Below are 62415 nucleotides of genomic sequence, written 5' to 3' on the forward strand. Positions count from 1 at the left end.
TTTCTAATATTTACCAGATGACCTCCTCTACCTCTAGAGCAATAGCCACGCTGCTGTCTTCCAGGTTACCTCTAAATGCCAACTTGAAGGCACGTAAACATACTATAGTCAGAAGATTTACTTTCCAAGTTTTAAAACAGGTCCATCCAAGAGGCATGAGTGCTCAGAGGCTTACACAGTGTACTTGTTGGTTTTCATTAAGAAAATAATATAAGTTATTAATTTACCCTCCATGTTTTGTTTTTGCTTTTGTTTTTTACCTTTTGTCATTATTTCTGTCTGACTGATTACATTTTTCTTTTCTTTTTTTCTGTGACAAATTGAACCTTGCTTTAAAATTGAGTTAATCCTCACAAACCAAATGAAAATCAATGAATATGCGTACAGCCTGGTACAAACAACAGTTAGGCATTTACAGCTAGTTTTACTCTGATTTTTTATCCAGCCCAACAGATGAAATAGTTTTAATGCTTAATTTTGTGTATTATTAGTGGTGTCCATCTTTTATCTACAGTTTATCACTTTTAACATTGCAACTGTATTTTCAGATGGAAGTTAGTAATTACTTTCCAGAATCACAATAAGCCCTCATCCAGCCACTCGTCAGCTTGACCAATTTTGGATGTGTGGCATTAATCCTAACAAGGATCGCTTATTAACATCTGAATCGTTTGACGTGTTACATGATTTTATGAGCGTTGCTTGACAGCCTTTGGGAACATGCAGTCTAGCCTGTGAGAGAGAAAGTATGTGTCCATGGGTTTCTCTCAGAATGGGCGCATAGCTGACCTTGTCTGTCTGGTCTCCGAGGTGAAGACATTGTGTCTTCTCTCTGCTGCACCTGCTAATCAAGTCCGTTCTACACGCAGAGTGTAACAAGATTAAAGATTTCATCACACTCACAGTTATTTGAGTCGAAGGAGACACAATGTCTTTTGTTGGCGGAGCAAAACCTCATATCTGAGAGTGGAGGTCACTCTTTTGTTTAGAGGCTCTTGGGGACTTATCTGTGTGAAAGGAAATGAACTGGTGTTTGTCAGTCAACAAGCTCCAGGCAGCCAAATATGAAATACAAAAGCTACAAAAAAATGTATATAAAACTCAAAGAGTCTGTTTTATCAACACTGTGGATAGCTTAGACACGCAGCATTTGGCTGCAGTTCATCTAACATGGATCTCCTTATAGGAGAGAACAGATTTATCTCCGCTCACAACTGAAAAACTATTTCAAATCAAATGAAGAGAAGTAAAAGGGCTTAATATGCTTATAAAAGTGCAGAAACAATATGGGTTTTATGAAATATTGGAGACTTGAGACAGACTACACCCTATATGAAGCCTAATGTTTCCTGCTGTTGCTAACTGTAAAGTTGCAAACAGTCTGCTCACAATTCATAATGCTGACCTATGATTCATACTCCACAGAATTTAGAAAAATATCACTCATTTGGTTTCCTTTTTCTTCTTCACCTTCATAAACCGTCACTCACCAGAGTCACAAAAACAGCCTTAACCACTTTTGGTAGGAAACAGTGAATGTGAATGCAGAGAGGGCATGCTCAGAGGCGGGCTGCCAAAACCGCAATGGAAAAAAAAAAACATAATTCTCCTTGAGTTAAAAACATATAGAGGTTATAATGACTGCCCATCTCGACAAGCGTTCATAAGCTCCTTTTTTCATTTATCTGCTGCTGTTGAAAGAACTTGAAAAAACGGTCTACATATGTTTGCAAAAAGTGCCTCCAAATCGTACCAACCCACTCATTATATCTTGATTATAATTTCTCGTGTTTAACTGGTAAAAAAAAATGGAAAGCTGTGGTCTTGCAGTGAACTTTGTGCTTGACTATTTGGCTGAGAGCAGAGACTTCCAGGAGTCTCTGTTGATTACCTGTAACTGTATCCGTCCAAGAAATAATCCACCTTAATAAATGTACCACATATTGTCATATTTTATGCTTCTGTGTTTGTGCAGATTAAATCAGAGCTACAACATGTACTTACCGGCCGCTTTTTTAGGTATTATATGTTGAACGGATTGTTAACACAGAGTTGTTCTACTGGGATGTTCTCATACAATCATCTCTAAGGTTTATGGAGAATGGCTAGAAAAGGTGAAAATATCCATTCAGCAGCAGTTCTCTGGGTAAAATGCATTGTTGATGCCAGATGGCCAGCCTTCTTCCAAAAGAAACTTCAATAACCACTTATTACAATCGAGGTATGCAGAAGAGCACCTTTGCATGCACAACAGCTTGAACCTTGAAGCAGCAGAAGACCACACCAGGTGCCACTTCTGTCAGCTAACACCAGGAAACCGAGGCTACACTTCACGCAGGCTCATGAAGATTAGACAATAGAAGATGAGAAAAACATTGAGTGGTCTGATGAGTCTCAGTTTCTGCTGCAAAATTTAAGATGATAATGTTGTTGCTAACCATGTCCATCCCTTTACATCCATCTTCTGATGGCTCTTTCTACCATCATAACGCTCCAGGTCACAAATCTTAGGCTACGTTCACACTGCAGGTCTTAATGCTTCAAAGGATAGTTGCAGATAATCTGCAGATTATACAGTAGAAAAAAAATGTTCACGTTGTTTTCCCAACAGTTTCACTGACATCTACACTGGATGGCCAGGAAGCAAGAGATAAAACTTTATTAATCCCTCGGGTAGGTTCCTCTGGGAAATTTGTTTTTCCAAAAAGCACAGCACCGACAGAAGTTACAGAGTTAAGAATATTATATATATATATATATATATATACACACATATATAAATACAAAGACATATATAGATAAAATATACAAAGGGGATAAATAGAATAAATAGGAATAAAAATAAAAATAAAAATAAAAATAAAAATAAAAAATACAAGTGAATTGCACATTTCAAGTATGAAATCTATTGCACTGCTGATTATTAACAAAAAGTATTGCACAAAAGGTATTGCACAGTGAAGAGAAGAGGCACTACAGCTTAGTTGTTCCCCCCTCCTTTGTCCTCCTGTTTCCCCTCCCTCTCCCCTCCAGAGAGGAGTTAAACAGTTTGATGGCGTGTGGGACAAAGGAGTTTTTAAGTCTGTTGGTTCTTGTCTTTGGGAGAAGCAACCTGTCACTGAACAGACTCCTCTGGTTGTTTATGGCCGTGTGCAGAGGATGCCCAGCATCGTCCATAATGTCCAGCAGTTTCTTTAGTGTCCTTTTCTCTGCCACTGTCACCAGAGTGTCCAGCTTCATGCCGACCACAGAGCTAGCCTTCCTGATCAGTTTCTCCAGCCTGGATGAGTCCTTCTTTGCTGTGCTGCTCCCCCAGCACACCACAGCATAGAAAAGTACTCCAGCAACCACCGACTGGTAAAACATCCTCAGGAGCTTCCTGCAGATGTTAAAAGACCTCAGCCTCCTGAGGAAGTACAGTCGGCTTTGGGCTTTTTTGTACAGGTGCTCTGTGTTGCATGACCAGTCCAGTTTATTGTCCACCCACAGCCCGAGGTACTTGTACTTGTTGACCACCTCCACCTCCTCCCCCTCTATCTGAACCGGCAGTGGACCTGCTCTGGACCTCCCAAAGTCCACAACCAGTTCCTTAGTCTTTGAGGTGTTGAGTTGCAGGTGGTTTGTGTGACTCCATGCGACAAAGTTCCTCACCAGACTTCTGTACTCCTCTTCCTGATCATCCCAGATATACCCCATGATGGCTGTGTCGTCTGCAAACTTCTGAATGTGGCATAATTCAGAGTTGTAGCAGAAGTCAGAGGTGTACAGGGTGAAGAGAAGAGGGGACAGCACAGTTCCCTGTGGTGCTCCTGTGCTGCTGACCACAGTGTCAGACGTGATGTCCTTCAGCCTGACGTACTGTGGCCTGTCGGTGAGGTAGTCGGAGACAAGCGTTCGCGATGTCTTCTCCGGCGCTGATAATTGGCGTCTGTCTTGTGTCAGTGACTTAAAAGACGGATTTAATGCGACATGACCGTTCAAACAGCAGTCGCTTTCTAAAACATGTATTGGATTCAGTACCACATACGAAAGTGACCCAGATCGGATTTGAAAATATCGGATTTGCGCCGTTCACACTGTCATACCATGATCGGATATGGGTCGCATAGGGTCAAAAAAGTCGGATTTGATGCGGTTTCGCCTGCAGTGTGAACGTAGCCATAGATCAACTCAAACTGGTTTCCCCAGTCACCAGATCTTAATCTAATATAGCACCATTTAAATGTGGTGGAGCGGTAAATTTGCATCATAGATTTACGGCCAATGAATCTGCAGCAACTGTGTGATGTTATCATCTCAATATGAAAATCTCTATGGAATGTTTCCAGCATCTTGTTTAATCTATCCCATCAAGAATTAAGGCAGTTCTGAAGACACAACTGGTGAACTTTCACAGTGCTGGTGGATACAATTTGTCTAGGATAAATTTTCACACTGTTTTCAGTTTGTGCTCACAGTCTGCCTTCTGAAGCCTTTTATTTAACTGCAAATACATGAGGAAGTTTCCCAAAATGTCAAATTATTCTTTAAAGTCATGTCTAAACTGCAAGCCAAAAGATAAAATTAAAGTTACTTTAAATATTTTAATAGATAGCTATGGAAGCCCGTTTCTGCTACAACCCCCCCCCCTTCAAAAAAAAAAAAAAAACGTGTATCCATAACTCGGAATTTCGAGTTATTTTCTTGAAATTTCGACTTATTAACTTGAAATTTTGAGTTAGCTCTGCCAATCAGTAATCTACATGAATGAGGTCACTTTCTTGTTACCCGGAAGCATATGGCGCCGAGTAACGCGCACTCAAAACCGGATCGCAACAAATTGGCACTTTCGCGAGTACGTTTGCTGATAGTAACGCCATGTGATTCAGCTAATAACACAAGGATTTCATCATTTTTGAAGCCATGCTGAAAATACTCAGCAATCTGTGCATTCATAACTGACTGTAATACTGGTAGCTTAGCTGTAGCATTGTACCTGAGGGCTTCAGGAAATTACATCATTCACGTAGATTACCGATTGGCAGCGCTAACTCGTAATTTCGAGTTACTTTTCTCAAAATTTTGAGTTAATAAGTCAAAATTTCGAGTTAATAAGTCAAAATTTTGAGTTATGGATCCTTTTTTTATTGTGGCGGAAACGGGCTTCCATAGATATCAGAGGGTTTCACACAGTTGAATGAATACAAGTAGAACAGTGTCATAGTTTTAGAGTGTTAAACACTGTCCAGATTCTTGACTGCTAAGCTTGAAATATAGCCAGTAATCCTAAAAAACTGCAAATACAAAATTAGGGAAAACTTGACTACTTTGTGTTCTTGTATCAATTAATGGCATTTTTAGTTTCAGTGTTAATGACTGGAAACAGTAAAAGAAGAAAAATGTTTCATATCTGGCAGAGGGAGAAATGAGGGACCTACTGTATGAGTTTCTTTTTTTTTTTTTCTTTCTCTTATCTCCCATTTGTCCTCCAGAAAGTCTGATGGGAGTTGGAATTTGAGCATTAGGGGCACTAACATGTAAAAAATGGTTTTATATGTATTTTCAACTACAAGGTTACAATTTTGTTAGAGGAGAGCTACAATTATCTGATTCTTGCTGCTGCACCCCACTTTCCAAAAACATCTAATCACCATGGTTCCATTGTGGAACTCTTACAAATGTACTGTATTTATTAAAACAAATAAATGCCATGTCACGAGGCATTAACATGTCCAAATTTGTCGGCATATATTCTCTTCTCCTACCTCCAGTTCACTGCTCCCTTTTCCCTCCAATTTCTCCCACCCCCCTTCCTGTTCTCCTTCCTGCCAGGTCATGTTAAAACCTGCTTCACATCTGTCCTGACAAACACCAACAAATCAAGGCTCTTTGTTACCCCGGTGGCAGTTCAATAACTCAATTGGTATCAATTTGAGGAGAGGAGGAGAAAAGCCCAGAGGCTTGCAAGTCTTTAAAATGGGAAGGAACAAACAGAGGCAGGAAGAAGGATAAGATAATGACAGCTGACAGGTTAAAGCAAAGAGTTGCTAGAAAAGAGCTTGGATGTAACTTATGGGTCATGCTGTAGTTGAGAGCCTGGATGGCAAGAAGACAGAAAGGGAGGCAAAGAGGAAGGAGAACGATAATAAGCAAGTAATTAAAGTTGACAAGTAGATGAGACGTGTTACTGAAAATAGCCAAATACTCTAAACACACCCTTTCATATATGAGTGGCTTTAAAGAGGCTGGTTATGCCCTATTTTTGCCCAGGGTGAAAGGTCACCTGTTAAGAGGTGAAAGGTCAAGGGGAACAAGCCCTGCAGCAGTAAAGTGTTTATATAGGTGCTTTCTGCGGGAAAGCTGAGTGGCAGCAATGGTAGAGTAGATCTGAGTGTAGCAGCTGGAAACCAAATTATTAAGAATTGCACAAATAAACTCTTGGTTCAGTATCTTGCCTAAAAATACTTCCGCATGCAGACTGGATCAGCCAGGGATCAAACCACCAATCTTGTGGGTTAGTAAATGACCTGCTCTGCCTCCTGAACCACAGCCATCCCAAAAAGAACGTTGCTTGCTTTCTCTACATACTTCAAGTTCCCCCCAAAGTATAAAGACATGTTAGTCACTGTGTTAGCCCTGTGACAAACTGGTGACCTTTCCAAGGTCTACCCTCTGACATCTGGGATAGACTCCAGTCCAACTTCAACCCTTAATTAGATACATGGAGGCATGGATGCATTGATAGATGGATGAATGGATAGATTTCAGTCAAGCTTTGTCAGCGCTGCATCTGCTCTCTGCATGAGCACATGTGAATAGGCCATTCTCACTAAAATTCAGTACAAGATCTCTCAGTAAGATTTCTTCTTTGTCCACTCTTTTTCTTCAAGACATCAAGCAATATATGAAAATGTGATACTTCTTAAAAGTTCCTGTTAAAGCCAGAATTCAGTCATGTCTGAATTATAAACAGATTTTCCTTGCAAACAATAAGGGTGCATGACTAACTTTCTTTGGAGTTCCCATGCTCCTGTCTGATTTATGCCTCTTTCACAATGTATGCATGTTTGCAGCATGTATTTTACAGCCAGTTAGTGCGCTATGGTGTGGAATATTAGTGTGCTATTAGTCTTGCTTGTTATGCTTCACCGTGAAGGCCTAAAAAGTGCACGCCTCTTCTAATCCCTCCTCTGTGCAGTCATGTCATCTCCTATCACAACATGACCCTGCCTGGCCCAGAGGGCCTATTGTTGTGCCGAGAAGTAGTTGCACTGGAGCCCAATAAAACCTCAGCTGCTGCCCCAAGGCTCTGAAGTCCTCCCCTCATACTGTCTACCTGGAAGCTGCCTATGCTGAGTGCACGTTCTTCCCTTTTGCTTCTCTCTGTCCATGGTGGTTAACTTTTCTCTTTAATCTTCTATGGATCCAGCAACTGATGTAGCAAATGAAAGAAAGAAAAAAATAACAATTTCTGATTTCATTTGACAAGACTATAATTTATCGGCACACAAATTCAAATTCCTTTCCCTTTCTGCTCTCTTTTCTGCTTTCTTTGTCATCATCACTTCATTGCATCTATTAGTTACAGCAGAGATGGCAAGATCTCCAGTTTGCATACTTTTACAAAAATGTTTTTAGCTAGCAGATCCAGCTCTCTGTGCCATGTCGGGTGGTCCTGTGATATGCAGTGTTAAAGACTTAAATTTTAACTTCTGCCTCAAAGAACATGGAAATCATTAGGGGCCCTGGGTAAGAGGAGACCTTTGGGTTCTATGAGCAGATGAATGGCAATTAAAGCTAATTCAATTAAATGTTGTATTGCATTTCAGAGAGGGTAAGAGCTATTCACAGCTTTATCCACTTTGTTTTTCTCATGAGAAAAGGAACTTGAGCTCCTAACCAAGGCAGTGTGGGAAGCCATTTTGAAGGCAACTACAAAGTGAACCAGCATTGCATCTCTTTAAGTGATGCATTTTATCAAATAGCAGCGCTGTAAACACTGTTACCATCAGTCTGTTCCCCATGAAAAAGGTAAGTTTCATTAGAAATAAGGAGAGACTGTTTTTATTATAAGCAGTCGATTTTTATTTTTGCTGCTTCAAAAAAGTTCATTACAAGTTCATTGCAGATATTATGTTCCTCTGAGGAAGATATCTGTTACCTTCAGTGAACAGATTTGCATTCATGGATGCCAGCATGGATGCTGTGTGCCTACATGCGTGTGTCAGTGCCAAGAGTTAAATGTCAGGTATATGCAGGTATGCTGACATCTGAAACTATGGCAGAACAAATGGAAATCATTGTCAATGTAATGCTCAATTTAATGTAATATTAAATAAAATATAACCTTGATTAGCAAGTGATTAAACAACTTCAGGTGTGAAACACAAATATTAGCTTGCTAATTTTTGTTTTCTTAGAGCAAACACACCCAGGGCAGAGCACTGCATGGGTTTCACTAATTCTGAAAAGCTGGCCATTGCAAATTCATCAAGTTTCACCTGAACAAGTGTATTTATTCAGTTCAGACCTGAAGCACAGTGGACTTTAGTTTGGAATTTATTTTTCTTGTTTGGTTTTATTTTAGTTTTTTACATTTGCTTTACATTAAAGGCTACAAAATTCAGAGATTGTAACAATTATTTTAATTTTTGGAGTGCATTGTAGCAGTGGGACTAGGCATTTTAGCAACTTAGTCCCTAATGATGTGAAAAAACAATTAAAGCAAAACTAGGGTGTTCCTGAGAGGTCAAACACACTGAAACCTAGAAATAAAAAATAAAAACTTTTTTTAAAAAGAATTTAAAAAAAAAAAACCCAAACAAACAGTGGAAGTGACTTGGGGGACACAATGTGACAAAACAGTTTCTGAAGTGACCGATAGCAGGCATGTATCTACAGTATTGCATAAATCATGCTATTAGAACACATTACCTCTTTTTATTCCCACAACACCAACAATTCCATTCTGAGTACTTTTGCAGCATTTTCGCAGTGCAGGTTACAGTGCATTTGCCCTCTCAGAGCCACTGTACATTTGCTCAACCAAAAGGATTTGTTTGAGTCTATCCCCCAGAGCCAACCTGCCATTTTAACATGATCACCTCCTACACTACAGTACATTCTCTTCTCCTGTTTCGTCACAGGCATTTCTTTGTGAGTTATTTGTTAACATAGGACTTGCGTCCTCCAAGTCCCCACACTATTCCCACTGGCACACCTGTATCTCCTTGACAGTTACACCAGCTGTGATAAAACACCAGTCCTTCCTCACACTCATCACCACAATGTTTCACCAATTAAATGCTAGACTTGCTTGGGCTTTTTAGCTGCTTGATTTCAATGTACTTATACTTCATGTATTGGACTTAATCTTTCACTCTCCTCTGCAGAAACTCTGACTGCTGGATCACACTTTTACTTTTACCCCCATTGCACGGTTAAAAAAAAATAAACTTTTGAATTTACTGTATAAACCCAACAGAAAAAGGGAAAAGTAAGTAACAACTAAATACAACAAACATCATGAGGTCATGTGATGCCAACAAAGGTCAATAGAAGAAAAATGACCAAAAAAGTTTGCTTGAAGTGGTTTGCTTGTAAATATATTTAGCTGTAAGAGAATGAATTTGGGGTTGCAGAGCAGTTTGGTACATGTCTTGTTTCACATGTTGAAACTGGTGAGCTAATTTAAGTCCACATTTCCAGTCTTAAACTCTACATCTCGTGCTTGAGGGCATCAAAGATTAGTTCCAGAATATTTTCCAATTTAAATGCCACAGCATTAATGTGGCTGCCTTAGATTACAGAATGGCAATTTAACAGTAATGTTATGAGTAATGACAGACAACAGCTGGGTCTTTTTAATTTTTTGTTATCTGTAAAACTAGTCAATAACCAACCAATCACACAGTGGAGTTGGTAAGGCAGGTGAATTGGTAACCAAGACATTTGTTTAATAAACTGTAGCTCTGCCTAAGGGAACTCCAGTGTGGATAATCAGCAGTCTCTGGCCTGGCTACAAACCCCAAGACATAAAGTTGAAGTTGCAAATTTCCCTTCAAAGATTAGAAATGCATTCCAGAAAAAGACCACAGATCTCTGATAAGAATTCTTGCCAAAGTGTTTAGCGCATTCAAAACAGATTTTAAAATCTATGAAGCATGTGAATCATTTTGAACTGAGATATGTAAGCTTGTTTGTGCCAGAATTTTCTTTGTCCTAAAGATATAAAGCAGTGTGCAAGCAGCAGTAGTAAACATCTCTCTATCTCTGTGCGGTACTTACTTATATATTACACAGGTATGTGAGCACTGATAGGAAGATATATTGCAGCACAAATGAGCTGTGTGTGGTATTCATGGTTGGAAGTTATGTGCAGTATCTACACATAAGTATGCATGCACATTGAAGCAGTGAGTTGAGAGGTTTCTGTGGTCTGTTCAAATCATTATCAAGACCAGCGATCTGTCTGCAGTTGGATTTCACTTCATTCACTCTTCCCTCACCTCTCTTTTCACCGCTCACTCCATCTATCCACCCCCAGCAAGTCATGACTGCTTTCATTACAACCAGACTGTTCAAATAAATCAAGCCTCTCCCCCATTCCCTGCCTTCTTCGCTCTCTCTGAACACCAAGCACATTTAGAGGCTAATGAGGGTGACAGACTCTGAGGTCAAGGTTTGTTTTAATCTAAGGACTTTTAGTAACCTTAGTTAATATTTTGTATGGACTGGCTGTTAACATTAACTGGTTTTACTGGTTCATTTTAGTAAAAAACATAGATACCAGATAGGACTGGGTGATATGACCCAAAATCCATATCTCTATATTCTTTAGCTGGATAGTAATGAACTATATATATCTCGATTTTTTTAAAGCCATAAGGTAAGAACAAAAAGAGAGTTCTTAGTCAAAGCTGTGTCCCAGATCTCACACAGGCACTTTTATTAACAAACAGTGTAGATGTACAAAAATTACTCAGAAACGAATTATCGGCATTTATTAAATAATAATGCTCCATAAATAAAATAAAACAATTTTATTTTTGTGCATAACAAAAAGCTCACAATTGTGCGCTCAAAATGTAAACTAAAAGACGCTGAGCATAATAACAAAGACAGACTGATTTTGCAGCTGCTCTGTTCCCAAGTTCTACTGCGTGACTGACAGCCTGGAGTTTGAAATCCGCTTCGTAAACATGTCTCTTAACAGGTGCCATTTGTGGTCCTTATATACACACAATACGGTAATATTACATTGAAGGACAGTACGTATTACTCCACGAGGCTCCTGACTTCGGTAGCCGTCATGCTCCAACAATGCATCAAGTGGTGCGGCTTTGTAGCTTACCAAAGTTGTGCGAAAACATTTTTTGACAGATTGCTGAGTGCCGTGTACCACATAAAATTGGTTCGCGGTCAGTAAGCACAACCAGAATTCATACATAAGGCGCACTGTTGATTTTTGAGAAAATGAAAGGATTTTAGGCCGTGGTGTCAATTAGGGCTGGGTATCGTCACTAATTTCTAGAATCGATTCGATTCCGATTCACAAGGTCCCGAATCGATTCGATCCACGATTCGATTCAATTCAATTTGATTCGATTCGAATCGGGGAAATTTTTTCCTCAGACAGTCAGAAATATTATAATTCAGATCATGCATCAGTACATTTCCATATTTTTATATCTATAAAAAGAAATCTGACACTTGCGAGACATAATCAAAGGTGTAAGCATCACAGCAGATGCCTTTGTGTCAAAGTAACTGAGGATAAAACACAGAAAAACATGAAGGTGATTTTCCTGGCCTGGGATTTTATAAAAATATTCTGCAGGAGATCAAAAACGAAAGAAAACCATTAATGAACATATGAACATTACCTGAGACTGCTGAAGTGAAGCAGAGCAAAGTTACAGCGGTTTTATTAGAGACACAGCTAAGCGTTTTGCAATTTTGCATAATTTTAAAAAGTTTAAATTTGTTCAGTATTGAACGGCAGAAATGAGGCTTTCTTTTCGGAAGTAAGTAAAAGGAAAAAAGCAGCAGCCGACAGCGCTGTAAACAACGGTAGACTTGTGCGTAACAAGCAAACGAATAATGCAGAAAAAAAGATTTTTAGACGGGAAACTGTTCTTGAAGTATACAGAGAGAACAAGAGAGAGAGAGAGAGCTGTGCATGAAGTGTGATTTTATCGTGGTGGAAGCAAAACAGCAAAAGTAAGAGTGAAATCATGACGATGTTTATGTGAAGCGTAGTTTGCTGCTTCTTTTGCTGCTGGTTTACTAAATATTGTTTGGAGAGAGATAAAACCTGCAGCTTCAGAATCATCGCAAAAAGGGCGTAAACACAAAGCGCGGACCCGCCAAAACTTCAGAATTAGCGAGCTATCGGCTTTCAGCCCCAACCGTGTCCGTGCCATCGGGTGAGAAAGTCACATCTCACTGATTCTGATGTTTCGGCGGGTCCATGCTTTGTGTTTACGTCTTTGTGCAGAATCCGTGTACTGTTTTTTACTGTTTTAGCTGTTTGGTGGTTGTTGAAATTTTGTGAGGTTTAACCTGAGATTCTGGCATTTCGGTCAAAATAAATTTATAGTGAAAAATCGATTCAAGATTTTAATGAATCGATATCACGTTATCCAAGTGAGAATCGATTTTAATCGATAAATCGATAATCAAAACCCACTCCTAGTGTCAATGCGTTAGCCCGGTTAGCTCGTTAACGCGTTGACGTCGTCCAGCCCCACGCACGGGACAATTCGCGGTAACTCATTAACGGAGATTTGCCGCGTTAATGCAATTCAATTCCATTTGATTTATATAGCGCCAAATCACAACAACAGTCGCCTCAAGGTGCTTTATATTGTACAGTAGATCGTATAATAATAGATACAGAGAAAAACCCAACAATCATATGACTTGGCAACTGGCAACTGACTGGCAACAGTGGAAGAAACCTCCTGCAGAACCAGACTCAGGGAGGGGTGGGGCCATCTGCTGCGACCGGTTGGGGTGAGAAAAGGAAGACAGGATGAAAGACGTGCTGTGGAAGAGAGACAGAGATTAATAACAAGTATGATTCAATGCAGAGAGGTCTATTAACACATAGTGAGTGAGAAAGGTGACTGGAAAGGAAAAACTCAATGCATCATGGGAATCCCCCGGCAGCCTACGTCTAGTGCAGCATAACTAAGAGAGGATTCAGGGTCACCTGGTCCAGCCCTAACTATATGCTTTACCAAAAAGGAAAGTTTTAAGCCTAATCTTAAAAGTAGAGATAGTGTCTGTCTCCCGAATCCAAACTGGAAGCTGGTTCCACAGAAGAGGGGCCTGAAAACTGAAGGCTCTCCCTCCCATTCTACTTTTAAATACTCTAGGAACAACAAGTAGGCCTGCAGTGTGAGAGCAAAGATTTAACAGGAAGCCAATGAAGGGAAGCCAATACAGGAGAAATATGCTCTCTCTTTCTGGTCCCTGTCAGTACTCTTGCTGCAGCATTTTTGATTAATTGAAGGCTTTTCAGGGAGTTTTTAGGAGTTCGTGATAATAATGAATTACAGTAGTCCAGCCTGGAAGTAATAAATGCATGAAGTAGTTTTTCAGCATCACTCTGAGACAGGATATTTCTAATTTTAGAGATGTTGCGCAAATGGAAGAAAGCAGTCTTATATATTTGTTTATTTATGTGTGTGGCAGCACGAGGATGGGATTAAAGTAAATACTCTTCACAGTTTAAAAGACAACGCCACCCTGGGAATTTCACCCAGATAATACTGGAAGTAACACTAATCACCAAGAAGGTACTTAGGTTCACTATACTCAGTACAGAGACGAGGTTCAATGGTAAAACAGTTTACTAATAATTATTTAAAACAACATATAAAAGCACAATCATAAAAATCAATGTACAAATATGCTAAAAAAAAAAAGGGTATTCAGAGCCAAGGCTTACCAGTGGAGGGGCAGGGATGCCACGCATAAACTCAAAAAAAAAAGAAAAGAAAACACACCAATACACAAGTGCAGCACACTATCACACACTCACACTAATAAACTAAAAGAAGACAGGTGTGTACACTCAAAAGTTTCCACCACCAAGGCACCCCCAGTAGTGATGGGTCGTTCGCGAACGAAATGGCTCTTAGAGCCGACTCTTTGACGTGAACGACGCGAGCCGGCTCCTTATCGCGAGCCGTCACGTGGGTTTTTTTTTTTTTTTTTCTTTCTCTCAGCCTCTCTCTCGCACTTTTTTTCTGCTTCACTCAGCACGCGAGCCTTGTGCTTTACGCTGGGCAGAGGGGGGAGGGGCGGTAGTTACACTCAGTAGCACAGGAACAGAGCCAGAGGGAGAGAAAGAGAGCCAAGGGCAACAACGTCACATTAGAAAGGTATAGTAGTCATCCACAACTGTTTTCAGTTGCAGATGATAAAGGATTCAGAAAGTTTATTCATGCGGGCCCATATGACAGAGAATATGCATGTTATTTTTGTTTTCATATTTTAATTTATATTTAATTGTGTTGTGGTTTGCAGGGTTTTGTGTTGTTTCACTTTAAATTTGTAAAAGGAAAAAGCTGAAAATTTAAATAGTTAAAAGTTGAAATGTGAATAGTTGATTTTTGTATTATATGATTTATTTATTACATTTTATGTGGAGTGAATAAATAAAAGTATATTTACGGTGGCCCCTAGAGACAAAGCACATACAAACTTCAAATCACGTACGAACTCTGAAGCACGTACAAACCCTGAAGCACGTACAAACTCCAAAACACGTACAAACTCCAAAACACGTACAAACTCCAAAACATGTAAAAACACGTACAAACTCAGAAGCACATAAAAACTCAAAACACGTACAAAAGCCAACAGAAGTGCTCCAGAATGCTAGGCGCAGTGTTGAGCTTTTGTTACCTAGTGGCTACACAAGCCAGCAAGTACCAACGACCGGATTTGGTGTGTGGTAGTAACAGGTAAATGAACATTGTTTTTAAATTATTTGAATATATATGAGTGCCTGTGTATAAATACACAAACATGCTTTCAATTGTGTAATTTAAGTGATCTAGTAGCTCTGCTTTGGAAGTTCAGTTCATGCTAGAAATGTGTTTTGGAGTTTGTACGTGTTTTGTCTCTAGGGGCCACCGCATATATTTTTTATATAAACATATATAAATAAAACCACTTTTTTTACGTTAGTAATTCCTTTTGTGCATAATTTAATATTATTGTTAATAATAAATTAATTAAAGCAACAAAACAACCTGAAGAGTCGGTTCGGAGCCGAAAGAGCCGGCTCTTTTTAGTGAGCCGAACCGAAAGAGCCGGATCTCTAAAAAGAGCCGGAAATCCCATCACTAACCCCCAGTCTCCTCCACATCAGCCCTCCACATCTGAATAAAAGAAAAAAAGAAAATTATAATATATTACAACAAAACTTATATGCAGCGCTGGGGGGGTAACCCAACTGCAGGACCACACTGGTGATCTGCAGCTAGAAAAAGGGCCTCCCGCCAGTGGCGTAACAAAAATCCAAACTACAAATCAAAACAACAGAAAACAACATACAATCTGAATGAAACTTTAAAATCTGGAGCAGACGGAATCGCCGTATTACTCCAACTTGTGGTCTGCCCGACTATAAGTTAATCATCCAGTCAATCAATGTGCACGCCAGCTGACTCCCGTAGCCGGCATGCCGCTGTCCACGCCGACGTCCACTTTAAAAGGCTGGCAGGAGCAGGAAAAGAAACCTCGCAACAGGAACAGACGGTAAAAGCAAAGCAGCAGCACTTCAGTTAGCGAAGCGTTGTGTAAAACTAAGGCCCACACTTCCTGCAAAGCATAATAAGTATTTACTATAAAAGAACAATGAAAGGCAGAGATCGTAACAAACTGAATTACGTACCGAATAAACAGCGTCACGAATCATGAGCAGAGTGGCTCATAGGAGGCTTCTACACCTACGACCTAAAAACAATATCTGTTTACCACCAAGTAAGGTGATGTACGCACTACACTGAGTAAACATCTACGAGCTGCGATGGAGGCTTCAGAAGGGTGACCCGCAGATGATCTCTGCAACACCAAGGGAAGTCAGGTGACCAAAAAGGAGATCACAGGTAAGGATCCAGGAATGCTCAAATGCAGGGGCGGATCTAGAGAATTTTTCTTAGGGTGGCAAAGAAATCAAATGGGGTGGCAAAATCAAACCCCCCCCCCCCAAACACATATGCAGGTGGTTACATATGGTTAAAATGATTCAAATGCGGTAAGTATACACGTTTTTCATATAAATATTTTCTATAACTTAATTATTGTCTGTAGCCCACATAATCACACACTTTAGTTACATAAAACATGTGAGTTTTTATTTTATGTACTGTATAGCCTGTATAATAAATAAATATGTAGCCCAATAAGTATAAAATCCAGAAAGCTACACAACACAGGGCAGTTCATTTACAAACACAAGTCTAACTTAAGTTTCACGCTATTTTTTGTTAGAAAACAATCACATTGTTAGATGCTTAAATTACACAAAATGTCAGAAATCTGCACTGTCATAAACTGAAATGTAAACCTAATTTTTTTATGATTTGTTGGATTAACCCACTGAGGTCTGAAATACAACCGGCCATTTTTGACTCCTTTTGAGTTTACGTTTGTATTTCACCCTCAAATTGTTTCATTTTATTTTCCCAATTTAGTTGTTTTTTCACTGACATACTGCATTAGTATTACTGATCTGAAATCACACAAAGAACTTAAAATCCTAGCAGTATTTTTTTTACTGTAAAAAAAACCACAGACATGTTGAGTCAATTTTTATAACTTGAAATGCAAATATAAATTGTACATTTTGTAAACATATACAACTATTTGTCTAAAAATGCAGCCAATACACCTGCTGTTTTTTTTTTTTCATTTTATGCAACCATTTAAAAATATTACTAAAACTAAAATGAGAGAACAATCAGGTGTTGCAATAAGATGCCCAACAAATGATGTGTGCCAGTAAAAAAAAGTTTGTCCACCAAAAGACAGAGAAGAACAGCACAGGGATAAACCTGCAGGCCTGACAACAGGAAGTGTATCACTCCGCTGGTTTTCGTTACACCGTTTACACTGCAATGTGCCTCTGTGACATTCATTAGTGCCCTCACTGACACACAAAACAAAACGACTACACAACAGAACAACTACACAAGACAACACAACACACTAAGTAAACACTCCACACTAAATGTCACAAATCTCCCACATCTAAACTCTCTCTCTCACTCGCTCTGTCTCGCTGTCGTTACCGTCACTCCCAAAACTTTTCCCTCTTCTCAGTGTTGACTTTTTTTTTAATTGGTCAGAAGCTGAATAACGCGACTTAAAAAATCGCACAGTGTAAGCCCAGCATAATGCGCCAGGCTGAAAGTGGGTTGAACCGAGACATAACATTCATCCTGCCACGTGTGCATTGAAGGACATGTCTTGGTCAAAAAGACTTCGTCAAAAAAAGTTATGGCGTTAATGTCATTTTAACGAGATTACTGCTACCAGCACTAAAATAGTCATCTCCAAATGTTTTCTTTTTACCGACCAGCTCCTCTTTGATAACTGCCCCGTCCATCTTGTGTTCAGTGAAGGAAAGAGGCAAGGCAGAGTAACTTTGCGTAGAGACAAAAGAGGGGCAAACTTGTGGCTCCACAAATATAATTATAACGTAACATATACTATATCGATATAAACAATATTGTCACATCTCATATCTCCATCCATCCGCTTCCGCTTATCCTTTTCAGGGTCGCGGGGGGCGCTGGAGCCTATCCCAGCTGTCATAGGGCGAGAAGCGGGGTACACCCTGGACAGGTCGCCAGTCTGTCACAGGGCCAACACACAGGGACAGACAACCATTCGCACTCACATTCATTCGCACATTCACACCTAGTGACAATTTGGATTATCCAATTAACCTATCCCCACAAGCTGCATGCCTTTGGACGGTGGGAGGAAGCCGGAGTACCCGGAGGGAACCCACGCAAACACGGGGAGAACATGCAAACTCCACACAGAAAGACCCCGGCCTGATGTTGGAATTGAACTCAGGGCCTTCTTGCTGTGCGGCAACAGTGCTAACCACCGTGCCACCCCTCATCTCATATCTCGTATAAAAATATATCGATATATATTTAAAAACTCGATATATCGCCCAGTCCTAATACCAGACATAAAAAAGTCAGACTAGGTGTTGTCATGGTCCCTGTGCCTCGCTGGCCGACCCTCTATTAGGCAACATATTTGTTTTGGTTTTCGCTCTCTCCCTCCTCCCTCTCCCCCTCTCGCTCTCTCTCTCTGTTGCTGCGGTGATGCTCATTGCGGGCTCCCGCTGCTGGCCCACACACCTGCTCTCATCACCGCACCGGCCGCTGATCCCAGCTGATTGCAGTGCTACTTAAGATAGCGAATCTACGCTTGTTTTCGCTGGATCGTTGAGCTATCAGCGTCAGTCAACATGTGCATCTGCAAATCTGAATCTGTAAGCTTTTGTGACTATCCCGCTAACCTGACCTTTTTGTGTGTAGATTGTTTCTGGAACCCGATTACGAGAAGAGTGGCAGAGGAGGAGGACTTGGAGCTTTTGTACAGAGAGTGTGGAGTACCTTTTCCCTGATCCCTGTTTCCTTACGGACCCTGGCGACCTGGACCCCCTTTCCCCTGCACATAGCCACTTGGTGTTGTGTTCACTGTAAATAAACACACTGTCTTTCGCATATAGGAAACAACTGGCCTGCGCCTGAGTCCCTTTCAGAATCCTTATCAGGTGTATTTTAACTGTTTACCTTGGGTTATGTTTTATTTTTTTCGTCTGATATGCAGCTGACTAACCGTTCCTTAATTGTGGAAGCCACCCAAAGCATTTTTTTTGCTGTTTGTCTATGGCGTTATTTTTGTGTCACTATTCTGAGCGCACGTAAAAAAAAAAAAAAAAAAAACCATTTGCAGGTGCAAGTGATGCATTTTGAGAAGAAATTTATTTTGAGCAAAGAAAAGCTGAATTTGAGTGAACAAAATTCATTGCTGTGTGCAAAAAATGTATTTCAGTGTTTGCTATTATCCATACACACACACACACAATAGCAGCCCCTCTCGCTCAGTTTTTGCACTTGTGCTCGCTCGCAATGTGTTGCTCGCGCTCTCAACATTTCTGCCTGCGCGCTAAACTCTTTGTGTACACCGTTATATATGTGCCACAAAACAAGCCAATCACAGACTTGGATGCAAAAAAAAATGTGATTGGCTGTTCTGGTCTCCAATCAGCTCGAAATGACGAAATGCAATATCCCAGAATCCATTTCGTCCAAAACTCAAACTAGGCAGTGGCGGAGATTGAAATATTACTCTTTCTGGGTCACAAACAAACTTTTAAAGATGTCTGCTCGATTCATCAAGACATCACATATTTGCAAAAGTGCTCTAATGTTTTTGGAGATGCCTGTTACCCACCAGCTGACCGCACAACTGGACTGGCCATTGGGCATACCGGGCATTTACCCGGTGGGCCGATGGTGATTTTTCATTTTTATTCTTGTTTGTTTTTGTAACGGGATAAACAGTGAAAGGTGGTGGATTAGCCACTTGGTCATGATCAACTCTGGGCTGGACCAATTACAATACAGCCGTATTGAGGTGAAAAGGAAAGCGATTCGTCCTGTACTTCAGCTAGAATAATAAAAAAAAAGACACAAAGCTGACGTTATTCTGTGTTTTTTCTGCACAACTGCCTCTTCTTCTCTCATTCTCTCCCGCTCCCTTTCCTGTTGCTACTTCAATCATGAAACTGATCAATGATCAGCTGATCGGCTTTTCTCTCTTGTTTGTTTATCACCCACTTTGCGCCAGAAAGAGGAAACCAGCGGATGTTGCGCTAAACAACAGCAGCAGCACATTTAAGCTTGGTCAGCTGTTGTTAGAATTTATTTAATATTACTTTCTATTATCAGTTGATGTTCTTTCTGGCGCAAAGTCGGCAATAAACAAATCGCCACTCTGAGTTCCTCCGCCACTGCCTCGTTTGAGTTTTGGATATTGCATTTCGTCATTTCGAGCTGATTGGAGACCAGAACAGCCAATCAGACTTTTTTTTGCATCCAAGTCTGTGATTGGTTGGTTTTGTGGCACAAATCTAACGGTGTACAGAAAGAGTTGAAGCACGGGTAGAAATGTTGAGAGCGCGAGCAACACATTGCGAGTGAGCTCAAGTGCAAAAACTGAGCGAGAGGGGCTGCTATTGTGTGTGGATAATAGCAAACACTGAAATACATTTTTTGCATGCAGCAATGAATTTTGTTCACTCAAATTCAGCTTTTCTTCGCTCAAAATAAATTTCCTCTCAAAAGGCAACACTTGTTCCTGCAAATGTTTTTTTTACATGTGCTCAGAATAGTGGCACAAAAATAACGCCATATTTGTCAGGCTAAAACAAACTGAGAATAAACGTGTTTGTTGTTTCTTAGCTTCCACTGACTCTCCTCTAGAGTCTCAGAGTCTGTTAGAAAATGCCCTCGAAAATTTCCCTTCTTTGTAAGTTCATCGCTGAATTTTACGTAACAGGTTTTACTGTTGATCAGACATTCCTAAACTCCCTTCCCACAGCTTATTTTGGTCTTCCAGCTCATTTTGCTCTTTTTATTAGGTTAATTGAGTGACTTCTAAAAAAACAACCTATCTTTTCTTACCACAGCTATAGAATGCCATAGAAGGGTTCACCCATCAAAAGTAGTTGCAGCAAACACACTAAACACCCAAACAAAAAAGTTTACCCTCCTAGTAATTTTCTGTGGAATTCAGAATGATAATCTATAAAAGCCTGCTCCCCAAGCCACAGTGGCTTCTGTCAGTTCTCCAGCTCTTTCAAAGAAATCTCCTTAATGTTAATCTCTTCCATGTTTTAGATTCCAAAAGGCTATAATCTTTTCCATGAATATATAATTAGGTATTTGCATTTTTATAGAGACTCCCTGCCTTTATGTTCAGCTGGTCAACCCTTCGTGCAAAACTTTCACGCAGTGAAAGTGTATTTCGTTTCAGTCTTGCATTTAGTTCTCCTCTTTTAAACTGTATCCAAACAGAGCAGTTTGCAAATGTGTAACTTATCCCACAAAAATTGGATAAGCAGAGTAGGAAAGATCCAGTCAGTGATATCAAAGCTAAAAATAGCAGGGTAAGTCTAATTAATAGCATTCTGGCATTTTGTTCCAAGACCATGGCATTTTCATGGCATCATCATCTAAAAGATAACTCATGTTTCATGAAGAACATAACTGAAGAGTGAGGTCAAGATTGTTGCTGTTTGCTTGGATCAGCAGGCTTTTTGTTTACCTGACCTAATAATCTAAACTTCCACATGGTTATTAATACCTTGGCTACCTGGATTTTCGTCAATTGTTTGGACAACCGGGATACTAAATTGGCCATGAATAGCAAGTCCTCAAAGGTGCAGTTCTTTTTTAAATTTTATAAACATACATTGTTTAGTTTTTAACTGTCTTCCAACAAATTACTGCATTTTTGTAAACGTAATTAATCCATTAAAAATACATAGGAATGGGGTGCCGGATTGCACACGCTGCCATGTTGCCTCTCCATCAATACTTTGGCCGAGATGAACAATGCCCTCTTGCCCAATTGCATTTTATGTATATGGATAGAAACAGTCCACAGTACATAGTACAACAAAGTGGAAAAAATGTGAAGAAAAGAGATAATGTGACCCTCATCTGGATAAAATCTCTTCCTCCTCTTCTCCTGAACTGAAGTCAGGGCTCTTACACATGAAAATGGGCATTAACATGCCTCCTACAGAGTTAAGAGCCATGGACGTTCCTTGAGCTGCCATACACTCCTATTTTAAAATATTCAACGCTGCAGCTGAAAGAAAACACATTTCCAGCTGTCTGAGAGAAGTGAACAGGGGTGATATTTTTATAACTTAAAGCCAATGTGAGTGTTTGAGAGATGCTGACAAGACAAGGCCAGTCAATGGCACTTTGTCGTCATGTTTGTCATTTTGTGCTTTCTGTAGCATGTTCGAATGCTCGAGATTTGGCGAACAAAATGGTCATTTACTTATGTGGGACCGCAAATTAGCCTCTGTGGAGTCTGTGTGAGACACCCATATATAGTATAGCTGAGGTTTGCTAACAAAGCCTGCTAGTGTTAGCTGATAAGACTTGAATGTCTGCTCCAATATCTATGAAGTAGCAGGGTCACTTAACATCTGATTCGAAACCTGTTTGTTAGTGTGTAAAATTTTCCACTGGCATCTGTTCTTCGCTATTAGGGGAAAAATACATAAAAAGACCTCCATCCACAAACCAACACAACGTCACAAAGTAATCATGTTGTGGTTTAGGTTAGCTTAAGCGTGTGCATGTGTGTAATGAGGTAATAAGGAGTTACAGGCTGCGTGTAATCAGCTCCTGTTGTTAATGGAAATCCTTTTCTCAGTTGTTTACCATATTTCTATGACGACACTCGCGTTCATTTAAAACTAACATACAGCCTCAAAATGAGCTCGAATTCTTCTAAACCACACTGGCAGGATACACTGCAGTGAAAGATCATATAAAAGTATCTTCAGGCTTCAGCCAACACCTCTTGATCAAACACAAAACCACAGTCGTGTTATCATCAGAGCATTTTAATACTGTTCGTTTTCTCAGCATTGCTTTTATGGCAAAAAAAAAAAAAAAAAATGTACACAGAAATGCTATTGACAGACAGAAAGAAAAACGTACAACAATGACAAAAATACAAGTTTCCCTAAATAAACAGGGAAAGTAGTGTAACAAGCATGTTGAAAATATTTCAAACATTTCCTTCTCCTACGACTGTCCAAAGCAACACAGCAAGTGTTTCAGCTGATATGTTGGGATAAGGGGAAAACATGAACATCTGTGGCTTTGTTTGGACTGGAGAATTGACAAAATAAAACAATGAAAACAGAAAATGGGTGCTTGATTTTGGACACTTCGGGAGTATTATATAAGGACAATATGGGGTTGGAAGCATAAAAAAGGGGACACAAAAACAGCCGTGAAAACACACACACATACACATCTGAACAATCAAACTCATGTAAGTTACTGCTGTTAGATAACTAAGAATCAAGTAAGGCCTTTTTTTGTCAAAACCCTGACAAAAATTGATTGCATGGTGCTTCATTTTTAGTTTGTAATTTGATGCAATGCCATATGTTGTGAGACAAAATAAAGGCTCTATTGTTCTCGAAATCCACATCAGCATGTAATATGACACTAAAAGACGTCGGTAAGGCTCGGGAGCAATGTTGCTCAGGCATTTCTCTGTAAACCTATTATACTCAGTGATAGAGTATGAATCCTTTTTTTTAAAGGAGGAAGATATAAAAAACTGCAAAAAATTATTTAACCTCTAGCCCCAGACAGGAGAAAAAAAAATAAAACAGATACATTTCATTGCTTTTATCATTTACATTTCACAGTCTGGTTGGCAGTAAACAAGCAAAACTACACAAACCAATAATAGTCACTGACCAAAAACACACGATGATGATGATTAAAGTCAAGGGGCAGACAAGTAAGAGGGTAAGAGCAAACAAAAAGCTAAAGGGGCCACTGTCTAGACGATATCACTGGAACGATACAGTCAGCAGCCCCAAGAGAAAACTAGTGCCTAAAACTCTAAATCTTTGAACTTCCTTTCTTGGCACGTGTGTGCTGCTTTATAGGAGTGAGCTCTGAGGCTGAAGGCCTTTGAACAGTTTAGGGATCTTTACTGTTCAAAAACAGTCTGAGCCTTGTTTAACTATGTCTTTGTGGAGTGGAGGCAGACCTGGCAGAGAGACTGAAGTATCTGACACTGAACTTTTACATTCAGTTTAAATTTTGGAAAAAATAAAAAGCAGTCTGTATTTTATGTAAAAATGGCTGAGTTTTAATTAAAGTAGTTTTATGAATCAGCTTTAGTAGATATTTAATTACTCCTCGCTGCTTTTGGATCTCATCTTTGGAGAACTTTAGCTTTGATTTACCTCTCCATTTATTTCTCCACTCAGGACAGTCAAAAATCCACCATTTATGCATGGGTTTATAGGCAGGGACAATTACTGTTTAAACTCATGTTAGCAATACTGCAAAAAAACAAAAAAAACAACAAAAGACATGCTAAAAATACAAAAAGACGTGACAAAAATGGAATACCGTAATATCAACTAAACACTAATAATCTGCCTCTGACGGCACAGAACAATGCAGGCAAAGTCCATTCCCATTTACCTTTCACAGCAAGTATATTTCCCACAAAAACCAAATGCTGTGAGATGTGGCAGAATTATGGTTGATGGGTCGGAAGAATCCAAATCTGCACAAGACACTTGCATGTTTTTGTTTCAGATACTGTCCACAACATAATATAGAGTTCACACAGCTCATATGGTCTTCAGCTTAATGCTAATTTTCAAAATATTTTTATTAATTCCACTTCCTTTTGAGCATTAACCTTGTGACAGTTTATAAGTGGAACATTTGAAAGGAAAATCCAAATGTTTTTTTCAGTGCAAGATCTTTTTATAATCCTTATGGTGCGGTCAGAGTTGGTTGAAACTCCAGTTTGTATTGGGACGTGTGGTCCAGGTGTTTTCATATACACCAGTGACGTGATCCAGTTCTGTAGCTCAAACACTCAGGCACTTTCCCCATACCATATCTACTAAATCCAGCAACAGGATTACAACTCAGTCACATTGTTTCTGTTTTATAAACAAAAACATTTTAAAAAAGAACTGTCAGTTACAGTTGCGTCAATGCAAAAGGCACTTCCGTTTTCAGTTCGCTAAGATCTTTCTAGTAAATTGCACTCAGTTAGGTTTCACCACCATCCAATCCTGCTTGATGACTTTTAAACCACTTCCTATTCATTTTGCAAATTTCAAATATGATGTCATCGTAATTTTACCATTCACTGACTCTGAAATAAACCATCCACTTTGTTGTGCCACCTTTTGACCTTGAAAGGATAGTAAATGCCACTTTTTGAATTTTGGATGTTTGGACTGAAAATTCGATTTCAATCACTAAGTGAGCCATATCAGGATTAGGAACTATGGATGGGGAGTCTTTACAAAATCTTCCCAACAGTTAGAAATAAGAAGGTTTTAATGATGTAACATTGTTATTTGAAGGGCAGTGCCCTTGCACTAAGAGTGCTACATAGTCCAAACCCCCGTTTTGTTGCATGTATGGAAGTGGCTGAGGAGTAAAACAATGATCGATCTCCGGCTGTTTGAGGGGTGTTGTACCGTTTCCTCCATTCTCCAGACAAGGTTTCCCCTCCAGTTCCATGGGATCAGGATCAGTGGGGCCCAGCTCAGGCTCCAATCCAGAATTGGCCTGCTTCCTTTTCCTTAGACAGATGATTGTCCCAGCCACCACAGCCAATCCCAGCACCAGTGCAAGAGCAGCTAAAGCAGGTATGAGAGTATATGTCATGGATGCCTGTGTCTCCACCCAGGGCTCTGAGGATGTCACTGGAATCCCTTCAGTACGAGCCTCTGTACATGACCCCATTTCAGCAGAGTTGTTGGCCCGAGAGCTGATTTTCTCTCCCAAAGGACTAGCACAGACTGAATAGGTACAGTTTGGCCTCAGACCACGTAAAGTGTATTCAGGATAGTTGGGTGGAACATTCAGTGTAATGGATCGGCGATCAGGCCCTGAGAGGTTACGGTAGGTCAACTTGATGCCACGAATATGCGGCTGTGACTTGATAAACCGGTGCAAGTCAAGAAGGATTGATGTGGAGGTCACCTGACGTGAACTGATGGCATCAAGTTTATCAGGCATCTCGGTGGTAACTATAGAATCTTCAGTTGCTGGTGGTTGAGGAACATCATCCATATTTTCACAGTAGAGGCCAAATGTCCCTGACAGACACAAACAGCCGAGTTCTCCCACTGGGTCAAAATAACAAGTGCCACCATTAAGGCAGATGTTTGGTGGACAAAAGTGCTCGTATTGCCCACTGGTGGAGCTTGGGAAGACTGGAGGTTCTGTTTTTGGAGAGATAGTTTCTTCACTAGGTGGTGGAGGAGGAGGAATAGCATTGGTATGGGTTGTTCTTGGAGATGTGAATGGCAACTGTGGAACAGAAGTACTTCCAATGGGAGAGCCCATTTGCAATGTTGTGGTTGATGGACATCCAAAATCTTTGTGATCCAGTTCTGAAAGCATCTTCCCAGCATTAACTAGAGGAAAGTGGCATCTGGTCTCTTCATGTCTCTCAAGAATCACTTTCTTCTCTTTTAGCCAGACAGGGAACCAGGCTAATGGGCACAAACAGTCAAATGGATTCTTAGCTGCTGTCAGGGTTCTCAACTTGGGGAAAGTGTGAAAAAAATGTGGTGGGAATCCCTGGAGATTTAGACTACTGAGATCCAGTTCTTGAAGCCCAGATAATTTATCAAAGTCCTCCACCCTCAGATCCCCCAATGGGTTGCCAGCCAAGCTCAGCTTGGTCAGCCCTTTTAGGAAATCATGTTTTAGGGCCCTGGGCACCTCAGCTAACTGGTTTGATGAAATGTCTAGCTCATGAAGATTCTTCAGGGAGGCTACGAGATCCTCATGTAAAGTAGTAAGCTTTAGAGAGGCCACCTTAAGTGTCTCCAGGTGGGGAGTCTGTAGGTCTGAGAGACTCAAAGTTGGAATATTGTTGTTGCTGAGGTCTAAAAGGAGAAGACTGGGCAACTGAAGTGATGGGAGTGAGGTTAGCTGATTCCCTTGCAGTTTTAGTTCTAGCAACTTTTCTAAACCTTCAAAAGCTTCCAAATGAATGCTCTGTATGCGATTTGAATGAAGATACAGCCTCTCCAGCTGTACCAAGCCAGAAAAACTGCCTTTGGATATATGGGTAATCTGGTTAGTGGATAAGTCTAAGTTCTTCAGTTTTGACAACATCTCAAATACACCATCCGGAATCTCTGTAAGCTCATTCTGGCTCAGATCTAAAAGCTCCAACTCCACTAGACCTTTGAAGTCTTCTTGAGCCAAAGTAATGATGGCATTTTGGAAGATGTAGAGATTTTGTGTTGTTGGTGGGACACGGGGCACAATGGGGGCAGGAAGATTAATGCAGAATATTGACCCCTGCATCGGGCAGTTACAGCTTGCTGGGCAGTCAGATGATAACACCAGCCCAGAAGACAGGACAAAGAGCAGGAAGTATTGTATCATGGCGATGAAAGGCTTGCAAATCTGAAAGACATAAGTGGGATAGAAAATGGTTAGTGTCAATCATTAGTTGCTTGCTAAGGTGCCCATATTTACAAGATAAATTGAAACATAAACCTTGGTAATTTATAAATAGCTCTACAGGTAATATAATTAACTACTCTATGAAATAAATGAATATTATTTAAGAATTTTGTCAACCTCGTACTCAAACTCAGATTCGTTTTGTTTAATAACAAATGCAACAGTTCCATAAAACATGTCCAAAGGAAGAAATTCAAGTATCAAAGAACACGGAAATATAGAAACAATAAAAATATAGAATATAAATAAAATATAGAATATAGTACAATGAGGTGGATACACACATACTTATGCTAAAAAAACAAAACTTTATTTCCATAAACACAAATATGTATGCAAAATATAACGCCTACAGCCTCATTATAGTGGCTTTGCTTTTCATATCTGTAATGATCATCCTCCCCAGGGATAAAGGCCCATAGGTTAAGTGAGAGGTTAGCACAGCCCACCCAGGGTGACTATTTCTGAGTAGATAAGAAGTCAGTTCAGCTACTTCTTAGTGTTTATGGCATCGTTTTTAGCCCGTGAAACCCAGTCTGCTGCAGTGAAGCATGACATGTACAGCCGCAAGTCTCCCATATACAAACATATCCGAGGCGAATATGGTCTGCTGACAGACACATTACACTATTGTTTTATAGTGACAAAAAAACCACAGGACAGTAGGAAACTGTGGAAAATTCAAGCACTGCATTGAAAATTTCCAACTAATTTTCCAGTGGATGTGTGAATGTTTTTGCATAAGTCTTAAATCTCATCCCGCTTCCCTCTTAATCGCCGACATTGCAGCACAAGATTTTACAAGGTAGTGTACAAACACTGCTCTACAAAGAGATAATTGTGTCATCAAGCGTCTATACTTTGCCCACTTTTGTTGTTTATAGTCACATGTCTTATAGGAAGAATAAAAATAAGCCCCATGTATGCAGCTCACCCAAAAAGAAAGAAAAAACACAAAAAAACGGATTTATACACTTAAATGCATAACTGCTGTGTAGTGAGTAAAGAAGTTTTAATAACGTGTCTGGATTGAGCATAGAAACAGTAACAAATTGTTCTGCTGTGGAATAATGAAAAATGTTAAAAAAAAAATGTAACTTACAAATATGTTGGTTTTTTTTATAATCACATGTTTAAATGTTCCTATTATGGTACACCATTTATCAATGTGCATTTCAGTCTCCATCCTTAACATTACATCAGCTCTTTGTCTTTCATCTTCCTCTCTCTCCCCTCCACTCCCTTGGCCTGGTTTCTATTTGTTAAACTCTCACACTATTGCCCTTTCCAGGACTCCTGAGGCGGAAGTCAAGGAGAAACCTAAGATGTTTTATTAAAGTCAGGCGTGCACACATAGGGCCATACCTCTATTCCCTCCCTGTCCTATGTCTCCGCCATTCATTCCCTTCACCTCATAACATGAAAGTAGGAATTTGCAATATTCTGGGAAATTCTTTATGTAGTGACAGGAATGGAAAAAAAGTGGTGCTGACAAGTGTTTTGAACACAAGACAAGATTTATTTATTTTTTAGATGAATTAATAAGGACGGTGCTCTGACCTGCTGCTCTCTTGATTCTCTGTTAACCTAAAGACACACTTTTATTTAACTGATCTTCCAGGACCAGTTAGAATGTTTCTAATGCTGTTTCATACAGATCACAGCACACTGTCTGGGAATTAGAATGTTATCTCTGATTTTTGTCTCTTGATGCCATACTATGTCTATGTGGGAAACTGGTTACTTTGCTAGTTTTTGCCAAAGAGAACAAAACTGTTACACTTCATGTCCAATAAGAAATAAACACGGAAACTAAATTGAACAGCTTTACAAACCTGCAAGTCTGCATATACTAGTAATTTTAACTGGTGTTTGAACTTTTAGGTAAAAAAACAAAACAGCAATGCAAAGACATGTTTTCAGACCCAAAGTTACTGGTGTGAGTAACATTTTGTGGCCATTTATCAAAGCAATATACAGTGGGGCAAAAAAGTATTTAGTCAGCCACCGATTGTGCAAGTTCCCCCACTTAAAATGATGACAGAGGTCAGTAATTTGCACCAGAGGTACACTTCAACTGTGAGAGACAGAATGTGAAAAAAAAATCCATGAATTCACATGGTAGGATTTGTAAAGAATTTATTCGTAAATCAGGGTGGAAAATAAGTATTTGGTCAATAACAAAAATACAACTCAATACTTTGTAACATAACCTTTGTTGGCAATAACAGAGGTCAAACGTTTACTATAGGTCTTTACCAGGTTTGCACACACAGTAGCTGGTATTTTGGCCCATTCCTCCATGCAGATCTTCTCAAGAGCAGTGATGTTTTGGGGCTGTCGCCGAGCAACATGGACTTTCAACTCCCGCCACAGATTTTCTATGGGGTTGAGGTCTGGAGACTGGCTAGGCCACTCCAGGACTTTCAAAAGCCTCTTACGAAGCCACTCCTTTGTTGCCCGGGCAGTGTGTTTTGGATCATTGTCATGTTGGAAGACCCAGCCTCGTTTCATCTTCAAAGTTCTCACTGATGGAAGGAGGTTTTGGCTCAAAATCTCACGATACTTGGCCCCATTCATTCTGTCCTTAACACGGATCAGTCGTCCTGTCCCCTTGGCAGAAAAACAACCCCATAGCATGATGTTTCCACCCCCATGCTTCACAGTAGGTATGGTGTTCTTGGGATGCAACTCAGTATTCTTCTTCCTCCAAACACGACGAGTTGAGTTTATACCAAAAAGTTCTACTTTGGTTTCATCTGACCACATGACATTCTCCCAATCCTCTGCTGTATCATCCATGTGCTCTCTGGCAAACTTCAGACGGGCCTGGACATGCACTGGCTTCAGCAGCGGAACACGTCTGGCACTGCGGGATTTGATTCCCTGCCGTTGTAGTGTGTTACTGATGGTGACCTTTGTTACTTTGGTCCCAGCTCTCTGCAGGTCATTCACCAGGTCCCCCCGTGTGGTTCTGGGATCTTTGCTCACCGTTCTCATGATCATTTTGACCCCACGGGATGAGATCTTGCGTGGAGCCCCAGATCGAGGGAGATTATCAGTGGTCTTGTATGTCTTCCATTTTCTGATGATTGCTCCCACAGTTGATTTTTTCACACCAAGCTGCTTGCCTATTGTAGATTCACTCTTCCCAGTCTGGTGCAGGTCTACAATTCTTTTCCTGGTGTCCTTCGAAAGCTCTTTGGTCTTGGCCATGGCGGAGTTTGGAGTCTGACTGGTTGAGGCTGTGGACAGGTGTCTTTTATACAGATGATGAGGTCAAACAGGTGCCATTCATACAGGTAACGAGTGGGGGACAGAAAAGCTTCTTACAGAAGACGTTACAGGTCTGTGAGAGCCAGGGATTTTCCTTGTTTGAGGTGACCAAATACTTATTTTCCACCCTGATTTACGAATAAATTCTTTACAAATCCTACCATGTGAATTCATGGATATTTTTTTTCACATTCTGTCTCTCACAGTTGAAGTGTACCTCTGGTGCAAATTACTGACCTCTGTCATCATTTTAAGTGGGGGAACTTGCACAATCGGTGGCTGACTAAATACTTTTTTGCCCCACTGTATCCATCCATCATTCAGTTTTTTTCTGCTTCTCCAGAGAGGTCACCAGTCTGCTGCAGGGCTAACTTTGTCTGGCATTACTTTGCTTTAGTCACCAAACCAGTACTAGCGGGAAAAAACCAAACAAAACAAACAAAAGCTACAGACACAAACTACAATGCACACCGTAATGCATACAATTAAAAGATCTAAGCTGACAGCGTGCTCCACTGAACTATTCCTGCTATGACGGGCTTTTGTTCAGGAGGACGTCTTTATTTAAAGACACTGCACTCCAGAGTCTGGAGCTTTCTTCGTGTGAAGTCAGTTGTTGTTTACAGAACATTATAGCTGCCTTTCAGTTCTTTAGGGTGCTACCTCTGACACACTTGCTAAGTGAATAGAGTGATGAAAGGAGAGGAATGACTGGAATATGAATGGTTGGAGTATTACACTCTTTAAGCTAGCCTTTATAGGCTTTTATAGAATATGTTTGCAAATCCAAGTGTGTAGGTAATCTCGAGGCCTTGCGCTTGCCAACTAACCACTGTCAGGACATGCATGTTTACAGCCTCTGTGAATGTTCTAGAGTAGAATAGAATAGAATAGAATAGAATAGCTCTTTATTGTGACTGTTACAAGAACAATGAAAGGCAGTTTGGCATCTCTCCGTGTGAAATACACAATAGCGTAAGCAAGTATTTACATAATAACACAGACAGATTTACATTTACACAAAACAGATATGTACAACTTATTCATACACCTGCATACATACAGATACACCCATACAAACATACATACATGATTACACACACACACACACACACACACACACACACACATATATATATATATATATATATATATATATATATATATATATATACACACACATACATGCTATTCTTCTTTTAGGATCATAAATATGATGTTGGAGCTGAGCCTAACAAGCTGCTTTAAGTTACTCACGCCCTTATTCAGACATCCCAACAGTAATGGAAAGAACCATGTCACATGTGAGATTTATCTTAGATGGTGTACAGAACTGTCCATGTGCTGATTCCAACATGTAATCCAAAGGCATACATGACTTATCAGCAGTAACAGTAACATGCGTACATGTATAATTAAATGTGACTTTTAGTTGCCCATATAAGCATTTCATGAGCTGTTTTTATTCTTCATGTTTCACAAAAAGAAAAAGTACAATATAAAATAAACTGCCTCTTTGTCCCTGTTTAATAAAAAATAACTTTCAAAATATCTTTTAATAATGTTGTCACAAGCTGTAGCTACAATACTGTAGCTGTGTGTTTGATATCAATATCAGTTGGTGTAAATAATTTTCAGTCATCTATCAAAACCTCGTCTCATTATGTCTTTTGACCTTTTTGACCAGAAATATTTTTCCAAGACTTATAAAACTTACCTGATATCAGACAGCAGCAATGTAAATTATTAAAACTTGTGTATGCTTTACTTTCTACATCTTTGTTTAATCTTGACCATTGTTAATTTCAGTCAATTAAAAGGAAAATAAGTTGGCAAGGCTTTTAGATAAGTGTTAAACACCACTGTGGCAGGCCAAATGAAATGCCTTAAACATAATATTTTCAAAGAGCTTACAGGAAAGCACATTTATTCTTAACTTTCTGCTTCACAAACACCTCATCTATTTTGAAATTTCAAAGGAATGACAGGATAAGTAGGAGGGGAAATAAGGAAAGCTTAAAACTCAATCTCAACATAAGCACTTTAAGTTCCTCTGTTTCTTCTGCTGTCTGATATTAACCGGGTGCCAACATCATAAAGCCAAGAATCTGCCAAGCACAGCACTCCAAAAAAATGGACATACACAGTGCACGCAAGTAATCCTGCATTACGCTGCAGTCACAGAACTTGTTGCAAAACCAGTTCTCTTTATTCTTTTGTACGTGTATAATTAAATGTCACTGCTTTCTGTTGTCACAGTAGGACTTAATGGCACACAGCATATCCTTAGCCATGGAGGCTGTGTGTTGAAAGGGGAACGTACTCATCAGAAGATGAAAATTAAACAGTTCGGCACACACCCGACCTGCAGAACAGCAACCCACAGGGCTCTGAATGTATTCACACAGGCACGCACACATTCCTGCACATGTTCACGCCAGGAGACACACACAAACACAGAGTCTACAACACAGCTGGATTTTGTTACCCACAATACACTGCAGCCATCTCTCACTGTGAGACAGAATGAGAGGCCCACATAAACTTTACTCCTCCCCTGTGATAAGAGGTGGGCAGCAAGAATAAATGGAGATGGGGAATTGCAGAGAACGAGTGTGAGAGGTAAGATGTTTAAATAGCCGGTTTGCTGACGCCTGCCACAGTTCATCCACAATTTGGTGTAAACAAAGACTCACTCCTCTAAACTTAAAGTGCATGGCAAAACCCAAACATGATTGTGTTGTGTATTCTCTCAAAGCAAGGTGCAAGGAGTCTTGGTCCTGTAGAAGCACAACTATGGTGACTTGACAACATAAGAAAGAAAGTTCCACAACATTATTATAAGTTGAACCTTATTTTGAAAATCCGGAGAACAGTCACATGGCTTAAAAAAGTTAGATTTTTTTTATTCATAACAACAACCTCAAGAAAACATTCTGCTCTGCTTTTGGTTTGTTGCTATGACTTCTGGTCCATCAAACTTTATTGGACTGATGTCACTATTTTCCCAAATGTCAGCAATGAAATGAATGAAAAATAAACCTCAAATTGGTACTTGCTATGAATTATAATTTACCTCAAAAAGAACATGTGCTCTTTCTCTCTCTTGCCCTCTTTCTCCCCCTTGCTATGGCTGGCTGTACTGTATTGTACAAAAGAGAAGTATACCACTGTGAGTTGTCAAGAATAGGATCATAAGAAGCACAACAATGGAAACAACACTCTTTGCAGAAAGCTTGTTATCTGACGCATGACCTTAGGGGGTTTGCACTGCCATTTCTCCCACTGAGAACTATCATTCGGTCACTAGATTGTAGAGGTAGATGCTGCTCTTATCAATGATTATCATGATGACCCTTGAGATGATAGTCATATCAGAACATTTACAAATAGCAACTGCACTAGAAATATTCCAGAGACGCACAAGGAAACAACCACGAAGGGGAGATCATCCAAATTTCAAACAACTCTGGCATTTGATCTTATTATTTGTGGAGTTGTGAAACTTTATAATGGCAAATTTCATAGTATGTTGAAGGTTAAAGATTGCTTGTAGTGAAAGCTAATATGCAAATTACGGAAATTTGCATTGTTCTTACTGCTACCAAAGGCTGTGCTGCGTTTCCCTCTTGGCTAGAATATCCAGATAAATGACCAATGCAAAAGGGCAGAACATTGTTGTTTAATTATTGAATAATTATTGTCTTTACTCTTTATTCCTATCCAGTTTAAGTACTTACATGTCAAAGAAAGCAGGACAGCTAGGTGGTGAAGGCTATCTAAAACACTGGTATTAATTACACTTCATAGCAGCATTATGAGGATTGGTAAACAGAAACTGCTAAAAAGAAGAAAAAAAAAGAAAAAAAAAAAAGAACCAACTACAATGGTTGTGTAAAAGTGAGCAGTCATTTGGATAAATTATGTAAAAGACAAAAGTTTTTGGTGGCAAATTATTCACATTTGTTTTTCTCCTAACACTAAATTGGATGATGGAGAGACTGGCAGATGTGAAAGAAAAAACATCAGTGGTGAGGGTACAAAGAAGTAAAGTGGCGATCATAAATTTGTGTTAAAAAGTTGTTCTGCAGGGAGATTACTTCATTTTCTTTTAGAAAAGAAAGGAGTCTTGATTTAGTGGTGCCAAATCTTCCAAAGAGGAATATCGTGTTACCTCATGCTTGAAAAGCTTACCAGTAAAATCAGTTTAACAAGGTCTTTCTTTCTAAAACTCTTACCCCACAACTGTTTTGTAAGAAGATCAATTATAGCCATGCACTGTATCCGTACTGTACTGGGGTTGCACAGGAACGTAAAAGCACATGGACAAACATGTGTAAGGATATTATAAATAAAACAGATTAAGGCTTAACACACACAAAGTAAATAGAAATGTTATTCTGATGGGCGTGCTGCATGAAAGTTCAGTTGTGTAAAGGATTTTGGGGTTGAGCAAGTCTCTTTATTTTACCATGACCTCAAAAGTTATGATGACTTCTAGGATTAGTTTGTTAATCTGAGCCTGACGTGACGTCTTTTCTTTCTTGCCATAGGAACATATAACGGAGAGTTGCATCAGTCTTTTCTGGATAGAGTGTCAGCAAGCTGGATTTATGTTGCATCAACTATTCTTATAACCCAAGTATCAGTATAGTAAAAAAAATTAACAGAAGATTAGATTAATATATACCATTGGGTGCAATTAAATGAATATATAATCAGGGCTTTATGGTCTGAGATTACCAATGCAATGACTGTAAATACAAATCATCCAAAAACTATAAATGACAATCCAAAAATTACAAAACGCAAAGGAAATGTTTATATATTGTATTGTTTTCCCATAGATTTGATTTTTACTCACAGGAGTAGTACTTTAGTACTAGTTTTCCTCTACAAATATAATTAATTAAAAAGTCTTCTGTGTGAAAAAATAACAGAGAAAGATAATCAGCTCTCTCCGATGAGCCTCTCATTCTCCATATGGAGTAGTCTTGTACTGTAGCTAGGATTTTTTTACTTTGCACAGCAGCTGTGAGCTGGCACAGTGCAGTAATCTGTTGAAGTATTGAGTCTCGTGCAGTCCTTTAAGTCCTATAATTTGAAATAATACATTTTAATGATCGCAACTCTAAAAGAAACATTCCCACAAAGTTAGTCATCGCCTGTGAGGTTTTTGGCATCACATGTGCTGACAATCTATATCAGGATGAAGAAGAATCGCATGCACAACGAGCCACATGAAAGCCACGATAAATAAATTACACTAAAAGCTTAAGTACAAATACAATTTATATTTCTTTGTCATTCTCTTCAACTGCATTTACTCCTTGACTTGTTCTTCCGTGTGCTCTTAATAGGACCATTGTTTTTGGCAAAGTAGCAGCTCCACACTTAGAGACGTATCTGTGACTTCTCTTATGTTCCCCTCTATCTCTTATTAACCGTACCTGCTTTTGTACTGTTAATAGGAGCAGTTACATACTAGCTAAATTGTATGAGCGGACAACCTTTCTGACACTGGTAACGGTAGCTTCAGATAAATTAGGAGGTTTAAAATATCAGATAAATGGCAATTAGAGCTGAAAAGCCAGAGTAGGGATCCAGTATCTGCCCCCTAGTAACTTACAATGGGTGAGTTGCGGTATCCTGTAAACAAAAATCTATCAGTGAAAGTATTATAACTTTAAGTCTGCCGGCACATAATGACAATTAACCTGGTTATTGCCTTGTAGATATGAGATACGTGCAGAGGATGTGTAATTACCAGGAGAAGCCATTATAGAAGCACTGAACAAAGTAACCTCAGTCAGCTTTGTGGATGGGCCTCTGGCGGTTTCACCAATGCCTTGGTGTGGTGTTTTAAGGTGTGGAAGTGTTCCAGTTATGCTCCTGCTATGCTGAAAATGCAGAGCAGTGTGCTGCGGCTGCCTGTTAGACCTTGAGTCCCATCTGTGGGTTTAAGGAACATTTCCGTAAGGAAATCCAGTCCCCTTCCCAGTAGAATACTAGAAGGTAAGCTTAGCTTGAGGTATTCATGGGCAAAAGTCTACAGAAGAATATGCGAACAGATTTAGATTTCCTCCTGAAGTAAATCCAAACAGAGCTGTACAGACAAGTACTTGACAGTAGAACAGTGTTAGTGTTGTTGGAGTTTTGTATTTGATTGGACTTTGTTTTTAAATAGGTGCAGATACTTTGGCTAATCTTACAGGGACTGAATGATTCTTAAGAATTGGTTGGCTTTATTACTCTTTATCTACTTTTTAAAATCAGAATCTTAGCCATTACCAGGACTTACTAGGACACAATTTCTAACAAGCACATCTGCTATGCCCCAGATGTACCTTTCAACAATGATAATTGCTGAACTGCATTTTGGTCTCTCTGTGCCAGGGTTTCTGGCAAACCTTAAAGAGTCATTTTTTTCATCAAGTTATAAGGTAAGCCCATGTTTACCAAGTGAAGTTAAAAGCAATTATGTTGTTTTTGTGTCTGATCCACCAGCATAACAAGAAGGTGCTATGGAGCTATTTGCTGCTCCCTTTAGGGTTCACCAAAGCAGATAATCTGCCTTCATTCCACCCGATCCCTAGCATGTCCTCCCCTCCTCCATGAACCTCCTTTGTGGTCTTCTTCTTTTCTTCTTCTTTTCTTCCAGCTAAATCCTCAAGATCCTTGGTCCAGTAAATCCACTATCCCTCTGCAAATGTCCAAACCATCTCAGCCTTGCTTCACTAAGTGTATCTCCAAACTGATCAACCTGAGCTGTACTAATTTCTAATCCTATCCACTCTGGTCACTTCCAGTGAAAATTTTAACATTTTCAATTCTGTCACCTCCATCTCCTCCTGTCTTTTTATCTGTGTCACTGCCTCCAGCAGATCTCACTACCAACTTATAAACCTTCCGTTTCACTACTCCTGTCACAAATCACCCTTAACATTCACGGTTCACCCCAGGGATGTAAACTCTTCAAACTTGGGGTCAGCTGTGGCTCAGAGTGATTCACATCCCAGCTCCTCCAGACTGCACGTTGAAGTAAAGCAAGATACTGAACCCCAAGTTGTCAGAGTACAACTGAGTTCACTTCTGTGAATGTGTGTGTAACTGTGTGAATGAGAATATAGTAAAAAGTACCTTGATTGCTCAGTTGGAATAGAAAAGCGCTATATAAGAAAATCTAGGGCAGAAAACACATTTATTGTGCCTTGTTGCTATTAACTCATTAAACAGCTCTACACCACACTAACAGAACACAACAGAACACAAACTGAACTTTCATTCATTTTTGCTAACTAGAAGAATATGTCTGTGTAAATAAATAAATACATTTTTATTTATATAGCACCTTTCAAGGCAGAATCACAAAGTGCTGCACATAAGATTACAAGTCATAAAAAGATTTAAAAAAGAGAAAATAAAACAGGCAAAAAATTAACCAAAAGCAGTTTTAAAAAGGTGAGTTTTGAGTTGATTTTTAAAAACAGCTACTGAGTCCGCAGTTCTTAATGTTTGGGGGAGAGAGTTCCACACTCTAGGGGCCACAGTGGCAAAAGCTCTATCACCCTTAGTTCTCCTCTTAGTATTTTTTTTATAGCAAGTAAGCCCTGATCAGATGACCTCAAGGACCTGCTGGGGACATAGGGCTGTAGCAGATCAAAGCTGTAGGCAGGTGCCAGTCTGTGCACAGCTCTGTAGGGCAAGACCAGGATCTTAAAATTGACTCTAAATTTAACAGGAAGCCAGTGTAACTGAGATAATAACAGTGTCACATGTGAGGATTTTGTCAAATGTCTAGCTGCAGCGTTTTGCACAACCTGCAGACGATCCAGAGAACCTTTGCTTAGACACATAAACAGCAAATTACAACAATCCAAGCGTGAGGAAATAAATGCATGTATAGCAATCTCCAGTTCAGAGCGAGATAAAATCGGGCTTAGCTTAGCCACATTTTTTAAATAATAAAAACAAGACCGAACCAGAGATTTCACATGCCCATCCAATGTGAGACTCGAGTCAAAAGAGACACCTAAATTCCTAATAGAGGATTTAACATAGAGTGAGAGAGGACCAAGGGCTTTCACTATCTGCAATAAAAATCTATCAGGGGCGCATACGAGGACTTCGGTTTTCCCCTCGTTGAGTTGGAGGAAATTTGCAGCCATCCAACATTTGATCAAATCTAAGCAATCATTCAGACGCTGAAGCTTAGATAAATCCTCAGGCTTAAAAGAAACATACAACTGAATATCATCAGCATAACAGTGATATGAAATGTCCTCAAAAGAGCCCATTATATGCTGGAGGGGGGGAAGATATATTAAAAACAATAAAGGCCCCAAAACTGAACCTTGAGGGACACCATAAGTAAGGGAGGTAGAGGATGACCTAAAATTGGAGACTGCCACAGAAAAGGATCGTGATGGAGATATGAGGAGAACCACTCTAATGCAGTTCCAGATACACCAACCCAATTTTTCAGCCTTTCAATGAGGATGTGGTGGTCAACTGTGTCGAAAGCTGATGTGAGGTCCAACATGAGTAGAACAGAGCATTTTCCTGCATCATTATTCATCAGGATATTACTAGAGACCCTAAGAAGAGCTGTCTCCGTGGAGTGAAATCGACGAAAACCTGACTGAAACTTATCGTAAATGCCATGTTTATCTAGAGCTGCCATAAGTTGCTTAGCCACAACCTTTTCTAGAAGCTTAGCAAAGGTTGTTTATCTTGATATGCTTTTGTTTCTTCTTAACAAAATTAAGCAGAGAGATATTGTGTATGCAAACATACAGAGGAGGAATTAGCCAGCCTTGATGTGTTTACTTGTGGTACACTGGCCACATGCCTGCATTCAGGGTGAATGTTGGTGACATCGGGTTTTCCACAGAGTTGAAGCCTCAACATCAGCAATGAGGCACCACAAGCACAGTTGAGTATTCTGATGTAACAATTGGAGCAGCAAACAAGTCACAAAATCGAAGGTTGCGTGCATGTCTTCACGCTCAAGTGCCTCCAAATCTGTTTTGTCAATCAACAGTTGTAAATAAGCCTGTCACCTGGAGTCAGCTTCACACAGGTGTGCTAGCAGGCAAATGGCAACAGGCACAACCCATACAAGCATGCCTATTCTTTCACCCACCGTCTCTTCTTACTACTTGTACAAGTTTTTTCTAAACCGTCTCAGTGAGGTATGTAATCCTCCAGATGCTCCTTTTGTGGGTTATAGCAAGAGTAAGTGCATAAAAACAAGTTTGATATAAGTAACGCACACGTAACTTGCTATTGTCTTTTTGAAATGTTTGTAGAGTCAAACTTTTTTCTCCCCGAAGCAGTGAGCCTCCTCGTTCACCTTCCTTGGATCTATCACTTCTTGGCCTGCAGTCACTTATCGCTCACTTTAAAGCACTGTTCACTGTAAACAGAATCTCTGCAGCAAAGACAGTGACAGAAGGTACAACAGCAATGAAGACTTTTGAACAAGAGCCAAGGTTCTCTGAGATTTTTACTGTCATTTTTCTCAATTAAGTAAGCCCGCCCCATCTTCATTTCTATTGCATCCAACAATCATTACTTTATATGACAAATTTCGTCTTTAATGTTAAACACACGTGTGATGTAACTGTTCCTCCTTCATCTTTCTCCCTTACCTCCACCCCAGTTACTGACTGATGTTTGCCTGTTTGCCAACAGGGCGCTCTCATGTTTGTTCAGCCCTCTGGCAGGGTCCCTGTTAGGCATGACTGTGAGGGAAAAGTCAGGTGGTAGAAGCCTGTTCTCCGGTTTGTGCAAGTTTAGACAGATGCTTAAGACAGATAGCATCTTCACAGCTTATCTGCACTTTAAGAGACATCAAGCTCAGGTTTGGTTCAGACTAATTTAATTTGTTTGGTTCCTCACCGCAAACATACACAGAGACAGAATGTTAAGAAAGCAGAAACTCAAACTGAAGCTTATCTTAATTGGCCGTTTACTGGTCCACATGAACCATCTGTAACTATGTGTACAGAGTATCCCATTCATATGCACATAATTTGGATAATTATTGATTTTAGGGGTTATAATCAATTTTGTGTTTCATTGTATTGAACAAGTGACCTGTCCAGGGTGTACAGCTGCCTTTTAGCCTATTTCAGCTGGGCTACGCAAGTCCATAACTTTAAATCTTTCCCCCCATGAAAACTACATTTAACCTCACCTGTACCCTGACGAATTTTGACAACTCAATATACATCAATAAATGACAACTTGATTTTTGGTTTTTCTAAGGCTAGGCCTAGTAAGCCAAGCGCCCTCACTAACTTCTGATGCAAACCCAGTTATTTTGTCCTGGAATCAGGCCTAAAATAAGACAAAAACTGCTCAATTCAGTAAAAAAGAAACAATAGTTACCCTTAGTATGCTTAGAAAGAGTTTAGTTGGATAATTTAGGGTTGCGTTGACTGCTTTTTTGTTGTAGCCTCACATTTCATAAATTTGAGGATGTGAAGTTAGTTTGAGGATGTTAAAGTAATACTTATTCGGTCTAATTTAGAAGAAACTGGAGGTCTCATTTCCACAACATTTTTAGCTTACTGGAGAAAGTGTATTAAAAACGTGTATTCAGATTTTTTCACCTGACTTTAAGTCAGACCCCGGGTTTCTGTCGATGTACAACATGCAAACGCTGGGAATTTATTTATTTTTGGCTCACGCTGATTATGTTAGCTTATCCAACTAATATTCTAGTTAATAATCTTTTATACATATACAAAAAGGCTGAAATAATTACAGAAAAGCAAAGAAATGTTCTCTTCTCTTCACTTCTCTTTTTCCAGTATGTTACACTATATTTATTCAGACATTTCTTTATATTATATTTCTTTATATTTTAGTGTTCGAAATATTACATAGAACCAAATTTGTTCTGTGAACATGCCGGAACTTATTTTCACCAGAAGCTTCGGATGCTAGAGCACCGTTTGCGCGACTGTCATGGGAGTTCTCGCTTGACCAAAATGTACTCTGTATATTGTGTGGAAATTTTGCTGGGGTGGTGAAAAATCAGAAGCAGTGCTGTTGTTTACAGTCACACATCTAAAGATCAAATTTCACCTTCTGAAAAACCCATTAATATGAGGCACAAACGGTTCATGTTTGTATGTAGACGTGCATCACTAAAGAACGATTTTGGCATCGATGTGGGATGAGTGTTTACTTTGTCACTTATCTATTTACTTTACCTCCTGACAGATGCTTTAAAATAAACACACACACACACACACACACACACACACAAGCACATTCTTGTCCCTGCTGGAAGGGGAATCAATTAGTGCAAACTGAACTGCGTGTGTGTATGTTTGTTTGGCTCAGTTAAAGCCACTGACCTTGACTGGTTCATGACCCAGAAACAAAGGCTGCATTTTACACAGGAACTGATTTTTAACTCCTTGCAGTGCTGTTCAGAGCTAAACCAGGCCGTCTGTTCTATCAGCTTTACAAGACCAGACCTGTTCCCTGCCAGCATTTCCACAGTGTGAACGCAGCTACAGACACATAAAATGTGTCCTGGGAGGGCGACTTTGCTGAGAAGCCTTTGTGTCGGTGAGAGACGGGAAATATATGCGTATTAAACATACACACAAACAAACACACTCTCTGAATTACTCATCTTCCCAGCACACCTAACAGGTTTTGGCACTTCCACAGAACTCAAAGTAAAGGGTGGCAGGAACCAGGTTTTCTATCTGTTTGTGCTTGCCTCACTGTCAGTGCTCACAGATAATCAAACTCATCATCACCTACCTCGAATAACCGGAAACTGCCTTCCAGTCAGTCTGCAGTAAAGTGACTATAACTTACTGTGGTGCACCGCAGAGTGTAAGATTGCGAGTCGAACCACTTAAGTCGCCACACGAATGATGTAGTGTCACGAGGTCAAAGGTCATGTTAACAGTCTGTCTTACTTCTTAGGTTTGTTTTCATTCAAGAAGGAATGTGATGGATGTTAAACAGCAAACTATACAGAAAGAGGAATAAGTTAAATCAGGAATTGGCCTCTGTGTGCAACCGATTCATTTCTGTTATCGCTGCTAGCATGCTTTTTTTTGATGGCCGCACATTGAAAAACTATGACTTAGTATTATATTAGTATTATAGCTAGACTTAGTATTATAGCTAACCAAAAATATGTTGACTTCAGTGATGAGTAAAGCTGTATCGTCTCTTTAACCGATCGACTGCTTGAAGTAGAGGAGGATGTAAGTGTTTAAATCGAGATTGCCTTAATTTGCTACAGCATATATAGTGCGTCCTACTTTCTGGTCTATCTGAAGACCCTAAGTTGGTGTTGTTTCTTCATCATCATAATAATGTTTGTCCAGGATCAATATTGCAACAGACCAATCACGTTGTGATGTCATATCTTTGGAATGTGGAGGAAAAAGGAAAAGAAATGCCTTTGTTTACATATAACACCCTTCTAAAACAAATGGTAATCATTCCAAGTGTTTTCTTTATTCCTTTATGCTTTAGAATAAATAATAGTGCTTTCAGCGTTAGCACGGTTAGCTCGTTAACGCTCTAGCGCCGTGCAGCCCCACGCACGGGGTGATCCGCATTAACTCGCTAACGGAGATTTTCCGCGTTAATGCGGTTATGGCATTAACGTCATTTTAACGAGACTAATGCTGACACTTCTAATAAATATATAATCAAGTTAGGGTTGCTCATAGACAAATTTAGGTTACGCATGTTGGTTTGCTAGTGATAGTTTTTAATGGCATTAGCTAACGTCCTGGGTAATGCTAACGGAATGCTCAGACAATGTGATTGGTCAGTGGCAATATTGATACCGGAATAATGCCAACACAAGGATATCAGATTGTGCCTATATGCTATCCTTTTAAGCCTAAATTAATTATAAATGGGAAATTCAAGCTAGTATTCGTAGGTTATTACATTTTTTAAAACAACTTATTTGATGAGTTAGCGATATGCAAATGTTTTCAAAGTTGCAAAATTTGGCCCATTCGTTTTTAACAAGGTGTTACTTAGATTGGTGACAATCAGTAAAAGTTCAGTAAACACAAACATAAAGTTTGCAGGTGCTAACAGGTTTTGGCACTTCCACAGAACTCAAAGTAACGGGTGGTTTCAAAGGTTGTTTGTTCCTCCCGCTGTCAAAAATCATTCATCAGTCCTGACAGGCTTTTTATGTTCTCCCTTATAAAGTAATACTCATGGTTGTCTGTCCAGTGAAAATAGATCAGATGAGAGCAGACTGACCTAACCATCGACCAGCTGATTCTGACACTATGTCACTTGATGTCAAACAGAGTCCAAGAAAATTGATTTCCAAACAATAAGAGAGTCAATAAAGAATTTAGCTTGGAGGAACGACTTCTAATACCCATGCCACTGAGCAGCTGTAGCTATGAAGCAGTCAGAGAAAACTACATATTTTGGCACTTTTATCAGCGTATCAACAGGTAATTGCTACAGCTACTGGTGTGTGGAAAAGGAAGCTTATTAGACATTAAAAAAATTGTGACTGGCTGATTATCATCACCTCTTTTGGCTGTACTGTACTGTTAACAGCAGTAGCCATTTGTTTTTGTAACAAACTGATTTTAAGGAGTGTGCTGAATCAAATCAAACTGGTTTAATTTAACTTGTGGTGCAGAATGACAGCATGTTGATTTAACAGCAGTTACACAAAAAGATCCATGAAAGCAAAAAAGTGGAAAATGCTACAAAGTCATTAGTTCAAGCTAAAAATATGAATGCTGGGGAGAGTCACATGTCACACTGCTGTGCAGTAGCAAAGAACACTGTAGCTGCTGGAGAATGGTGAACAAGACATGAAAACTTTTATTACTTTTAAATTCCACATATGCTGCCCTATCTGCGACAAATCCAGTGCTTCTTTTTTTGTTTTAAATAACAGACATGCCATTCTGCATGTCTGCAGTAAAATGCACGGCGTGCTGGAATTAGACTCCTGGGAAGACAAATGTGAAGGAGCAGTGCTGACACGCTTCACTGCAGGCCAGGCGCTGACACACGACTCAGAAAAGCCTCGAGGCTCGGAGGGATGTTTGGAAAAGGAACGGGGAGAAAAAATGGTGTCGTGTTTATGTAGATGGATGGAGTGTGAATGCACAATCGCAACACATACACACAGACTCCCACTGAAGCCACAAGTAACCTCCTTTGACTTTGCACTGATGGCATAAATAAGGCTGGCTTTTTATGTATGCCAGCTCCATTTAATAGCTAGACTTGATATATATTGTAGGTACCTATAACAGTTAATTTGCAGAGTGTTAACTTTTGCAAAGCAGCTGATGGTATCTGCTTCACATCTCTGTTTCACAGAAGCTGAAAGAGGCCAGTGACAGCAATCAAGCCTACTCTAATGCTCAGGTTATTTAAAATAACACTATTTTAGTTAGGAAAGCATCAGTTTGTAGAAAGTATGACAACAAGACAAGACAAAAGTTCCTAAAATACAACATGTAAAGCTTCCATTTATAAAAAAAAAATGTTTGTTTCAACTAGAGGAACAAGGCTGAGTCAATGTGCACGTTTTACTTTAATGTGCTCTGGTGTCTGCTTATTCAGCTGTCCTGTGTTGCTATCTCCAGCTGACAGACTACACGGAGTTTAAAGTCCTTTGGATCCTGTATGAACTCTTAGATTTCTATCTACAAGTCATTTTACATGCAAGGCATGCAAAGAAAATCTGTAGTAAGTTTCTTTGGTTTGTCTCTGATCTTCTTACTGGTTAGAGGGGGTAAAAGCTCAGTTTGAAAAACATGAAATCACTCCATGCTACAATCAGTTTAATCTCCGTTTAACAACTTCTAAATTAGAACTGGCAGCTCTTTATAGTGTTGCAAACATAGTGACGTTCCCTCTAGATCTGGCAACTTCTGAGGCCTCTTTAAAGATCCCTGCATTAAAAAAAATGGCGAAAGTCGACTGTTTTAATGAGAACAATTTATGTTACAACATCAAGAATGTGCAAATTATTTTGAAAAATCTAGCAACGTTTAGCAACCCTTATAGTTTAAGCTTTAGTTTCTTAGTGTTGAAACCACAACTAAACTCACTGAAGCAGAATAATGAAGAAACAAAGAACACCTAAAGATCTTTTGCTCTTTGTTATTCCTCACTTTTTAATATTTTGCTTGGAAAATGGGTGCAGGGATTTAGTCTTTGGCCTTAAAAAAGTTTTTTTGTAGAGTTGTAAAAAACACAGTTTGTCAAACTGTGTTATGTTCACAATTTGACAAATAAATGGGGACAAACTGTGTGTCTGTGCAACAGGGTACAAGTAACAAGGTGCCTAAAAATATAATTTATGACAAAATACTAGCTTATCCCTTGAGACAGGCGCCTTTTTTAAGTTTGAATGATTCATGGGTCAGTGTTGAGTGCCTTAACAAACAAAAAAAACATTCCTCTGAAAATATTCGTTTTCAAGGACTGGACTGAAAATGAGTGAAAAGAAAGGCCCTCAGAAAGCCTGGAGAACCATTGATCAAGACCACGATTAAAAAGTAATTACGTCTGGCTCCTTGGACACAAAATATAAAGAAATAAAGGGGTCGACCAAGAGTACCATATGCAGAGTACCATATATGAAGACTAAAGAACAACAGCTAACGTTAATGGTGCGTGAGGTTATCTATCACCTTAATTTACTGGCAAACTCTGTGGTTTAGCAGGACACATCCCATCCTGAACCCGACCATATGCACACTGTTTCTATCCCTTTGAATAATGGCAGCCATCAAATTTAACTAAGGAGGGCGTTTAGTGAACGCCAGAAGTCTGTGAACTGAACAGCAACCCAATCAAGACTCAGCACAGATATATTAAGACCAAACTGCTGCGATTGAGCCTGTGAAATTGCTCCATCAATCCTTGCAACCTCCGTCTGACTAATATATCCCATCTGTTCTGGGGAAGGGAGTCTGGTGTGTCTTGGCCTCATCCGTGGTATGGAATAAGGTTTCTGCAGTTGCCTGACCTGCTGACTGCTTGTTTTGGACTTTGCATTGGTCTGTCTATGTTTATGGAGTGTCTTATCCAGCAGTCACAGCTAATGTAGAGCACATTTGACGGACACTAGTAAATCAACACTGGCTCCTATCTACAAACTTAAAACGGAGTCTGCCACGTATCTGAGAGCAAATTTTAGTTAGTGCATCCTAAAGATTAATAAAACGTGTCGTTATTTGCTGTCTCAAAATCAAGCACAGCATTAGTTGCAGCAGTCCCAACAGATCAGCTCACCTTTACTCATGGCTCAGCTGATACCTTAATGCAAATCCATTTGGATGCAAAGACGTAAGGCACGGCTAATCCTGCCTACAGTTGCGGCACATCTGCAGGCTGCTTTGCAACCCATCTCCAATTCCACGGAATAATTGATGGAACTGCTAATTTGCTGCTAACAATTCACTAACAGACAGCAGCAAAAAGTGTGGATAATTTTAATTTTAGGGGATAAAATTATCAAAACAGTCCCATCTTAAGCATACACTCTAAACTTCAAAGTTGAATTTTCATATCTTATACCATCCGTGTTAGGCATCGATATGAATACACTTGTATACACAGGCTACATTTCCACTATGAACCCCTCTGCTTGCCATTGTTGTTTAAGCTGCTAAAAGCTAACTCTTGATCCACCTCTGCGCTCTTTGAAGTGGAATTCATCTGTGAACAAGATGTCCAAATTAAAAATACCACAGGCTCGCCCACAGCCACATTCTGCTATGCAGGATTTAGCGAGACGCCGATGTGTGTAAAGTGCCAAGTCAGATGCATGTTAGACAACAGTAACTCAGGCACACAGCTGCTGTCAGGGGAAGTTTAAATAAAATGTAATTACCACGTTTTACCCAAAATGCTGTTGTACCCAGCTAAACATTGTTTGTCTTGAGAATAAAAACAAAGCTGAGTCATTCTTGACCAGATTTTCTTTTACCCTGGCTTGTGGGAATTATAAGGAAATAATCGTCCTCATGATCTTATCCATGTTACACATAAAAAGAACAGCTTAAAAGTGGTGACGTGCACAGACGTTTCTCATGAACAATAATTACTTGGCGTAATTCTTCTCAGCTTTCTGCTCAATTTAAAATCCGAATTCCCGTTTTACAGCAAACACTGTGATGAGTCGATAAAACACGCTTTGGCCTTTGATTTTTTTTGTCACTGCAGTGTGAGACATAAACATTTACTTATGTAAATACTTTGATCTTTTTTTCGTTCAAAACCCCAAGATGCATTGAGCATTGTAAAGCAGTGAAGCCAGAAAAATCTGAAAGATATATTATCATCTTGTGAAAAGCTTACTTATCTTTTCCATTATATAATCATTTCTAGGTTTTATATTCCAGACTTGACTGCAGTCAGTTTCACCTTTCAGAATGCCGCACACCTTGGAACATCGTGACCCTAACCTGCTCTCATACTAATAAGCAAGCAAGTAACAGTTGCACAAGCCTCTTCAAACTCCTTTGTCTTGCTTTGGTGTTCCAAGTATCACCCCAGGCTCCTGGCGAAACGGAAACCAGTCGAGTCAGTTTCTTCCTATTTGGATCACCTCTATTGCAATTTTGACTCAGACTCAACACTTTTTTTTTCCCTTTTTTTTTTGCCTGTCCTTCTTCTGCTTGGTCAGTTTCTTGTCCCAGTCTTCTGGTTGACTGAGTCCCCCTTTGACTCCTGACCCCTTAATCCCCTGCCAGCTGCAGCGAGGCCCCCCAAGGAAGACCTGTGACTGTGCGTGCCTGTGTGTTTCTATCAGTATGTATGTGAGAGAGGCAACAAAAGTTCTATGCAAGATATGAATGAGCACTAGCATACAGTACACTTCTGTACTGATTAACATTGTCTAAAAGCTCTTTTCTTTACACATCATCATTGTGGATTGACATGTGCATGACATTTATCCTCTTGCATGAAAGAATTTCTGTTAATTGATAACAGTAGTCTTGCCAGTTATGGCAACTTGCCAGTTACAACATAACTGGCAAGACTCAACATTCATACAAACAGCCCATAAAGTTCCTGCTAATCCACCCGAGGCTGTTATTGAACAGCGAAGCAGTGATTTATGTTATTCACAGACACTAAGTGTCTGACTGTTGAATTTCTTGGGTAATGAGTGTATCATCACACCTGCAGTCATGGATGTGATTCAGCAGACTTTACAGTAGCTTTTGTTGATATCTTTTCACTGTTGCACAACTCCTTTTACCCCCAAAGGGATCAATTATGCCTCTTCATTCATTAGTCACTGTTACACTCCGTCTATCTATTGGAGGCCATCCCAGCTGACATATGACTAGAGGCAGGGTACAACCTGAACTATCCCGCCCACCCCAGGCCATCAGCAACCATTTTTACTCACATTCACACCAACGTCCAGTTAACCAAAGACTATGTTTTTCTTCCGTTTGTGGGAGGAAACTGGTTTAGAAATAGTTTAGTTTCACCTAGCATTTTAAAGAGAGGAATCCTGAAACTAACAACCATTAATTAGTTGGTTTGTGGTTTTTTGTTGGTACTCCCTTAACTTGCACCAAATCCTGATCAACCGGCTAGAGATTATCCTTCCAGTACTCTCATGTACCAATTGACTGTTCTGTTGCTATCACAGGGCAACTCTAACGTCTTATTTAGAGTTAAGAAATCAGTCTCCAAGTTAGTAATTTAAAAATACAAAATTTAAAACCAGATTCCTACCCAAAAACAATGGCCTGAGCCCAGCTCTAGAAATTATGTACTAAACTTGCTAGCAATCGGTCCCAAGAATACTCTTGACTTCATTCTGCCATAGCAAGCTTTCAGTAACTCTTCACTGAGTTAAATGTGCAATCCTGACACAACACCAAAGAAGACTGCAGAATGCTACCAAGATAATGCATGCTTTGAGAGCCATTGGTGCATTTGAAGTCGAAATGTCTAAGGTCCTAGATAGAATTTTCAACTGGAACGTCCCCTCAGGTCAGACTTCCAGCCTTACACCAACACCCACACGACCAACGCACGTAATGCATGTTAACATTAGTAAAACTGTACAACTTGCAATCTTTAAAGTCACTGTTGTGTATTTGTGATTGGCTAAATAAGTGATATCAGGGCATTGACCAGGATCTGCCTTTCAATGTGCTGCAGCTGTGCTTTTAAGCCAAAATAATAAGCATTACATTGCATTGCTAGTGATGCATGGATGCCTGTACCTTGCTAAGGGGCTAAACAGGTCCTGTTTTTCCTTGCTTTTCCAAGTTGACTACTAAAATGTGCTCAACACAGGAGTGACGTCACTCCCAGCACCGATATCTGACTTCTAAGGCAAGCATTAAGCAGCGCAATATTGTGACAGACCAGGATTAACATTTTAGGAAACATATAATAGAAGATCTACCTCACATCCTCACATTATTTCTCACTAGTTCATTCCACTTGTACTGTGCATACTTGTTATGCATAACTCACCTATTTTCTACGATTATTATTCACTGTTTTGTTGTTATTTTTTAGTCCAATCAATTTTCTATCAACAAGTGTGAGCATCTCTAAATGTCTAAAAGCAAAAGTTTCTGTAGTTTGCAGAACTCTGTTGTTTTATAAGACAATTTAGAGCAGGAAAGGCAACAACAAGTCGAGGTATTGCTGCAAAAGGTGCTTCTACAAACTACTTAATCATCTGTAGTCAGCTCTGTGCAGTCTCACAGAGCTGCAATTTAGAGGGTATTTAATGTAACCGAATAACTGTTTTGTGTAACACTGATCTCAATTTCTTCTTTAAAAACCTTTATGTTAATGTGCATTATATTCTCTATTTAAAAAAACTCACTCATGAATTGTGCAAATAGGCAAACGGAGATTTGCAAACAGACAAAATCAGGTCTTACCTGTCTGAGAGTAAACACGATACTGCACAAGCACCTCTCTGCAGACTTATAGAGGTCCCCTAAAGTAACACCTCACCTAACAATGACTCAGCGATCTTTCAAAAGTCCTGATGCGTACGACTTGTTAGGCACACACGTCAACTTTAGTGCACGCGGCTGTATTGAGCAACAACGCCGGTTTGTCAAACGGCCTCTCTCCTCACCTGTTGTCTGTTTGACTTGTTGAAAATATCACAGGTCCAGACCTCTGATCTTTGAAATGCTTTGTGAGGCCCTGCAGTCCCCAGGCCATGTGTGTTTGTGTGTGTGTTGACTTGTGCTGTGAATGGGAATGAAAGGGTGTGTATGCGTGCAAAGCAAGACTATGTGCCCCCAGGAGAAAAAAAAAAGATGGAAAGGGGCTCAGAAAGAGGGGGCTGGAAGCTGGGCTTTCTCTAATCTACTACACTACCCCCATCCAAAGACACACACACACACACACACACACACACACACACACACACACACATATACATAGATGCACACTTGCCCTCAGGTATATCTCCCACTGAAGGACAGGGTGGTGAAGTGTTATCTTAAAGGCAGATTAAGGAGCAAGTCTGAATTTGAAAGCTTTCTTTATATGAAACAGAGACTGATTCTCTCAGCTCTCAATTGGCAAGGAAAATGCTGACTTGCTTAATGGTCATTGTCATTTTTAGAAGCGGATTTTGCAGTTTTATTAAGGTCTCAATCCCAAGGGGAACTTGTGTTGAATACTAAGATTTTGTTCTTAAACTCGTCACACATTAAGTGCTATAACCCGAGTGGAAAAATAGGTATTTTCAAGTCATCAGAAGGTTGACTGTTGTGTCATCCTGCATTCTGCATAAAGCAACACAGTCGTTCTACTGGAGGCATCTTACATCTCCTGGTGTCTCCTGGTACCACACAGGAATGTTACAAGGAGCCTGCATGTGTCACGCTCTTTACCTTCCTATTGAGCTGCCACTGTTTATACAACACACTGAGAGAGGGTGGGTGTTCGGGGGGGGGGGGGGGGGGGGGGGGGGCATGCTTCATGGGTTAGTAAAAGGAGTAACAACTCCTACACCATCCTTGGTGGTGGAAGGGGAATAGGCATGGTTTAAACTCAAGGAGGTTCCCCTCTGGTGAGCATGTTAAGCCTCACGTTGTTATGTGTTGTTTGAGTCTTGAATTCCTCGGCTGTCAAGGAGGCTTGTAAAGATGTAACGTGAGCCTTTTTTTTTAATGTTGCTGAAAACAGAGACCAAATTTAGCAATATAGCCCAAATCTTGTCATGCAAATGAATGTTTTAGTGGATTTAGGTACGTAAGCGTATATAAGCTGTTGTGTGTTTCATGACGTTGCAAATTTGCTGTCTTAAAGGTTTTGCACAAAACAATTCAAAGATGTTTTTTGTGACAGTGGAAATTGGGATTCTTCAGTCATTGAGATAATAACATGATACAAGTTCCTCTTTCCAACACTTAAATTGTTTAAATTTATCACACTAGTTAAGTTGGAAAGAAATGCATTCATCAACTGCTAAAATAACAAAAGGGAGCAATTCCAGAGCAGCGTAATGACCCAACTCGGCAGAATGATTTATTAGCAGTCGGAGACTTGATGTTGGACGTCTGCTCCATCGGCGTAGCCCTCACTTCCTTAAATGTTCCCAATTGAGCTGACAAGCAGCTCAACCCACCGCACATCTGCAACAGCAGCAAGAGCGACTTCTTCCCTCTATTTTTACACTTTGTGCTCAAATACCAATGTGATGGAAACGACAGTTGCAACTGAATAACAGCGGAATAACAGCTGATGATACTGATAAAGCGTTTGGTTTAAAGATACAATGTGAAGACATATCTATGTAAATATTCAACTGTTCAACTGATATGTTTTTTTGTAGAAAATGTAACGATTCCAGGAATGGATTTTTCCGAGAGAGGAGATATGCTAATTTCTTACAACTAATTATGAACAACAAATTAAACACACTTGGACTTTATTTGAGATTCAGGCACGTATTTCTATGTTACTGAGTACTGAAACAAAGGCTAAACACCAGAACAGCACTAAATAAACAAGGTAGCAGATGAAAGTCAGTTTCAAATGAGGTCTCTTACATTCATTTTTTCCATTGCAAGGCTTCTGTTGAAAGCTTTTTGGAGTTCTAAACAGACTGAGGGTGTTTTCACACATTCGCTGTTGAGTCAGTTAAACTCGAACTCTGTTTCATTTCCACCCTTGGTGCGGTTCACTTGTGCAGATGTGAACATGGTAATGGCACTTGGGTGTGGACCAAAATGACCACCCCTGATAGGAGGTGGTCTCAGTCCGGTATCAGGCGAACTCCAGAGTGGTTTGTTTATGTTGAGAATGTGATCTGAATGTGATCTCGCGCCAAGCCAAACACCATGTGCACGCTGCAAGTTTGAGCTAAACGCTGTGCATTCTGGGATGCAGCAGTACCGCAGATATGCAAAGTACACAAACTGTAACAACCAGAAGTAAAATGATTAAAGTCACCCAGATAAATACAAATGTCAAGAGCAAAAATTATCCACTAGTTCAGGCTACAGCACTTTCTTCCTATACTGACTTTGATGCTCCCACCTCAGACACAATCTGACCTTCAGGCCTGAATTTGGTCAATAGCTGACTAAAGTTTTTATAGGCAATATAGTATAATTAATATAATTGAGAGTATGTGCTGTCTGGTGCCTGTAATAAGGTAAAGTTTCCTCCAACACTGTGCTATTAATATTTTCATTATTTTTTCAGCTTCGATGCGCTGACCTCACACTACTTCCTGGTTTCTCAAACCTCCTCACATGGTTTTGTAGTGACGCATTTCAGTTCACTTGGAGTTTTCTCTGTTGGAAAAACATACAAGTTTACAAACTTGTCAATTGATTAAGAACAGAGTGTAAAAAAAGGTGTGAAAACGCTCCAAAACTTAAAAAATTGACACTGAATGTAAACAAATTCTGTTAATGATTATGATACAGGCAGGGTGGTTATCACAATTTACCTTGGATTAATTGGGACTTTCTGTTCCACATAAAAGAAAAAGCCACAAAAAAGCATTAGTCTTGCAGAAAAAAAACAAAGCTGGATAACAGAGAAGAAGAAACCAGAACAAGGGAGCAGGAGGGTGAGGCTTGACGGGAGCCTCTCTGCAATGTAAAAATGTCACATCTGCACATGTAAAACGCAGCGGACGCAGAGAAAACAAGAAAGGAATGACAGGATGGTAAAAGTGGTCAGGATGAAAACAGTAGGGAGAAACTTTTCATTCAGGAAAGCCAAGAAAAACAGTGCCGCCAGCTCATCAAGGCTTACAAATCTACGGAAATATAAATAGCACGGTGTTGGAGGAAAGTTCACTTTATTACAAGGGCTAGAAAATAAGTACCGCTTTTTGTGTCACTAATGTTGTTTGCCTATAAAAAGTCTACTCAAGTTTGGTACAGTGACCGAATTCTAACCTCAAAGGAGGGATGTGTGTGTGTTTGTGTGTAAGATCTAGGTGTTATTCAGCTTATGTGGATGTGAATGCATTTGCAAAGTCACATTATGGAAAGTCTAGCTTGTGTTATATACCTAGAATATATAAAAATGAATGTACCGACTATGACTTCACCCATCATTTTGTGGGCCTGGCGTTTTGGATGTTGTCATCTTGGATTTTTGAAAGCAGACGATCAGGAGTGGGACAGAAACGAACTGCCAGTCAAAATCACAAGACGGCCACACCCTAAGGCATAACCCTGCTCTATCGCTCAAAAACATTTACAAAATGAACATCAGACTGCATTGACTAAGATTTTTAAACTAGCACCTGAAACCATGAACTCGTTAAGAACGGGTTTACTGAGGTCAGAAATAAAGGGAGAAGTGGGCTCACTTCTGTAGAACGTGGCTGGTGGGTCGCCACCTGTTGGCCATTAGTAAGAAAGGATCAGTCACCTTTTGGATCCACAGGCTATGCTCACTCCTTTAGCAAAGAGTCAAGGTGTTAAGGCTAGGAAAGAAGTCAATAATGTTGAGCTGAGAGGAAGACTCGTGGAAATGCAAATAAATGTAACGTCTTCTGTATAAATGGTTACTTTTAGCTGTGAAACATCTGAGGACCACAGGTCTCATTTAAACTCCACTAAGGGGGGGGGGGGGGGGGGGGGGGGGGGTAGCTGGTGTGGCTGATAACAAGTGAAATCTCACACACACATCCATCCTCTTCACCTTGTACCTCTTTACTTCATTCATGGGCTTATTAACTCCCTGATGGAGGAACTTTCCTTCATGTTCCCCCCTATTTAGTTGTCATGGTGGCTCGACCTGAACACTTATTAGCTGACCCCTGGGATTAGTCCAAGCTTGAGACGAGGAGAGTTGAGGCTAAGCCTTCACCTCGAGGTGCTCGCTGCAGCATCTCACCAGAAACCTTAATTAAATTGCTGAGACACCGCGTCAGGAATGTTTGCTTTACTCTCCTGTATTCACTTCTGTCCATCCCATCTGTCTCCACCTTTCTTTGCTTTTCCCATAGTCATACTCCACGCTGGGTTTGTTATGCTACCCCAAACTCATCACGGAGCAGACAGTGAAGGCAGCGAATTGCAATATAAGGAGAAGACGGGAGGTCACATTCAGCATATTGCTGTCTAGATTTATTAGATAAACAAGTCAGTCATGCATTGCAGGCATTCCTTCTACATATTACCAGTGCAGTATCAGAGAGTTTAGACATGAATATTGATGACTAAAAGTGCTCTTTTGGATGGATGGATCGAAAAGATGGAAGGATAAGGATGGATGAGATATAAATATTGTTTAGAATAACTGTTTATTTTTCAAAAGTTAGAAAACACCCCTGTACCCTGCCTCTTGTCCTATGACGGGCTACGACCCTGAAGTGGATGACTTGAAAACAGTAAAATGCCCAGCACAGCTTTCCAAAACCCCTAGAGGAATCTTTGACTCCTTGCCTTCTATTATCAAGTTCAGAGGTTTATGCATTTGTGTTGCTTATTCTATAAAATGTCAGGGGGAAAAGTGAGAAATCCACACCACATGATCCCAAAAATGACAGCACCTTGTTCAACAAAGTTTTGTCACTGATATCATAAGGTTTTTTTAAGTGTTCAGTTTACAGAAACATCAACCAAAGACAAGCGCAAAAAAATAAAATAGTCCTTAAACTTGAGTTGGAAGTTGGAATCTGTGTTTTTGATCATTATCATGCTTTTATATTTAAAATATGAGTGAAGGCAAACTCTTTAAAACAGCCACTACATAAAAAGCCACTACATAAAAATGTATATATATATATATCCAGGCTTGACAGGATAACATCACAGAGAAAACAAAATTTAATCATCACTCTGAACTGACTGGCGGTATGTTCCAGAGGTGATACCTTGATTTGTCTCTGGGGAATCACCAGCTAATCGCGGAGATTAAAGTCTCAAACAGCCAGAGGTGGGAGAGACAGAAACGGTGAAGGGGCAGATAACGAGTTCTAATCCGATACATGCGACTCCAACACGGTCTGAAGCAACGACCAGGATAAGAGCTAATCCTGTTTTCCATGTATCTCTGTAGGAAACGGTCCTCTCAGCGTCTCTTCAGTTAAGTGCGTCTCCTCTGAGCGCGTCTGTCCAACAGATCCTGACCCGAGATACTGACCCGTATATGCCGGGAGAGGAATGCGAGGATATGCTGACAAAATCACAACCACAAAGGAAGCTTTCACGTGAGTAAAAGGTACTAGAAGGAGCCGATGCCGGATTCATTACGAATGTGCTTCTGAGCGTCCAAGTTTGCAGAAGAACGGATTAACTCTGCACGTCTAATCGATATCACAGCACCCAAACGCATGAGCAGATTTTCTTTAATACAAATCGCTTCAATCCAAAGAATTAAAGGAACCACAACACAGTTCAGTGTGCACACAACGTTCAGTGTGGCTATCAAAAAGGCTTACCTTGGCAAAGAAACCCAAAGTCCGCAGGAATACGCTGGAGCAGCTTCTACCCGGACGTTTTATCCACTTTGTTCCTATCAAATGCAAAACCCTCCAAGAAAAGTTCAGAAACCTCCTCTTGCAGCGCAGCGTAGTCGGCGTGTGCACGGAGTTCAGACCAGAAGGTGTCTCATGGCACTGCAGCGCGCTGGCTGTGCTTGGAGACTCTGGTCCGCTGTCGTTCAGCGGCGCACTGACTTTTCAACAATATTGCTTATTGAAGTAAAGGAGGCGAGCACTTAAACAAGCTGGGGAAGTGGGAGGTACGGTGCAGAGCCGGAGCGCGCTGCCGTGCGCGTCCTCGAGGCGGGCTGCACCTGCGAAAGCCATCCCTTACTCTCCACCTCACTTTATAATACGGCCTATTTTGAAAAAATATATATTTACATACAAATATAATAAACACCAGGAAACAAAGAAATTATTTTACCCTATAGGTCATTTTCAGTGCTGCGTCATTTCTGGTCATTTTAAAGAAAAACAATATTTCGGTGTGACTTGACTTTTTCACAGCTTCATGTTTTTTACATTGTTACCTAATATTCGTTATATATATCAATGTGATTATGTCAATGATGGATTTTCTATTATTCAGTTGTCCTTGTTTACTTGCGTGTCTCCTTTTCGGTAAGTTAAGCAAAGCAACCCGCGCCCTGAGAAGTACGGCTCGTACTATGTCAGATGGGAAAATAGTGTTTGTTTTTCTGCTAAATTACCAGGAAAAGGCAGTACTTAAAATTATTCACGCACTACTTAAATGTATTAAAAGTTGTTTTTGGGGATTGTTTGTGTGTGTGTGTGTGTGTGTGTGTGTGTGTGTGTGTGGTGGTGGTGGTGGTGGTGGGGGGGGAGCTTGTTACCCCCTTACTATATGTACCTACGTTTAAGTGTTTAAATATTTGCATCTGAATATAGTTATGTTGTCATTTCAAATAAAGTTCATTAAAGTTCCATTTAATTACAGGGTAATGACACCTTTAGTCATGGGTCATATTCTTTTATATTTATTTATTTATTTATAGAGTTGTGTCTTTGCATTTTGTATTCATCCCTCTTTCTCTTAGGAAAATTTGTAGTTTTTAGATTCCAAATCCTGCATTCTCAAGAAAAAGCAATGAAGCTGAAACGCAGACTCGAGTGAGATACCATGTCTTCTCTTCACCCCTCCAAGCTAACTGCAGGGAGATTTGACAGAAGTGAGAATTTAATCTCTAATCAGCTACAGGAAATGATCTTATAACAGGAGAGCTTACAGGCTTACAAGAATCGGGTTGTTGACATCTGAAATTAACCAATTTAATCTGTCCTTAGATTTCTTTTTTGTTTCCTTTAGTTTCACCCAAATAGAAGACAAATGAAGGGCATTTACAACACATAACAAATATGTCTGTCATGTTTAGAATGAGTTACAGGTCACGTTTGATGGTTCTCCCAGCTTTCTCTCAGTGTTTTTCCACAAGCCCCCGTTTGCCACAGTTACAGCTAATGAACACATACATAATGTAAACCTCTTTTTTATTGGCTAGGCATTTTGCCTTAATTTTTAGTTAGTTAACACAAATGCTGTAAGTTCAGCGATACCTTTATAAATGCTTATTTCTGTCCCTTCTACAGTGATGAAAAGCTTGAATCCTCGTGCAAAGTCCACATTTCCTGTTGAAGTGATCTCATAAACATTATGTAGGTAACCTGCTAAGTCATAATTAGCTGCTCTGAAATCATTCAAACATATATGCACCATTCATGATAAAAGTTTGGTCTCCCCAATAAGTCTCTCCATAAACTTCAACTTCTTCAGAATTCTGCAGCTCGGGTCATAACTTGAACTCCCTTAAGAGACCAATTCTTCAACAGCTTCACTGGTTGCCCAGAAGCCAGGATAAATTTTAAAATCTTAGTTCTCACGTTTAAGTGTATTCATAACATTGCGCCTCCTTATCTCTGTGATGTGCTTCATATCACCATTGTTTCCTGCTCTCTCAGAGTTTCATCTGCCACTCATCTTGTTGTTCCTTCTGCTCGTCTTATCACTATGGGGCGCTATAGATTCCCTTCCCTTATTTAAGTCACAACTCAAAACCTACTTGTTTAAACTGGCTTACTAGCTTTAATGCAGATTTTACTTGCTGTCAAACCTGTTTTTTGGGGGGGGGGGTTGGTTTGTTTTTATTTGTTTTGTTTTTTTTGTATTTTGTTGTTTTTGGTATTTTAAGTTATTAAAATCTAATAATTTAATCTACTGTTTTATTGATATCTTTTTCTCTTTGTAAGGTGACCTTGGGTTTTAGAAAGGCGCCCTCAAAATGTATTATTATTATTATTATTATTATTATTATTATTATTATTATTATTATTATTATTAAAAGAGGGAAGTACAATAAATCTGCTTTACTCTTGTAGACATTTCCACGACAACTGCATTGCAGAACCTCAGCTACCTATCGCATTCCTCTGTCTTTCCAAGTTTGCATTTCCATATTAAGCCTGTATATTTATACACGGTCTTGGGAAAGCTGCTGCAGGTGCACCGCTAACCAAATACTTCCGCCCGTCACTTAAGCTGTAAATGAGCTGTTGGATGGAGAAACTATATTCAAGTGCAGAGCTGCACTGTGTGGACGGGAACCCACTGAAACCTGAAACTGTCGTCATGGTCACCAGCCCTCAACCTGGTAAAATGTGTTTAACAACATTGTTGATAGTGAATCATGCTCACTGGTGTCACTCGGGTATGCAGCAAGGCAAAAATTAATAATCCACCAAAGAGAAGACAGCGGAAAAGGAATGTTTTTAATACAAAACTACGGTACATGTACAGCTGCTCCCCACACACACATGCCTCTCGCACATTAACACATTCTGGGAGATCTGACAGTCTAAACTGAGACGGTCAGTCAGACAAGCCGGGGCATGTGTGAGCAATATCCAGATGAAATCCATCTATGTGACACACGCACAATAAAAGCGTAAAGTTAGCCAGAGCCTGATTGTGTAGAAGATCATTTTAAATTCTCTGTACAATCAGTTTGTAGAGCTTTACGCCTTCCCCATGACCACCTGTTAGCAGTCCACAGCATGGGGCGCATTTCCCTGGGTGGATCATGCCATATCATGAGATGGCATCAGGTACAGTACACTTAGTTGGTTTTATATTTGCTTTTTACTTCTCTTTGGCAACTATAGATAATTACTCATCATGTACATCTTACATTATCTGCACTGCAGCCGTGAAGGGTAAATTTGAAGGTCCTATTGTGCGAAACCTACTCCAGACTAGCAATAAAGGCACACCTTTGCCATCCTTTTTTCTTATTGTCTTGATATTTTACTTCTTATGATGATATTTTCTTTTGGGCATTTTTACCTCCACCAAGGAGGTTGTGTTTTCTGTAGCGTTTCTGTGAGTGCGTGTCATTCTGTCTGTAAACATGATAGCTTTTTCAATGAATATCTGAGGTTTGTAGAGCGGGCTCATGTTAATAATCCATTGCAATTTGGCTTACATCAAGGTTCAAGGTCAGCTCAGTGATTTCTTGGTAAAACCTGACAAAAATGCCTTATAACTTAGAAAATATGATTTTTACAAGTGTGCTGTGTATTGTCAACATATAGGAAGTATTGTATAAAGATTTAAAATATCATGTCACATTTGACCTCTGACCTTTTTATTCGAGGCCAACAGAAGGCCAAGGTCATAACAATGCTATGTAGAGCATTTTAAAATGATGTTGCATACTGCCATTGTTTGTACTGACAACGTATAGATATATAGGTAATGACATGTGGGTATTGTAAATTCTTATTCTAAATTTACTTTATTATGATATTGTAAAGTACATTATAGTAACAGGTCATAACATTTAAATGAGTAATATTTTAAATACATGTACAATGTTCCTGAAAAAGAATTTATTTTTTTGGTAAACAAAATAAAATTGTGATCAAAAACTTGTTTCACTTGATATTTATCACAAAAAAATGAAATGTAATTTACTAAACACTGAAATTATGTTTCACTGTTTAGTAAAATGTTTAAACAGTGTGGAAAACAAACAATGCCTGCACTTGGCACTTGGTTTTACTGCACTACAAACTTTTTAAAGTAGGTTTAAAAAGAACAAAGAAAAAATGAGTTTACAAAAAATGCAATAATATTCCACTTAGATTAAATACTGCTCAGATAGTGAGCTGCCTCGGTTGAAGTTTAAACTGTCTGAGTGCTTCTTGTTTTCTTGTCATTGTAAATCATAACTTTGCCTCGGGTTTTTCTGCTTTGACTCCCATGTGATACAACATCATCTGGTGGTACTCTAACAAAATCAGATGCGATTAATCATTTAACCTCCATTCTTCATCTGCTGTACATGGAATCAATCCGTAGCCCCGACTCTCTCACGAACATCAGCTGGCTTTTGTTTGATGGGTCCCATCACAGAGCTGCTTTGCCTCGTGTGAGCCTGTGCTTGGGTGTTTGTGTGAGCGCACATGCGAGGCTGAGAAAGAGGAACAGATTTTGACAGGAGCGCGAGAAAACAAACACAGCAAGCCAGATCCTTTACAGCTATGTTTGATCTGCTGCTTTACAGCACAACACTAATCTGGGATGTTCTCAGGGGAAGAAATCAATACAGCAAAATGATTAACCTAAAGGTAGGAAACCTAGTAATGGCTAGTATGGATGAGCAGGGTAATTAGGGCATAAGAATAAATGTCACATAATAATGTGTTAGTTTTTCCACATATAGATTACCAGATTAAATCTGGTAACATTACTGAGCCTGTGAAAATCATTCTATGATATCTTTTGTGGTTTTGGTACAGCGTCTATCTATCTATCTATCTATCTATCTATATATCTATATATATATGTATATGTATATATATATATATATATATATATATATATATATATATATATGTGTGTGTGTGTGTGTGTGTGTGTGTGTGTGTGTGTGTGTGTGTGTGTGTGTATATATATATATAAGAAGTCAATTTTTGAACTCCGTCAGACCATGAATGGACACTGAAGACATGCAACAGCACTTCCTTCCAGAAACACTCTTAATACCACAGAACAAAGTGGTGTGTGCTGTAACAGGCTAAGTGTGGCTCTTGCTGTGTGAGCAGAGTAGGAGGACTGCAGTCGGGTACAAAGCGGGAGTGTTTCACTCAGTGTTTATGTGATTCACACAGCCGAGGCTGTGGAAGGCTTGACCCTCCAAAGACCTCCCCAGCACAGCGGAAATGACTTCTGTCTAAGTAAGACTTCGGCTTCTCTGTTTCAGTCTCTCCCAAAGTCCTAATTTGAAGCTTTAGGAAATGTAAATAAGACAGGAAAGTAGCTAAAGCAGAGGGAGTGTTACATTGCTTGTGCTTGCATTCTGTGTATCAGGCACTGTGCTTTTGTGTTTTTATGTGTATACATGCCAGCCAGGGTGCATGTACTTCTATTGTGCACATAGCTGCCTGTGCAGTGTGTTTTACAAGTTCTTCGAGCAGAGATTGTTGTGGAAGAGAGGAAAACATGAAATAACACAATGGAATTCAGGCCTGGAGTTACTCTCCCCACGGGAGGCAGGCAGACTGCGTTTGGTCTGGAGCCAGGAACACTGAAGGAAAATGAGAACAGTGTCCATGCTACTTTTCTTATTCTCTCTTTCTCTTAAGTTGTGACAACGTCTTTTTGATTTTTTTGTGTGTGCTTGTTTGGGTTTTTTTTGTTCTCTTAATGCAGAACAAGAGCTTCCATAGGACTCTTCTTCTTCTTTCCTTGTCTTTCTGTATATCTGTGTTTCATATTTCCTGTGTCAGTGTGTGCTCCTCTCACTCTGGTATATTAATAGCACTTTGCAG

General features: G+C 39.7%; 1 protein-coding gene across 1 annotated transcript; it reads right to left on the minus strand.

Moving 5' to 3' along the window:
* Positions 1-22668: 22668 nt before the first annotated feature.
* On the minus strand, positions 22669-56625 carry vasna (vasorin a). Its single transcript, XM_006804369.3, has 2 exons — positions 56524-56625; positions 22669-27266 (listed from the first exon to the last, which is right to left on the minus strand). Exon 2 carries the CDS (start codon positions 27243-27245, stop codon positions 25155-25157), a length of 2091 nt encoding a protein of 696 aa, XP_006804432.2. The 5' UTR covers positions 27246-27266; positions 56524-56625; the 3' UTR covers positions 22669-25154.
* Between the last annotated feature and the right edge of the window lie 5790 nt (positions 56626-62415).

Source organism: Neolamprologus brichardi, chromosome 6 (assembly GCF_056152115.1).
Source record: "Neolamprologus brichardi isolate AB-2024 chromosome 6, ASM5615211v1, whole genome shotgun sequence".
In the NCBI taxonomy this organism is placed as follows: Eukaryota; Metazoa; Chordata; class Actinopteri; order Cichliformes; family Cichlidae; genus Neolamprologus; species Neolamprologus brichardi.

What these genes read in the sequence shown, in the direction of transcription:
- vasna (XM_006804369.3), bottom strand. Translation starts at nt 27,245, where the DNA reads ATGATACAATACTTCCTGCTCTTTGTCCTGTCTTCTGGGCTGGTGTTA.